Below are 72,089 nucleotides of genomic sequence, written 5' to 3'. Positions count from 1 at the left end.
GAGCAACATATATAGTTATGATGTTGTGCTTCTGGAAATATTGACTGCCAAATAACCTATAGAGCGAGGAAAATATTTGGTCAAAGAAGTGAGGAGTGCAGCTGAAATAGGAGGAATAAATGGTGAAGCGATGCTCCAACTATTGGATTCTGTTCTCAGATGCTCTCCCATCACACCCTCTATTCTAGAAAAATTTGTAAGCTAAGCACTGTGTTGCTGTGAAGATTTTGGTGTAAATCGACCAAAAATGAGTGAAGTGGTTAAAGAACTTAAGTCCATGGTGAAAAAGTGGGTAGGAAATTGTGCAGAGGGTGAGAAAGAGATGGAAAGTGGTCTCACCCTTAATCCTTAAGCTAGTTTTGAGTCCGGTTCATATTGAGTACAATGGTAGCAGTGGGAAAATTATGCCTCCAATTGTACAACCCAAGTAATCTTTGAGCTTCTATTCATACTAATGTATCTTAGCATAAAATTCTGAATATTGCTTTATCAATGTATTTTTCCATTTCCAAATAATATTTTCCTACCAAAATAGAATGACAATGCCCTTATGAAACTTTGTACAGTTTATGTGATTCGTTATAGAATGTTATTTTTCTTCAATGCAAAGAGGAATAATTGGTTAGTAAATGCAATGTCCAACTATAAAATTGACTTCTCTAATGAGGCATATGAATTATTTAAATTTCTTGATTATTGACTTTACAGATCTAATGAACATTAACGTCCTCTTAATTTAAGAAACCAAAAAAAATCTCACAAAACATCATGATGGAAAAATATATTGATATGGAACACAAAACAAGACATAACTATATTGCTCGTATTTGTAATTACTAGTAATACCAACTTCTTGTATAGGTCACTCAAATAGAATTTGTTAGAGATTTGGTGTCAGCTTATGCAATGAATGTGGATTTTATTTTAGAATCCATGCTTTATCAAAACAAACATTGAAAGGCATGCATTTGGTATGGGTTTATGAAATTTCTTGATTAATTGATTAAAAGACTACTACTAAACTATTTATATATTTGATGGATACAATTCTTATTGTACAAAAGATACAACCCTTTCCCAAATTTAGTTGTCTTATATATATATATATATATATATATATATATGCTTCACATTGTTTCAATCACTTTCATTTAGTATTAGTAGAGAAATTAGAATTTGTGTAAAAAAATATGAACCCTCAGTTTTGGAGTATACATATATCAATAAAAATGTAAAATATTTTTAGGTTTACTTTGTTTAACTCCAAAAAGGGGTGGTATGAGGAGTGAAATGATGTATCGTATCCAACCAAGTTTGCAAGGGAAAAATCCTGCAAGTTACACATATTTTGGTTGAAGAAAGATGTCAATTTTTTGAAGCTGGTTGTATGACTATCATAGAAAAATAGTCTCAGTGCAGGAGGCATATTTCACAAACCAACCATTGGATTTTGCTCTATTTTTGACATGTTATCGAGAGACCAATTTTGAAGAATCTCACTAAAGCAATTGAGGAAATTTAATTAGGTTTAAAAGTTGCAGTCGACTGTGTACAGGTCTATCAAAAGAACTAGTAACTTCTTGGTTTGATAGAGACAGAAGTTGATCAAGGCTTTGTTTATTCAGTGAGTGATTAAAAGATAGTTTCAAGGATATGGGAGGAGTGTGAAAAAGTTTTTGTTACTTGTACAAGGTCTCAAGAAGGCTAAGAACCCTAGAGATTGGGTCAAACTAAAAGAAATTGCTGAATTTGACGAAACTGTCACAGTAGGACAAGAAGGTATAAAAATCTTAATTCATTTCATTTGAATGATTGGTGCATAGTGTATCAAGTGTAAGAATGAGTTTGGGAAAATCCATTGAGTGTTCTCAATGTGTCTTTCATGGTAGGAAAATGGGACTCTCAAGCTGAAATGTTAATCATTGATTGATTTGTCATAATGTTAGGATAAGTACGAGATTGTCAAGTTTTTGGTTATGGGTGCTATGTAAATGCTCACATGATCAAGTCATGATTAGAATAGGATGAAGAGTTGGAGTAATATTTCTGCTATACTGGCATTTAGATTATAGTCCTATCTTCTCTTTGAATTCATGGTTATGATGATCTTTAAAGTTTCCTATTTATGGTGAAGAGCATAGTACTTTTGTGGTTGATTGAACATTTTTATGTTAGCATTACATTATTACCAAGAATACATTAGTTGCTGTTTGGAAAGTAAATTATGTATATTTTTAGAATATGCGGTGACAAAAAATGCATATTTCCACCAATCTTTTGGTCGTGACAGCAATCAAATAATATTATAAATGATTATGTAAAATGAGGATGTTCGAGCAGCTACTAAATGCTTTTATCTCATATTTGGTGGTCTTCACATGGAGAGAACCAACTGTATTGGTAATATGAACATTGAGTCTCAAAATCATGTAAGCTAAAAAATCTCATTGGTATAAGAGTTGTATCTTGATGATTTGTCTTTATTATAACATTCTTAATTCTACTTTATTGTTCTTGTTTACACTCATGTCTTTCTAATGCACTTTCATGAATCTTGTTTGCTTCTGAATGGTTGTAGGTTTTAACAGAAATGTTGTTAGATGTTCCCAGTCTTTTGTTTTTTTCTACATACACATTGCTTGTTTGTTCTGGGAAGAGATATATTATCAGGTATGCAATCAAATTATGTTTTCATTGTAGTACTTATGTATATTTAGTGTCCTGTCGAAACTTAAATACTAAATGCAATGGCACTAAAATTGGATCTTCTATTGCAGGCAAGAAGCTTTTCTACTGATATGCTTTGGCCTGCCTATGCAATAGTCAATGGTATTGTCTATTTTGTATAGGTATGTACTTAATTTCAATTTTTCCCTTATTAAATTTTGTTAGTAGTACTTTTCCAATGCTTGATATGTCTTATTCTATTACGGCTCATTTGTTCATCTTTATTACATGAAGTGATGCCTATACTTAGAATTGTTTCATTGTATGGTGATGGGTCTAGGATATGCAATAAACTAGTTCCACCGTTACAAGATATGTCACAGCTCCATTAGGCTATTTGAGTTCTCTTGATATAGTTCTATGCTATATAGTATGCAACAATTGTATTGTGAATGGACTATTTATTTTGTATATTCACACTCTTATGTATTCCATGTGGACAAATATTTGTGAATTCTAACCTTAGGTTTAGAATATGCTATATGCAAATATAGAAATGTTATTAATCCTTGTCACTAAAGGTGGACTGTATCAGTACTATGGGATGTTATTTGTGGCCTTTTGGCAACATTTATGATCTACATATATTAAGATGTTACATTTATCAGAAGGAGTTGGAACACATTTAGAAGGTAAGATAGATATTTGTGTTTCATCTCTCTCTCTCTCTCTCTCTCTCTCTCTCTCTCTCTCTCTAGTTTTACAACAATGAGTAACAAGTGTAGTTTGAGAGATTTTCTTGATATGGATTAAAATGTTTTAACTTTGAACATATGTAGTAATTTGTTGTTATAGGTTTTTGTTCCTCTAGTAGAGAAATGCAAGAAATATGGAAGGGCGATCTGCATTGGCACAAACCATGAAAGTCTTTCTAATTAGACCATGAGTTACTATGGTGATTCTCCTACGGGAATGGTAAGTTCATCTATTATTTATATTTCCTTTAAGTTGGGTGTATAGATTGTATGTTTAAGTAAATTTGATTTTACTTTGCTAGAAAATTATTTTATGTTCATAAGTAATGTTAGGTATATATTTTTCGAACATACTAATTTCCATTGGGCATTGTCTTCAAAAAAGCAAAATTCGTATTTGAATTTGCATGCATTTGTTGGAAGCTGGATTTCCAGATCTTTGTCTTCTCAACGAAAGAAAGCAACCCAGTAATTATGGTCCAAGCGTATCATTTTCTTATTTTAGAGATGAATGTCCTAGGATGAGATTATCCATTACATTTGGGAGTTACTGAAGCTAGTGAAGGTGAAAATGGGCAAATAAAATATGTGATTGGCATTGGAACACTTTTATAGGTTTCTTCTAATGATTCTCTTCCTCATTTTTGTGTTAAGATATCACAATCTTTCTTGTACCTTATCATGATATATGTTGACACTCGTCAATTTTCTATGCAGGATGGTTTGGTGATACAATTCCAGTTTCCCTGATGGAAGGTCCAGAAGAGTAGATAGATCCATGTAGAAGACTTGCAAATCTTGGAATGCAAGCTGCCAAGCTCGAGAAAGGAGTGGTAAGCTTGCAACTAGCTTCTTTGTACATGTATGTTGTTGATGTTTCTATGAATGATCATTTTAATTTTTAATTTAGTATTGATATTTTAGAAGCTATTCTTTTGATAGGCCCCTTTTGAGGAGAAGCACTGCCACTACTTTGATTTCCAAAGGAGAACCAATCAACTTCCCATTCAGAAGGAGGTACGTTACACTTTATTCTTGCAAGCTTTCTTTTTGTAGAATCTTTATACTTCCCTTTTCCCATTTTTTTGATGTTCTCCATTTCAAATTATATTAGTGTTTATTTTTCCACACTGGAAGTCTTGTTTAATTATTTGTTTATTTTTCCACAGTGAAAGTCTTGTTTAATTATTTCTTTTTGTACTTCTACTCAGTCAATGTCTCAACTGAAGGAATTCAATTTTGTGTTGTTTGAACTTCTTAATTAATTCATTAAAATTTATCATTCTTATTTGTAGTCATTTAAAATCTTGACACTTGATCTGGGAGGTTCAAATTGTAAAAGTGAGCTGGTCTTGATGTTAATACATTTTTAAGAAAATCACAATTTGTTTTTGTATCTCTTTCTACAGATGATTTTCATGCTTATCATTAATTGAATTCCTTTCACATGTACAGAGTGATTAGGTAGATTATAGGGGTGTTCTGCATCAAGATGGGTCAATTTTAATGTTTGTCACTCTTGATCAGTTGAAGGTGAATTTTGGATATAATTTTTTGTTCTATTCAATGATAGTCACTATAATGTCTCTGTGGCCCCAAATAGTTGCTAATGGTGTAGGATTTTATTTGATTATTCTTAAATTCCTTGTACATGAAATGTGAATTTCTTAGCTTTGACTCTTTGTTATATAACCCTTTTGGGTGCGATATTGAGAATGAAATGAAACAAATAATAATTTATTATGTATTCTTTAAAGGGTGCTAGCTCAATGGAAGAGCACCTGCTTTACAAGTAGGAGGATGGTGGTTCGATTCTATAGTGCCCTATTATGACCAAGTACACTACCAAATATGTGACTAAATATACTATTGAATATTCTACTAAATATGTGACCAAATATGCTATTAAATATGCTACTAAATACACTATCAAATATGTCCCAAATATGTGACTAAATATGCTATTGAATATGCTACTAAATATGTGACCAAATATACTATTAAATATGCTACTAAATACACTACCAAATATGTCAGTAAATATACTAAATATGTGATTAAATATGCTACTAAATATACCACTATATATGTGACTAAATCCACTATCAAATATAGGACTAAATATGTGATTAAATCGAAGATCAAAATCAGTGATCAAATAAGTGACTAAAATTGTTTAGTAGTATATTTAGCAGCGTTATAAATGACTGGATATTAACTACTATTAGTCACGTGACTGATTTTAGTCACATATATACAAATTTTAGTAGTTTTTTAAGTCACATATTGCTATTTTTGGACTAGTGCATGGATGGATTAACTGATAGTTAAAAAAGGAAAATAAAACTCCAAGAAGCTAGGTATGCATTAATTTAGGGCAAATTATATTAGAAGAATAAAAATATTATTCTATTATTTTATTTACATGTATATTAGGAAAAAATAATCTTTAGTAAGTTAAATGAGGGAGTTTCTGGATGTCATTTCTCAATGAAGAGTTATCACATAAGATCTTACATTCTAGTTAATATTGGGCTAACCTTTTTAAGGATTGTAATTCATATGTTAGAAAGTATGAACCGTGGCAATTTTTTTAGGAAAGATAAAAGCTAATGGACCCTTACCACTCATAAATCTACCTTATGAAGAACCTTTTCAAATGTGGGAAATTGATTTCATTAGAAATTTTGTTGATAAATAAAGTGGGGAACATAGTAGATCCAAGTGGCAACATATTATTTCACTAAATGGGTCAAAACAATACCCACCAAGAAGTCTACTAGCAAGGTGGTAACAAAATTATTGATGGATAACATATTGATCACATTTGGGGTTCCTTATAAAATTGTGGTAGAAAATGGTATGTATTTTTATATTAAATGATTTTTCCAATTTTTGTGAGTTATGTGGAATTCTTCTCATTATGGACACCCTAGTTCAAATCTCAAGAGGGACATCTTTGTGGAATTCTAAGTTGTGACTCTTGGTCTTCCAATTTTTGTTTCTAGTGTGATTTCTCGTAAGGAGCTTGAATTAGTTGTAATTGTTGCCCTTAAGGAGCACCCAATTTGTAAACAATATTAATATAATAACATCCATAAGGAAATTAGGAAGTGAAGTCTAGCAATAAGAATATAGTAAAGATAATCAAAAGGATGTTAGAAAATAACAAGAAGGATTGGGATTCAAAGCTAAACCTAGCATTGTGGGCTAATAGGATCACTAAGTAAATTTCCATTGGATTCCCTCCATATTAACTAGTTTATTGAAAGAAAGCCAAGTCGCCCTTGGACAACTTTCTTCTAGTATATAAATTCACAAAAGAAGAGCAACTTGAGGATATTAACTTCATAGAGAAAAGACTTGAACAATTGACTAAACTAGAGGAATTTAGAAGGGAAGCCCAAGTAAAGAACATCAAGAAGCAATAATAGGTCAAGTTCTTACATGACAAAAAGTCAAATGACAAAATTTTCAAAGAAGAGGACTGGGTATTCGAATGGAATGCTAAGGACCAAGACAAAGTTAAGTAAGGGAAATTTGAAGCATTGTGGTTTGTCCCTTATGTCATTATGGACAAGGGAAGATAAAATACTTACTTCTTGTAGATTAATGGGGGTGAAATTCATAAACTCCTAGTGCATGGCCAATACTTGAAGATTTTTTTTCCTAAAAGGACAAGGAGTATTTCTTACTTTTCGAATATGTTATTTTGATATTTTATTTTATGTTATTTCTTGTTGAGAAAATTTTAAGTGGTTTTCTATTCAGAGATAACTAGGATCTCACTATGTCCATAATAGAACATACGTCCCTAGAAAAAGCCAATATTAGTACATAAAATTTCATTTTGATTTCACCTGCATATAACATATTTTAAGCTTATTTTTTGGTAAATATTTGTTGGTCTAGTTTATTCTTCACATCCTTAGTCTAAAAATCATGAGAATAATTTAGATATATATATTTTGGTTAAGCCATGAGAATAGTTACTGCTGGATTATGTATGTGTAAGATTGAATAAAGGACACATATCAACTAGATAATCTATATGTGACCTAGCTTTAGAAAACCAACCATCGACTGGACTACTAAGGAATTGCATTGATACAAGGAAGTGAAACCATGATCTTTGGATTTTGAATCAAATTGATAGAGTAAAACTATAGATATACTAATAGATATTTGTATTCTTGGTGGAAGTCATCTTGACGAAGAATGAATGAGAAAAGACACAAATAAGATCAAAGTAATATATTTCAATGAGGAAATGGAATAATAAGACAAGTAAAGTATCAAAAAAAGGTATGCCATGACTTCAGAAAAGAAAAAAAGTACAACTATTTGGTATAAAACATGGATTAGTTCCATCAAAAAAAGAAAATAGTAGTGGCGAAAGGAATTTTATGTCTTGCAGATAGTCAATAAGGAAACTAGGGAGACTTATACTATTAGGTATTCAAAAGGAACCAAACTATTGGTAGAGGTTGCATTAATGAGGATCATCAGGATAACTAAAGTAGTCATAATAAAAATAATATAAGTCCCAACAATATCCAATAAATACATCAAAATGATATAAGGTGATACAGGATGAAAAAGGCTATTGTAGGGAGAATGAGATTGGGCCGACATATGATAATAGGATAAAGTGATGAAATCATAGTATGGTATACTGATAAACCTATCAAAGTAATAATAAACAAGAGTAATCAAAAGTGACTTATCTCAATGCCTGATAGGATCATCAAGGTGACTTATACTGTTCAGAGGATAAAACTATTAGCCTATGAAGAAGGTATGCTATCCTTATGGTTATAACGATGATAAACTATAAAAGGGGGTCAGATAGATATACAACAATAAAATCAAGAGACATTCTATTGAAATGTCATCAACAAATGTCATTGGTGTGAAAATTTTATGATTTTACTAACCCCCGATTGCCTAATCAGTGTTACTTATATTGATGAACACAAATAAAAATCCCTTAAAAAAATGAAAAGATAATTACCTAGATGGTGCCAAAGGCATACATATATTGGAAAAAGTTAACCCAATGAAGAACCATTGTATTATCAATTTGAATTAGAATCACAAGGGATCAAAATTAAATGCAAAGATTGGTCATATGTAAAAATTCACACAATGTACAATTAAAGGGTGCTTGTGGTAACATAACATTATGTTGGTATTTTAATCTCATAAATTAAAGTGGTTAACAAGAGAGATTGATAAGAAAGAGAAAGGAAGTTACATAATGGAGGGTTAATTTGTAGAGGGCTGCAAAGAGAATTTTAAAGTATAGATGTGGATGAATCAAGTACTTCCAATAGAAATAGACTATTAATAAGCACAAAATCAAGGGTAAAAAGACAAAAATGGAGGAAAGAATTCTTGTGAGAAGACTAAATCAAGATAAGAGAGATCAAATGTAAGCTTTGGGGCCTAGGTTGAGAGGGTAAAAACAAAATTTACTAGAAAAATATTAGTTAGAATACAAAATCAAGTTGGCGAGAGATTTATGGACCAAGGTTAGAGGAAATGAGCTTTTTATTTTATATTATTTAAGAAGAGACAAGCCAACCCTATTTTTCCATCCATGGGTCATGAATTTGGTCAAACTAGTTGTACCCAATGTTTTCATAAATATTTGGTTATTGGAGCTTTTGGTCAAACAAATACAATTGAGAGAAGAGGTGAATTTAAAATTCCCAGTGAAACGCTTACATTAGACTCGTTATTGACACAATTGATAAAGTCTTTAAGTTAGACCAATTTGCTAGCAATATGGTTAAGTAGGTTGGACAAAGGCTTTTCATTTATGGCAACATATACTTTTGGAATGGAAGGAAGAGTGTACAATTGAAGATTCCATGATCACAAATAGAAAATTATCTATGATAGACAGTTTTAATATTAGTACAGAGATAGTTTTTTTTATTGCAAAGTCTATAGTGACAATTGATACATGCATAGTTTAAGGATAGGTAGATAGATAGTCCTGATGATGTATCTAAGTGTATAGATCAATATGGGAAACACAAAACAAGTTATAGGTCAAACACCAGTAAAGGCAGTGAACAGAGTAGAACACATCACAACAAAAATAGAGGAATAAATGGTTAAGGAACTATTTTGTTTAGGAAACAATTACTTAATTATTTAGCGACAACATCCTAGATATTAATGCTAAGATAGCATGGGCTAATTTTGTATATAGCCAAATGTGTGGAAGCATCAAGGTCAACTCGACAATGTTTTTGTAGGAGTAAAGGTATAAGTAAAGAATCATAACTTGCAAAGTTGTGTGAATGTGGCAATAATGTGAAAGTGATATGAAAACTTATGAAAGGATTGTATGTATGATATTCAAACCTTATATGAAGTGAAGTCTGATGTATGATCAAAAGGAATTCAAAGTACAACAATGAGGTTTTTGTATCTATCTCTATTTTGTATAAAGGAACTACATTGTATAATTGCACATTTGGGTAGTGGGCTCATCTTGTATATATTTAGAACTGTATATACCAACTCCTAATAGGGTTGAAGAAACTCCTAATAGTGTTAAGGCTTTTAATAGGGCCTAGTCCTCTAACAAGGACTAAGCCACTATATGTACTTCACAGACTCCTAATAGGGTTGATATCCTTAACATGATTCTTTTTTTTAGTGGATCACCTTCTGAGTACCATCCCCACTAGGGTTTTCCCTTGGATAGGGTTTCCCTAGTTAACAAAATATGGTGTTATGAATTCTCTTTATGTATGGATTTATTTTCTATTCAACATTATTGGTTTACTTTCATATGCATGTTGTAAAGTAATTAATAATATCCAGTTTTGGAAAAAAGTTTGTAGAATAATGATACACCCCCCTCACAATATTATCTATTTCTAACATTTGGTATTAGAGTTCAATTACTTAGAAGAGGCTTAATAGCTTGAGTAAGATCCCTATGGATATGGAATAGTTAAAGAGGAATATTGAAGAATCCCTTGAGCAAATTGATCTTCTTACAGAAGAAAGAGACAACCTGAAAGAAAGGTATGAGGCTGCAAAAGATTACATTGGTAAACTAAAAGATATGTTTGATCATCTCAAATATAGAAAAGAACTCAGAGAATAGAGTAGTGATAGTGACGAGGTAGCAAACCTTAAGAAAGAAAATGTAATTTTGAAACATGAGTTAAATATTATTGAATTGAAGTTGAGTCTAAAGAAAGATGAGAGAAAGATTGAAATAGATCTGGAGTTTGAAAATGAAGATTTAAGATCTCATCTAACAAAGGTGACATTTGAACTAAATGCTATCAAAATAGAGCATGAAAAATTAGAGAAGTACAATATCATTTTGAAAGGAGACTTGACCTAGGCTAAGAAATAGTTATAAAATTGATGAACAACTATTATATCAGAGATCTTATGATAAGATAGGTTTTGGATATCTTATTGGAGAAAAAACAACAAAGAAAACTGAAGTTAGAAAGGAACTAGATCTAGTGGTTGAATCCTCTAAACCTAAGAAGAATGATCTAAATAGGATTGAACCAAGCAAGTCTATAGAAGTATCTAAAGAAGTTGAGAAATTAAATCAACCTAAGAAATGTGATGAACCAAAACAAATAGAGCAAGTTGAACCACCTAAATAAGTAAGACATGAATTTAGAGATAAATGTTTTATATGCAATGCAGTTGGTCCTATGAAGAGAGATTGCACAGGTAAGTCCTTCAAACCTATTATTAGTTTATTGTTATAATTGTCATGGTTTTGGACATAAAGTAGTTGATTGTTAGAAACCCAAGTTTGATAGTGATAATGGAAATAGTATAATGTTTAGGGATACTAACCCTATAGGTAATGAAAGAAGGAGATCCTTAAGAATATCCAATGATGGAGAAAGAACTAATGGAATAAGAAGGAATATTGTGTGTTATAAGTGTAACAACTTTGGACACATTTAAAAAAATTGCAGAGCACCAGTTAATTAGAATGAACCTAATCAGAAAAAGAGTACACCAATATGTCAAATATGAAATAACTTTGGATACACAACAAGATTTTGTAGAAGGGATAGAAGGAATTTCAATAGCAATCCAAACTACAAAAGGAACTGTAAGAATTTGCCTTAGGGAAAAATTCATCCAAGATCAAAGAACTCAAACACAAGCACAACAGTAGAACCAAAAGTATGATCAATATCTCAAACATATGTCATGATACATGTACATCCAAACTAGGAGTGCCTGCATATAAAGGCCTCTAAGATGCATCTAGAATGGTTCTAGAAAGAACTAGGAGATAAGCATGACAACTAAGCACATGTCCTCCATTGTGCATGAATATACGTGCATCAATGAGAGGATAAGCATGATGAGGTGTCTCACATGTGGAGATGTTGTAGACACCATGTGCTCAAATAAATTGCTAACTCCTATGTTGTAGACACCATGTGCATAATTAGAATTGTAACTCCTATGTTGTCAACATGACAACTCACAATAGTACACATACTCCTAGGTGACTAACTAATAAATAATAAAAAATGCATTAACCTAAGTAAACTTAAGTAAGTGTAAATAGTGAATACTTATTTACACCAACACACCCCTTAGGGGTATGCACTTAAGCTCACAAACTAGGATGAAATGCATAATGGGTCCCAACTACTAGGCCATGTTAGGTACTCATGTACATAACGAAATGCAATCTCTCATTAAGTGAAGAAAGAGGGAAAACCCCATGGGAAAAAACCTCCCCCAAAAAGAGAGATGAAAGGACAAGATGCATGGATGGATGGAGTAATCAAGACCCCCCCCATTATGACATACATCAAGTATATACAATAGTGAAGTATGAGAAGGACAGAACCTCATAAGAGGAAAAAATCCCCCCCATAAGAAAGAAGAGGAAGAGAGACAAGGTAGTCCCCCCCCCACCAAAATGAAAAATGTTGGTTAGTGAAAGCTGCTCCAAGTTAGAAGCTGGTCCATGAATGTTGAATGATGTTCCTCCCCTTTGGAAGAAACAATGGCAAAGGTACAAATGAGATGCTTCCCCTATGTGTGGAAATAATGCCAAAGATGTATGGTGGCCCTAAAACCTACTCATCTGTCCCTGAGTTGATGTTGATGGTTGCCCCTTTCAACACTGCTAAAAAGAATGAATGTAGATCTGGTAAGGATGTAGGTAGAATTTGTCCCAAGGAACCATCTGTCTCCTCAAATGATAAAGAGACCTCTTGCAACTGCTGTACATAAGGACCAAAATCACATCAACCTATAAAGATTGATCATGTAGAGAATGGACATGAGGGTTAGAGTGAGCCCTCACAACAATTGTAGAAGGATCATCTTCATCAAAGAGAAGATGTAAATTATCAAGCATATCTTCCAAGTTTGCTATGTGTGACTCCACAAACAAATGTGAAATGTCTGTCAATAAGTCATCAGATGATGCTGGAGCTGGAAGACAAGGTGTACCCTACTGTGTTGGACCTATCATTATGGAAATGTATGCATGTGGACTATGTTGATGTTGTGACCTCTCACTACAACTATTGATAGAACCCCACGTATCTGAATCTATTGAAGCACTATCACTGGCGTCACTATAAGTATCAACAGTGTATGAAGTGCAGAGAGGATTAGAGGATAAGCTGGGAGAACTTTCCTCAAAGTGTACATCCTTCTCCACAAAGATCTCATGAGTCTCAAGATCCATAAGTCTATATGCCTTAACATTGTCTTCATATCCAATGAAAGTACAAGGCCTAGGTGCTGGTGCCTTGCATCCCCTGGAAGATATGTTTGCCCATGCTAGACAACCAAAGACTCTGAAGTGACTTACAACTAGTTTTCTACTGCACCATGCCTCAAAAGGAGTCTTCCCATCTAAGGCATTATGAGGAGACCTATTAAGTATGTGAGTGGCACTTCTGATAGCTTCAACTTCTAGTGTAGGGTCCAAAGATTTGGCTTGTATCATGCAACTTTCCATGGACTTAAGAGTTCTAATCCTCAATGCTACAACATCTATCTTGTGTGGACTTAAGGCTGGTGGATTCTGAAGATCAATACCCTCAAGTTTTCAAAATTCTTTAAGTCTTTTGTCTACATATCTACTTTCATTGTCCATCGATAGAACCTTGATGGATTTCCTTGATTTTTGTTCAACATGAATCTTGAAGGCTTGAAACTTGTCCAACACTTAATTCTTGTTATGAAGAAAATAGATCCATGTGTAGCGTGAAAAGTCATCAACAAAAGTAAGGATGTAGCGGCCTTGGCTGACTGATGTCACAACAAAAGGTCCTGCTAGTACCATGTGAACCAACTAGAGAACAACTGCTGCTCTTGAAGACTTCCCTTTATCAAACTTCTCCTCTAGATGCATATCCATTGAACATGATGAACATTCACCCTTAGAAAAGTTGATTTGAGGTAGACATTTGACCATATTTTTGGAACAAAGTTTTTGAATATAGTAGAAGGCAAGATGACCAAACCGCTCATGCCATAATTTAGTTTGTGGATGAGATTGAGTCAAAAAGGCATGTGAAGGAGACTTAGGCACAAAGTGGGAGAAGGAATAAAGCTTCTTGTCATGATTGACTTTCCCCACTGCAACCAATGAATCATCTTTAAGACTATGCACCATTACTGAATCTGGAAGGAACTCAACTTTGTTGCCATCTCCAAGGTAAGTGATTTGGAAAATTGAGAGGAGATTAGCGCTAAGGTTTGGAACATAGAGAATGTCTTTGAATTCCACATTTTCCATCTCCACATATCCTTTCCCTTCAACTTCCATTTTTGTATCATCTCCCACAAAGATGTGTGGTACCTATGACTACTTCAATGAAGAAAAGTCTCCCTTTGAAGAACCTAGGTGATAGGAGGCACCTGAGTCAAGAATCCATTCCGATGAAGAACTTGTATTTTCCATAAGTGCTTGCCCTTTCCCCTTTGAAGTGGGTGGAGTTGAATCCACTTGAATTTTGTTCATCTTGAGTAGGTTTTCCAACTCATTTATTCTCTTCATCTTGCAATGATGCTCATCATGCTTTAGCTTCTTGTAATATGCACAAAAAAGTTTATCCTTCTTTTCATTGTTTCCCTTCTTGTTGGAAGAAGAATCGTTTTGTTGTGAGGAGGATTGTTGTGTCTTAGATTGTGATTCCTACTTCCACTACTTTTTCTTGTTGTTGTTAGAACTTTTTCCTCCTTGACTTGATTGGTTCTCATTACTATCCACCAATGCTTTGGTCTTTGATGATGTGAGAAATCCCATATCTATCAAGTGGGTTTGTTCAAAAATCAACATTTTTGCAAGTGCAACAAATGTAAGCTTTTGGAAAGTACTTCCCATGGTTAACCTGTGAGTGTTATAATTTGAAACAAAGAAAGCATATTACTCAGAAGGTAGCCTCTTTAGGATATGATGAATCAACCTGCCATCCTTCATGTTATTACCACAATCTTTAAGTGGTGCCCTAAACTCATTGGCTTTGTTGATATAATCCTGAATTGTGTCAAAGTTCTTTGGATCCAATAGAAGTAGATCGTCCTCAATCTAGAATCCCTTTTGCTCATCCACCTTACCATATAATGCTGTAAGTTTGTCTCAAGCAGGTTTGTCTTCTTTGAAACTGGAAATGTGGAAGAAGAGATCTCTATGTACACAACTCTGATAGTTCCTAAAGCTTGTTGGTATTTAGTTTTGCAATCAACAAGTGCAATAGAATCAGTGGGTTTGGGAATTGTACCATCAACATAAAGACTTAGACCTTTTTCCATTAATCTACTCCATGCAATATCTTTCCATGTAGAATAATTGTGTGAAGTTAGAAGTGGAGCTTTAGGTGAACCCATGATGCAAAAAATGAAAAGAGCACACAAGAGACACACAAAAACATAATACACACCCCCCTGTTCACTCAATCAAAAGAACTCCACCACCACCCCCCCCAAAAAAAAAGAAGAAGAAGATGCTTTTGGCACTTTATATGTAGTGCATGTACAATAGGCCACTTGTTAAAATGTAAAAAGTGAACTTCTAATATTTGCTATTTAAAAATACCTTTTGAGGCTCAAATCTATAACTAAGCACTGTAGCTCAGATGTACAACAATTCTAAAAAGTTATCAAAGCAATACAATGCAGAAAAAGCCCTAAGTCTAAAAGGGATATCTTTGGGATATTTTTGTCCACACAACCCTAGAATCTAAATGTAGATCTAGAAAGTAGACAAAAAACAATGCACTTTCAAAAAAAATAGAACCTATTTTTGAGTCCAGATGAGCTTGTATGAAGTGTTTCAAGTTGTAAAATGTAGAATTGGATAGGTACAGTCACCAAAAGACATAATTTTTGACAAATTTGTGAACCAAAACTGGAAAAGAATACCACCACTAAAAATTTCAAGAAATTCTACCAAAAATAAAATAAAAAATGCACCTAATTTGGAGTCTGGATTACTAAGATATGGCCTCCCAAAGTCAAATTGTCAAATCAAAACTACATTTGGAGAGGGGTCTCGATAGAAAATTGTGAGCTTAAATTTGATGATCAAACAACCATCATAGTAGTTAAAAAATGCCTAGGAATGATGGTCAGACAACCATCAAATTTAACACTGTAAAATGTTGACATTAGCAAAAATAACCACCCTGGGTGATGTGGCACAACCGTACGGTATAAAATGGTATAGTCTGAACACGTGGCATTGTACAAATGGGTGAGGTGGTAGCTAACTTGTCTGTCAAGCTAGCACTTACCTGGTAGATGATGTGGGTACGATAGGCTGAGTCATAGGTTCTAACTGTGGCCTTACTAGGACTCTACGTGGTCATGTCTGGTCTACTAGCATGGTCTCTATGGCACTCGTGGGTGACAGGGTGCCATGTCACAACATGCATGGCTCTATGTAGAGGGTAGCTACAAATGCTGCGTGGCACAAAGAGTGTTTTTTGCATGTTTAACTATGGAGGCTAGTAAATCTCATGTCGTCAGAGAATAAAATACATCAACAAAGTTCTGATTGCCATTGGGAGTCATGAGAGGTTGGAGACTAGGTCTTCACTAGTGGTAGGGACTTCACCAAAAGATTGTTTTTCATTATTGACAATGAAAGGCATCTTGAAAATGACTTTGTAGCAGCCAGAGTTTCAATTTTTGGTCCTACACCAGTGGGAAAGAAACATTATGAAGAGTTTAAAAGTCTTTGTCTTTAGTCATAGAATAAAGAACGGTGCTGTTGTGTGTTGAGAAGACTTTGCAGGTTTTTGGTTTAGTTGCCAAAAGTATATTGAGCATTGCCTAGATTCTAGTTCGTCGAATTTGGTGGAATCCATCTACCAATGTAATAAAGGTATATTCCTATGGAATATTCTATGTAGGGTTGGGGTGTGATTGTCTAGTACCTGTACAAAAAAATTTCTCTACTACCCGAAGAGCAATTTTTTTTTTGAAAAATGCAGAATTCAAAAATAATGCAGAGAAGAATAAATTAACAGATTTGAAAAAAAATTAAGTAGATCTGCAAATGATCATAATAGAGTTGCAAATTGGGTCTTCAGGTGTCGATTTGCAAATTTTTTTTGCCTCAAAATTGACTTTGGCCTAGGGTAGGCTAATTTATAGCCAATTTTCACTGAATCGACGTTTCAAATGCAATGGCGAGGTCTATTCTGGCTCTAGATGCTCCCAATGATTGTGATACTTTGGATCTGGGTCAAGGTGCTAAAGCAACAATGGTCTCAATTATATATGTGAAGAGAATCTCCCTGAGCTCTGATACCATCTAATAATTTTCCTTAGGGCAAAATTCACCCAAGATCAAAGAACTCGAACACAAGCACAATAGTAGACCAAAAAGTATGACCAATATCTCAAAAACATGTCCTGATACATGTACATACACACTAGGATTGCCTGTGTATAGAGGCCTCTAAGATGCATCTAGAATGGTTTTAGAGAGAACTAGGAGATAAGCATGACAACTAAGCACATTTTCTCCATTGTGCATGAATGTATGTGTATCAATGAGAGGATAAGCATGATGAGGCATCTCACATGTGGAGATGTTGTAGACACCATGTGCTCAAATAATGTGCTAACTCCTATGTCGTAGACACCATGTGCATAATTAGAGTGGTAACTCCTATGTTGTCAACATGACAACTCACAAGAGTACTCATACTCCTAGGTGACTAACTAATAAATAATAAAAAATGCATTAACCTAAGTAAACTTAAGTAAGTGTAAATAGTGAATACTTATTTACACCAACAAGAACAATAAAAAAAATGATAGAAGAAATGACAACAATAGCAATAACAGTTAGAAAGAGGCACTTAAAGAACATGTTGAAGAATTTAAGGATGTATTTGTGAAGGCAAATGATCCATCAAGTTCACATGTGGTTTTAGAAGAACAATTTTTCGATGCATCTTGAGAGAATGAAATCAGTCATAGTGTGTGATTCATCTTACTTGAATTAAACACTTTTCAATCAAAGATAGAGCATCATAAAGATGAAACTGAAGTTAGAGGTTGAGATAAATGTTGTGAAGTTAATAGAAGGTTAAGTAGATCATAGGTATGCTTAGGTTAAGAGCACAAGCCATTTGGAGATCGTACAAAGCCATACAAACCAAAAAAAATTTATTGGTTAACATAGAACAATTTTTACAAATTGAGTATTTACACAATTAATGCAAAAATTGTTACAAAAAGATATAAGGTGTGTGAGCATGATTGTGGATATCAATCAATTATGTGAAGAATTAAGAATATTTTAAGAGTGATTTGATAATTAATTCAAGTAGTTGAACCTAGGATTATATATGTTGAACCCCTAGGATATGAATTGATAGAAGTAGAGAAAGAAGGATATGCACAAGTTATCCTCAAGGAGACAAAGATGAAGAGTTTGATAGGTTTGGAGCCTATAAGGAGATGATGCAATCAATAAATAAAATCCAACTAGATAAATCTACAAAGAAGAAGGTAGAGGCAATGATGAAAAAGATACTTGAACAAGATGGGATGACAACTGAGGAGACAAGTGCAGTGAGAGAAACTCTCACTGGTATGTAGCCAATAAGTTAGCAAGGGATGATGCATGTTCCACCTTTGGCATCAACTAGACCAATAGACACTATGATAGTGGGCGCACCTCCTACCACAACCCCTATTGCCCCCTATGCACCGATTTCACATCCAAAAGTACCTATCACTCCTACTATTCCACTTACAAAGGTGTTAGAAGAAAAAGAGGTAGAAATTGTTGAGGTTAAGAGGAAATCAGTGAGACTTGCAGAGGTGAAACAAGAATCACCTGATTCACCAAGAAAGAAGAGAATGAAGGCTATGGCCACAAGACCAAGAAAAATAAAGAAGGAAGCCACTCCAACCATACCAAGCTAGAAGGTGCAAAGTCAAATAGAACTTTCGAAGACCTCAAAGAAAGAACCTAAAAGTACGTAATCAGGAAGGAAGGCTTGGAAGCATAAAATTAACAAGGTAAATTGCACAATAATAAATGATGGAAGTTTTGTCTAGTTAAACAAGTATTATCATTTGTACACTTGTATATATAGATTGTAGTTAGAAAATGCTGTGATTAGACATATTATTTTGTCTAATAAGAAGTTTGAATATGTAAACGATGATATTCCTAAGGATCTTTATGAGAGATTGGTAAAAAAAAGGAAGAGAGTTGCTAAAGAAGACATAAACATCAGACAAAATCTTCTTAGAAAACTGTGTCAGATTGATAATGATGTACACATGGCCATCCTTTTGAAAGGTTTGGAACCTTATCTCAAGAGTAATAAGTGATCCATACTAATTATGGAGGTAACTATCAGGAAGTGAATGAAGAAACATAAAAATAAATTGTGCAGATGATGAAGGATTTGAAATTTGAAATTAGCGACAACAACACAACATATCACAATTGGAGGTGACACTATGCAAGTTGGTTTAACACATGTAACAATAAATATCACATTAGATCCTTTCAAGGATCTTGGACTAAGCATTGTTGGCAGTATCTCTAGCTTTGATGATGAAGAGGATAGAAGAAAGAGTGAAGAAGAAGAAAATAAAAAGAAAGATGAGGAAGAAAAGAAGATAAAAGAAGAAGAGAAGAAGCGTAAGGAAGAGGGTGAGAAAAGAGAAGAAGAACAAAAGGAAGAAGAAGGAAGAGGAATCAAGTGCACAAAGAATTTCTCTTACCCTTGCAACACTCATAGGATTAGATGATGATGATCAATCAAAATTGATATCATCCCTAAGAAAGATCATCAGTAAGAACATGCAAGTTAAGAGTTTGCAAAAAAATCTCATGGAGATAATTGAAAAATTAAAAGAAAATTTGACTGTGAAATCCCTTGATCCAAATCTTGAAGACAGGGCCAAATATGTGATTCAAGAATTTGATGTTGAATTCACAAGTTTGTCAAGAGCAGTAGTGGCAAAAGCTTAAGCTCAACAAGACACACAATTTTTTGACACCATCTATTAGAACATCAGGTTTGATTTGACAAATTTTGATGCTTACATCAAATCATTGCAAAATTACACACTTGAAGGTAAAATCTTGTATGTAAACTGTGCAATGTCTTTTATTTTTACAAAAGACATTAATGAGGATCTTAAGAAGAAGTACAAAGAAGTTAAGGCACTTGCAGATTAGATAAGTCAACCTGGTGTAAAGATTAAAGGAATTGAAGCACATGTTAGTAAGACTTATGATGAAATAAGTATTTTGGAAGACATAAAGACAAGGATCAAAAAGAGGTTCACTTCTGAGAGCATACCTATCTGTGAAGTTGAGTACCATTCAGTGTCAGTTAGAAGAATGTCTTTTAGCTAAGACATCTTTTGAAAACTTCATTTACTCATATTTAAATACGGTGGATGTTACATCCTATGGATTATGCACTCTCCTCAGCATCTCAAAAGGAGTAAAAGATTCATGGGAAAAAAACATGAAGAGTTTGACAGTAAATTTTGGAGACTATATTTCTTGCCTATCAGCCTAGGAAGGAGGCAGAGAATTCATTTTTGACATGTAAATAAGTTTTGACACCTTTGTTATTGATGTCAAAGGGGAAGAAGTATACATGAAAATTGTAGATAATAAATGTATAAGAAATTAACAGTTGTATACTAAGGGGTAGTAGTATTAGGAGATATAAGGAAAATATGTTTATATGTGTAATGATCTACAAAATTTTGTAATTTTGAAATTTTTGTAAAGGCCAAATTTTGAGGAAGTCTTGTAGTAATATTTTGGAACTTATTCTATTTTCCCATATGTTTCCATCAATGGCAAAGGGACAGATTGTTGGCAATATGGATAAGTAGGTTGGACAAAGGGTTGTCATTTATGGAAACATATAATGTTGGAATGAAGGTAGAGTGTACAATTGAATATTTCATGATCAGAGATAGAAAGTTTTCCAAGTGTTACATAATTTTAATATCTGTACAAAGATAGTTTTTGTAATTACAAAGTCAATAGTGAAGATTGACATGTGCACAGTTAAGGAAAAGTAGAATAGATAGTCCTGATGATGTATCTAAGTGCGTAGATTAGTATGGGAAGTATGAGACAAGTTACATGTCAAACACCAGTAAAGACAGTGAATGGAGTAGAATATAGCACAACAAAAATAGAGGAATAAATGGTTAAGGAATTACTTTGTTTATGAAAAAATTACTTAATTATTTAGGGACAAAATCCTACATGTTAACCCTAAGATAGCATGGGCTAATTTTGTATACAAAAAAACACATGGAAGCATCAAGGCTGACTAGACAATGTCTTTTTTATAAAAGTAAAGATATATGTAAAGAATCATAACTTGCAAAGTTGTGTGGATGTGGAAATAATATGAAAGCAATATGTGAACTTATACAAGGACTAAATGTATTATATGTGAACCTTATATGATGCAAAGTCTGATGTATGATTAGAAGGAATGTGAAGTACATCAGTAAGAGGTTTTTATATCTATCTCTATTTTGTATAAAGGAACTACATTACATAATTGCATGTTTGGATAGTGGGCTCATCTTGCATATATTTAGTATTGTATATACAAACTTCTAATAGGATGAAGCAACTCCTAACAGGGTTAAGGATTTTAACAAGGCCTATTCCTCTAACAAGGATCGAGACACTATATGTACTTCACAGACTCCTAACAGGGTCAATATCCTTAGCACGATTCTTTTGTTTAGCGGATCATCTTGTGGGTACCATCCCCATCGAGGTTTTCCCTTGGCTAGAGTTTTCTTAGTTAAATAAAATATAGTTTTATGAGTTCTCTTTGTGTATGAATTTATTTACTGTTCAACATTATTGGTCTACTTCCATATGCATGTTGTAAAGTAATTAATAATATCCAGTTTTGGAAAAAAGTTTGTAGAATACCAATTCAAGCCCCTCTCTTAGTATTACCTATTTATAACATAATCATGTAATAACCCCTTGTGATTTCTAGAATTAGAGAAAGAATATCATGGAATGGATACTACATATAGAGGGTAAAATTTTCCCTTACACATAGCTATGAAAGATGATCACTGAAATCTACTTATAGAGGAAGATGGGCCTCCTTTTAACATGAAATTTTCCAGACCATAATTGCAATGCACTTACCTATCTCATGGGAAGGTAGGAGATAGAGTTCTTGATTTGATGAGAACAAGACTGATGGTTTTGGATACTGATGTTGAAATGTTTGAACCTAGGCTATTTGATTGTGCATTATACATTTTTGAAAAATTGTATGAATGTTTCATGTCTCTGAGAGATAATGAATACCTTAGGCTTATGAATTATTCAACATTAATGCAACTAGTGTTATTCCAAGGGTATACAAAAGGAATGCGACCATAAAAATTAAAACTAAATGTAAGAGATAGGGATGGAAATGAAAAACCAATAAAATTGTGGATATCTATCTATGATTTAAGGTATCCTAGGTCAAATTACATCAAATTTGAAAAATTATTCGTAAACCATATTGTACAATAATCCATATAATAAGTCTACCAATATGGAAATCAAAAGGTTCTAGAGATCCAAGAAATATATTTGCAAGAAGATTGTAAATTATAATTAGGGTGCTTGGTATACGTCGACATAGCTGATATAACTAATGATGTGATGTCTAGTGATCTTAATAATATCATGGTACATATTTGATTGTATTACAATAAGTTTTTGTAATGTCATTTATGTTAATAATTGGCCTACTATTCCTATTATTTTATTGAGCATAATTATGATGAATAGTGCTAAAGTTAGGTTTAGTGGGTATAATCATTAAGAGAGCATTAGGAATGTCTCTTAAAGTGCATATGGTGACCATTGTTGCTAAAGTAAAGAGTAAGATGATTGGTGAATTAACATAGCAACTACTTGAATAGTTTTTTATTAAGAAAATATGTTTTGAAGGGGTCTTGAAACCCTATTTAAATGACCTAGAGACTAAGCATTAAAGCCCAATAACTACTAGAATAGTTAGTGACAAGCCATATATGAGTTAATTGGTTTATCAAATCTTTGTCAAATAGAGTGGAGGAATAACAAAATGATATGAAGGATTTAGTAAAGCTGATGTGGATACAATAGAAACTCATTTTTATTATAGGTAAATTAGTTCCACAATGAAAAGGTGACTAGTGAAGTAGTGATAAGTTTGGCAAACATGTTAAAGAAGAACGAGTTCTTGAGTAACAATAAGACAATTGATGATTGCCAATTGATGTTAAGATTGCAATGAATCTAGATGAGTTATTCATGATCAAGTGGTGTAGATGAACATATAGAGGTGATGATTGAGCATCACATTGATCAAGGATAGTGTATAGAAAAGATTCTAGAGGAATCAAATGTTTGGTCAAAATGTGTTTGACCTCTTCGAACTAAATTCTATGAATCAATTGGCATGGTCTTGTAAACAAGTTTCCTAATTTTAGATTTGTCTTAAAGTGTAATGGATATAAGAATAATATTTAAATTTCATATCAGTAACACATTTAGGGTTTGATCAAGGTGGTGGAATTGAAACACTGATATATACTAGTGAAGGATGAACAATTTGTGTTGTTGATCATGGTCAAGAAAGTGTGGTGAAGAAGTGCAAGGTAGGATCTAATCAAGAAGAATTTAAATGTGTTGACAAGTGAGTGTGAGCTTTAGTGGGTATGATAAAGAAGAGGTAGTGTTGTTGCACAGATAATTCTTTTATTGTTCCCTAATAGTTGAATAATCAAAATCCCTTAAATAGGTTCACCCGAATAGGTCATTTTATGTAAATACTTTAACAAGGGATACTTTAGCTAGTGTTCAAATTCCTTTGACAAGGATACCCCTAATAGAAAAAAATTCCTAAAAGGTCTAGAGATAAATCCCCTAATAGGGTGGCACCTAAAAATGTCTTCAAAGCTCCTAATAGGTTTAAGCCCCTAACACAATGTACTTCAGAGGAGTACATAATTTTTGTGTACTAATCCCTAGTTTTGATCCAAGTTGATTTTTTGTCATACCAAAATATTTGTGTCAAATTTGTGGTTGTTGTCATATAATTAATGCTTTTATGTGCTGCTTGATATATTTATTAGTTAAAGGTTTAAGCGTTGATTATTTGGTTGATTACTATTTTATCCCCCAGTAATCTAATCCCTTTGGACTAAAAATTGGTATAAGATCTCTGGTCCTCTATTGTGATAAATCTTAATGACCAGAGAGAAAGATTCAAAATGATGAGGAAGGAAGTTAATAAGTTTAGAAGGGAGAACTACCTAGTGTGGTGTGGTTGAATGAAACTCTATCTCAGAGGAATGGTTGAGAAATATTGGAATCATGTAGTTACAAGATATGTTATCCCTACATAAACTCTTGATGCATATTAGTTGAAGGCACAATAGGATCATACAACTACTATAGAAGCCATAACTAGAACTCTTTCTAATGAAGATTACATAATTGTCTAAGACTTAGAGACCACTCATGACATGTGGTAGAAAATGGAGAGAGTCTATGGTGGATACTCATGAGTCAAGAAGGCCAAGGTAGAAATACTAAAAGACAAGTTTGAAATGAGGATAATGTAGAATGAGAATATTGAACAATATAACCAAAGGATCAAAGATGTAGTTGCTCCTATAAGAGGTGTTGGAGGTTCTCTAGTGGAAGAGGATGTGGTAAGTAAGATACTTATTAATTTATTGCTTCATTATGCTATTAGATTCTTAGCTATTTAGGAAGTCTGATATTTAAGCACTGGTGTAGTTACTTTGAATGCATTGGTAGGTAAATTGACTAATTTTGAATTGAGTAGCTTTGATAATAATCTACCCAAGATAAAAGATCCATTTAAGGTATCTATGACTCATGCACCTACAAAAATATGAAAGGGCATCACAAGTAGTCATTCTACTTATTTTTTTAATATCTACGAATCTATTTTGACTAAGTAAAAAGAACAGGAGGAATTGGAAGTGTTTCTTGCTAGGAGGTTACCTAGAGGAAGTGGTAAATACATAGGTACACTATCTTTGAAGTGTCTTTCATGCAAGAAAATCAAATATCTTTCTTTCAGATGCCTTGACAAGGAAATAAAGGTAGAGGAAAGAAAAGCCAAGGAGAAAAACAAGAAGACATGTTATATTGTAGAAGAAGGTATTATCAATGAGGACTATGATATAGAGACAAAGAATAAATTGTGTTTGTTGTAGTTAAAGAAGATTCATCTGGTGGTGATGAGAAAGAATTGGTTTCTGGTCTGAGTCACAATAGATTTTGGATAATTAATAATGGTTTCTCATGTCACATGACTAGTGATAAAAGTAAGTTCACCATAATGGAAACTATATCATGAAAGATAAAGGTTCTACTATTTTGAATAATAAGACAAATTATGATGATTTTTATTGGGTTGAAGGTTTTAAATACAAAATTTTAAGTGTTTCTTAGCTAAATAACAAAGGGTACAAATTAGAGTTCAATGAAGGAATGTGCATGATCATTGGAAAATCAAGGATATGATTTCTACAAGTGAACAAACTGAAGGTAACTTATTCCATCTGAATTCTACTGTTAAGATTTGTCTGATTGCTAGAGCTGAAGATTATTGGTTATGAAATAAGAGGTTCTTTCATGTTAACTTTGATAATCTAATCAATGTAAGTAATATGAAAGTATTAAGAGTTATTCCTAACCTAGTGAAACTAGAGAATATAATGTGTAAAGAATGTGAGCTTGGGAAATTAACTAGTTCTAGTTTCACCACTAAAATAAATTCATCTAAAATAATTGTAGATATAGTTCATAATGATCTATTTGGTCCAATAGGAACTCAAAGCTATTATGTAGATAAATAGTTCATGTTGTTTTTAGATGATTCCTTTGGAATGATGTCAGTTGTATTTCTAAAATGTAAATATGAAGCTTTGTACATGTTTAAGATCTTCAAAGATAGTGTAGAAAGGGAGATTAATAAGAGGTTGAAATATCTTAGATTAGATAGAGGAGGTCATTTCACTTCACTTCAATTCATTACATACTATAAAGAACAAGTAATCATAAGGAAGATGTCATCTCCCATGACACCCCAATAGAATGGTATTGCTGAAAGAAGAAACACGTCAATCATTGACCGTGCAAGATCATTAATAATGCAAAAAGGAATTTCACATAATTTTTGGGGAGAAGTAGTGAGTATTATAGTCTACACATTGAATGGGGTAAAATTAAATAAAGGTACAAACACAACTCTCTATGAATTGTGGTATGGTTATCAGCCTATGTGAGTTATTTCAAAGTGTTTGGAAGCAAATGCTATACAAAGAGAGATGATCACTCATACAATATTGATTTAATAAATGATGAAGGAATATTAATAAGAAGTGATGAAGGAATATTAATAGGGTATTCCACTAAAATAAAAGCCTACAAGTGTTTCAACAAGAGAAAAAACAAGATGATAGAAAGTGCAAATGTAATAATTGATGAAACTCAAAGCATAATGACGAATCTAGCAAAAGAGATCCAAAATATTATCATGTATTCATCTACATACAACCAATTAAACATAATAATATAGAAAATATGATGGAATAATAGGAGGATGCACATGAACTAGTCCAAGAAGTTGAAGAAGATCACATAGAATATCGATGTTACCAAGGTATGTGAAGCTAAATCAATCCCCAAATGAAATCACCAGTGATGAAAATGTTGGTGTACTAATAAGAAGAAATGAGAGAGAGGTCCTTGTTCACTATCTAAATTTTAACTAAAGCTAACAATTGATGCATTAAAGGATGAAGATAGGGTAAAATCCATGAAAGAGGAATTAGAACAAATTGAGAAGAACCATACCTATACTTTAATGCCTAGACTAGTAAAAAATAATGTGATTGGTACCAAATGGGTTTTTAGAAAAAAAGTGGATGAGAAAGGTGAGGTGGTGAGGAAAGGCAAGACTAGCTTGTAAAGGATACATGTACAAGAAGAGGACCTAGACCGTGGAGAAATATTTGCACTTTTCATAAGACTTAGAGGGGTAAGAATGCTTAGTGAATTTTCTACTTAAAAGGATTTAATTTTATCAAATGGATATCAAGTCAACATTTTTAAATGGTATCCTAGAATAAATATTCATAGAATAAACATAAGGATTTTCTAATTTAGAAGGAAAGAATATTGTATCTAGGCTATAAAAATCTTTGCATGGATTGAAGTAGGCACCTAGAACATGGTATGAAAGGGTGCACTCATACTTAATCAATAAAATAAAAATATGCACTTGAAGGTTGAAAGTGATGACAATTTTCTAATTACAAAAAAATTTGTTGACGATATCATTCTTGGAGGAAATGATGGGATGAGCATTAAATTTTGGGAAGAAATGACTTGAAAGAGTTTGAAATGTCTATGATTAGTAAGATCAAATTATTCATAGGTTTGCAGATAAATCAACTCAAAGATGACATCTACATAAGTCAGACCAAGTATGTGAAAGAGATATTGAAGAAATTTGGGTTAGAAGACTTGAAAATTGTTGGTACTCCAACGATAATAGGTTGTAAATTACATAAGGAAGATGATTCTAAAGTAGTGGACGTGACACTATACAAAACTATGGTCAATAAGTTATAGTATGTGGTACACAATAGACTAGATATAATACATGAAGTCGGGCTAGTGACTATAACGCCCCTTCCCTAGTACTGTATTATAAATCCTAATAACACAAATATGATGAGATATAGGAATAGTTGGAAGAAAAAATGTCATATTTCTGCCTCTTGTGTATAGAATGTGAATTTTATACTATTATCATACACCTTATGATAGAACGATGGTAAGTAGGTTCCAGGATTTGAGTATTCCATGACTAGTATTTTCCTTACCAATATGAACTTGAGATCTTATTGGGACTGATATACATTTTAGTCTTTGTTGTGTTAAGTATCGTATTCAGAATTACATTAGGTTGACAAGCTAAGACCTATGGAATGAAGGGTTGAGATGTCATAACCTAGAAACTATTTTGATGGTTTCATGATATAGTATGGGCTATTAGGATAATTAAATTTTGGAAAGATACATCAACATGCACTCTTGTGAATATTTCTAATAATCACAGATGAAACTTTTATCAAAATTAGATAAGGGTCTACACGGTAGAACTCAGTATGATGTAATACAAAAATTCAAATATTGTGCAAACAATATTAGGTGGATACGTTGATATTCACGAGGACAGATTTTATGGCTTAATAAAATGTAATAGATTTATTCTATGATTGATTTGAAAACTATGTGACTATGCAACCTCCTACCTGACATAATTGATACACCTTATTATGTGTTTTATCTCATAATGACAATGAGATACTATTAGTAATCAAAATATACTAAATCAGAGGATACTAGTCGTGATGTTTACATTTTGGTGATTTTGACCTACGATATGTATTCAGAACTAATTTTCATGTTGGTTGACTTAACAGTATAGATTTTACATTTCATCACCATGATAGAAAATGAAATATAATGTGATTCAAAATATTAATTGATTGTGATAGGGAAAGATTAATGTTGATATGAAAATTTTGATATCTTCTTGTTTTGAATGCTTTTTGTATGAAAATGATTAGAATAATAAAGGTTAACTATGAAAATTTGAATATGTTCATTTTGAAATGTTAAAATTGTCATGCATCTATACACATGTATTTTTATATAATTTTCATTGGACTATTGATGCTCGAGTTTAGTGTGTAGGCAATTGAACCATGGAATTAATTGGGGAAACAAGGTCCAAACTTATGTGGGCACAATTTAGCCAAGACATATCTTTGGAAGATTCAAAAAGCCTCATTGTGATGTATTTATTTCGTAAATGTAAGCTTGCATGTGTGTGATAAATTTAGTCTCATAAATACATTAGGGACATGTCATGGTGATGTGTAATGTGTTTTAATTGTGTCACTTGACACTTGTAATTTTTTATGTGTTGATGACATGTCACCTAGGGTTTTGATCATGGCAACACAATTCTTAAACTAATGCCCTTCAAAAGATTTAAGCAAATTCACTTGGAGAAAGGATAGGATGGGTCACCATCAAGGAAAACTCGAATTCAAACTTGATAGGGATTTTAGAGGGTCAATACGTGGTCCCAAAGTGCCATTTTTGTGAAAATAAGCTACCCATATGTTAGCATAACATGTTAGAGGCCTAAATTTGACCATTTTATTGCTTAGCTAGCCTAGGGGACCCCTTAACCAATGTGTTCTTCCACTGATTTGAAAATTGAGTTTTTTCCTTAGTTCATCCCCATTTTTCCTCTTAGTCAAAAGTAACAAATTTGGTAGGGACAAAGTTGTAAGAGAAAGTGGCTTGATGTTTTTGGCAAAAAGAGATAGTGGGAGAGTCTTTTGAGGGGACTTGGACAGAATAGTGGAGTGTTCATCCACTCTCTAAGTTTAGAGACAATTAGGGTTTGGAAGGAGGAGAGTCTAAGGAGAAGAAAACTCTCAAAAACCCTCATTCTTGTCTTTAGCTTGGACCAAGGTTGGTGCCCATGCCTTAACTGCCATTGCACTTGATCAATGAAATTGTTCTTGTTCATTTTGTGTTAAAATCCATGTAGTATGCTTGTGTTTTGGATTGTGGGTATGTGCCATTCTTTGTGATGGATTCTCTTGGAAATTTTCTTTGTTTTTGTGTGTATGAATGTTAATGGGTGTAAAGGCTTCACTCACCCTTGGGAGGGAAGAGATTCCTTGGGTGAAGGGGTTACTTGGGATCAACATTGAAGTTGAGAGATTCTACTCTTAGAGAGAGTTTTTTTGTTCATGGAGTATGGGCTCCATTGAAGCCATATGTCTTGTTTGATATCCTTGAAGGGGCATTTTTATTATAAGAGGTACAAGTGTATTGATGTGATGAGGAGGATTTATTTTGATAGCCTTGAAGAGGCATTGTGTAATTGCAAATGTATATGTGTACTTGGATATGGAATTCTCCTCTTTGGAGAGCCCACCTTCACCCACTGTATTCATGATTCCAATAGTGAATTGTTGTGTTCAACCATGGAGGGATTGTATATGTATTGTGATGTTGTGAATGCATTGTTAGTTGCATGAGTGTAACCCATTTGAGTCTTGTTTCCCTTGCTCGGTGGGTGGCTTCATAGAAATCTAGGATGGGAGGTGAGCCTCCATCATTCTTGTTATTTTCTTTGTGATGTATTTGCAGATTTTTTGCTCAAGGGAGCAATGGGAAAGAAAAGCTTGGAATGATCATCTTGTATATGTTGCTTGAAGGAGAAAACTTGTCATTGTAGTGTACATGTATTGGAGAATCACTCTCCATATTATCCATGTTGTTGCAATGAATGGTTGCATAGTAGCAATAAATGGATACTTTGTGTATTGTATTGTAGACTTGAAGTTTCCATCCATGTTGTTGTGTATTACCCTTGCAAAGATGAAATCTTGTTCTTATGTACATAGTTGTGAAGTCTGACTTCATGAAGAAGATTAAGAACATGGAACATGATCATATAGATTTATATTATAGTTTCATTAACATACATTTAGATGTTTTGTGAAAGAAAGAATGAAGTGTCAAATAGTCATAGATGGAATGTAAAAGAAAACTCATTTCAAAGATGGCCATTGACGTGGGTACTCCCATAACAAATATGCATTGTTAGTGTCAAGCTCAATTAAATCATGAAGTAATACAAGAGATTGTATTTCAATTAGATTGTTCACGTAAATAAGTTCCACTAGGAATTAATTCAGCAATGTAAGGCATTTAGGTTGCAATATTCATAGAAAGAGTAATCTATTGGTTCCATGTTTGAACATATTTCAATCCATTTTGTGTGCTAGGTAATAGTTCAAGTTTTAAAATAGATACATTGAACTAAGATAGAAGGAAATAAGGAGGCTCATGTAAAGGAACAGTAATTTCTTTGATGTCCATGTAAATAAAAAATTGATTCCTATGTTGATTTATGAATTGAAACAATAGATATGTTTTCATAAATGGCTTATGTGGATGAGGTTCATTGTAGTAGCTATTTCTATTGAAACTTTAAGAGGTGTATATATATTCAGTGCATGTATATAGTATATGTATTCAATATGAGTAAATTATTTATTCAAAATATTGATTATGAAATAGGTTTACTATGCATTCAATCAATAGTAACATTATGTCGATTTTATTAATGATGATAAAGTAAGATCCAAAAGGTGCATAGACTATATTAATGGTGTTATTAGAAAAAAAAATGAAATAGATAACAAGTAGGAAAAATTTAAGAGAAAACATGTTGTAGATGCATATTTGACTCTCTAGATTTTGTATGGGGATGGAGAAAATAGTCCTAGGTCTATCATAGACCAATAAAATATTCAGAAGAATATCCTTTAGAATCTTATGAATAGAAAAAATAATATGATATAAGTTTTGACATTACAGTCATATTTATTATTAGTGACATACACTTATTTAGATTATAAGTATCTATCGAGCATATTGTACAATTAACAGAGTTAACCAAGCATTTTAGTCTCTACCGAGTTCTATAGTTGTTATCGAATCCAAGGGATAGTATTAAGTTTGCACCGAGTAGTTTCTACCATAATGGTGATCAGCAGTGTAAACCAAGCTTCATAAGGTTTACCAAGTTCCTCAGTGCAAATCGAGTTGTGTAGTGCTTACCGAGTTTGCAGTTACAGTGATGTGAATCCAGTGTTAACCAAGCCACTTAGCATTAACTAAGTCATTCAGTTTATACCGAGCTCATAGTGATAGCATTTACTGAGCTATGTAGTATGAATAAGGTGATTTAGTTTATATGCTGAGTTTCATAGTATTCACTGAGTCACCAATGCAAACCAAGTTTAAGACTACTTAGAAGTGATTAGTATGGACCGAGTTTCTACATTGACTAAATGCATGATGATGTTGAGCATTGGCTGTGGATGTTGAGTATCAAAACCTCACCGAGCTAGTCTTTAAAACCCCACTTCCTACAGTTTGGCCCAACTTTGTGTATTTTTTGTAAACTTGTAATATAGCTGACTTTGTTGATTTGTAAATTGGATTAGTTTATGTATAATGTATTATATCGCATCCAATATATAGATATGAAGTAAGATATTTAGAAGAGAAGAGCTAAAGTGCAAAATACAAGGATACAACAATATAAGGAGTAGCAAAGGTTTATCTATCACAATAAGGTGATCATTACACTCAAAGGAATCTCATTCAGAAAACCAAGTTGTAGATTAAAGATCAACCACTATTTCATCCTAAAAGATGGATCAGTTAAATCCTTTCACAAGGTAAACTTAATAGTCTTTTGCAAATCTCTTTATCGAGTGCATACTTTATTGTATATTTGTAAATCCTTTTGCAAGGTGGACCTAGCAGTCCTTATTGCTCCTAACGGGGTAGATCATCAGAAGTGATCATTGTAAGTCTTAACAAGCCAACTTTATACTATAGTACTAAAGTTTGTGGGTATCATCCCCACCTCAGTTTTGCTTTCTATTTGGAAGGTTTCTGGGTCACCAAATTGTGTGTCACAGTGTTATGAATGCTTTGATGTTTTCAGTTATTCATGTATACAATTAGATCAGAACACACATGAATGATTGACTGGTAAATAAGAATTAAGTTTTCTTAGTTAGTGATTCACCCCTCCCCCTCATTAACTTAGCCTATCATAAATATATTTCCAACAATAAGGTGTTACCCATAGACCTAATTAAATAATATTAAACTCAAAGGAATACATGGGTGTGAGAGGACTCATAAGAGTCACGTGACTTGTGTCGTAATCTCGTAGTATTAAAAACAATATAGATATGCATATATCCTTAGGTGCATACTTATAATATTACTTTCATCTTCCTAAGCATGGACCCCACTAACTTAATTTACTTAGGCCCCGTTTGGTGAGCGGAATAGGAATACAGGAATAGGAATAGCTATTCCGGGTTTGCTATTCCAGGAATACAAAAATGGAATACGTATTCCTATTCTTTGTTTGGTTCACCCAGAATTTGATAGGGAATATGTATAACCTATGTTTGGTTGTGCAAAAGCGGATTAGGAATAAGGTTATTTTTTATTGTTATTTAATATTTTTTCCATTATACATTTGAATGAGTTAGAGTACTTTTACTTGATTTTATTTTATTTTTTATGTTTTTCAATTTTTACAATGTAAGTCACAAAGATCACATATACTCTCCAACATGAGAACCTTATGGCGAAATGGCTATCCAGCGTACGAAACATTTGGTTAATGTCATTTTTAAATTATTTTAAAATTATCATAACACTTCTATTGTAATTTTAAATAATAACAAATGGTAGATTTGGTCGGCTACATAATAAACACTGCCTATCATTTGTGCATAACCTATAATATAATAAATATTAATAAGCTAATAAATAAATTGTTGAAATGATTTTTTGAAAGATCATTAGTCGTCATAATATTTGTAAGTAAGATTCAAACTTCATTAACGCATTATAGTTATTCTTCTATTAATAAAATTATTTTAAAAACACTATTTTTCCATCTTATGAAAAATAAAATCCTCCATTAAATAATTTTAAATAAAAAATCATTCTTTCCAATGGAACAAATTCTTAATCAAAACTCAACTCTCCAAAATCAATTGAAATAGTAATGAAACTAATATAATTTATTCATCATTTTAATAAAATTAGTCACCAAAATACATTAGAAACAAGTTCCAAACAATAAAATAGTCAAATTGTTATTAAATATGTCCACCATTTTTATTCAAAATCATAAAATAAATTACAATAGTTGATTGGGCTTTTAATGTCATTTACGCATATGGTCCCAAAAGACTACTACCATTGAAACAATTATAATTCCCAATGCGCCTCCCAACATGCCTCGAAGAAACATGTTTTCACTCTCTCGAATCTTGCACAACTTGCACTCAGTACTTTCATGTGCTACGGATTTGGATACGACAGATGTTGGGGGGCCTTGATTGACCCATTGGAAGAAATTACAACCACCATCCCCCTGCAATACAAATTCTAAATTAGTAGCATCTAGAACAATTAGTTGGTTCAAAAATGTAAGTTCATACAACAAAAATTAGTAATAGCCTTTCTTGAGTTTGGACAAGAATAAAATTTACGTTCTGGGTTATCCTTAGTATGCGAAGTCTTCACTACTACTCCAGCGCCACACTCGCACACTGGTAAATTTAAATCCATCAAACCTGTATAAAATATGAACAAATACAAATAAAATTAAACATTCAATTAGCAAGTATTATAATAAGGATAGTGAGGATAAATGGTTGAAACATTCAATTAGTCATGACCCAACATATAAGACCTCAAATCAATAGAGTCAAACAAAAAAACCATTTATTTTTTAGCTGAACATCAATGATAGCAATAGACCTCAAAGGAGCCCCACTTTGTTGGCAAATGAGAAATGACAGATTGTTCAACTAATTTCTCTCTTTCTCCTGTATCTACACGAGGAATGAAACTATCCCATAAAGCTAACATGAATTGATACCTGACAAAGGAGATGACTACAATTTTGGAACTTTGTTTGTATTCAAAAGAAATATTGTACATAAGAAAACATAAAAATGGCACTGATAAAGAATGTTGATATTATAGTGAGTTGATAGCATCATGAAACCTGAAACCAACATCATGCATTCAAGCTATGACCTCCAACAACTCTAACCAAAATTCAAATTAAAGAAAATAAGAGAAAATTATCATGTAAAGAAAAAGCCTCAAGATATAATTTCTCAACTAGGGAGACTAAATAACCAGGAATAAATATGTAGTAACAACATATGATGCTGTTCAAACCTTGTCTTAGAACTAATGACAATGATTACATACCAAATATTGTTGCGATCATGCATGTCATAATTCATAAACTGTAGAGACAATATTTTAAACAGAAAATTTATTTCAAAACCAGAAGCAAAACACACAAACAGGATGCAAAAAGTTGTCATGTTGTATTTTAAATGATATGCCAGTCATAATTAATAAACTGTAGAGGCAATTTTTTAAACAGAAATTTTATTTCAACACCAGAAGCACGGTGCAAAAATAGGATGTAAAATGGTGTCATGATGCAATTTTAACTGAACAAATAAGCTATCATTTATTTATGCTATGGTGTGTTTAGTTTTCTCATAGTGCTGGATGTATTGTGAGCAATCAAAAGACAAGTTACTTGGCTGCCTGCTAAGGCCTTTTCCCTCACTGCTGTAACAGTGCATATAATAGTTTGGTGCACCAGTGTAAGTAAGAAAGAAGTCTGTGTGAATGAGTTAGTTGTCCTTCATCAGTTTGTCCTTAGTGGGAAAGTTAGTGTGTGTTTTTATTGGTTATTTCCTCCCTGGAATGGCTTCTCCAAGTGTGACAACGTTTCTAGCATTAGGATTGAGTATATGCATCCAAATCACTTCTGAACTACTTATTTTTCATTAGCATCATAATGTTATCCCCAAAGAATTGGACATCAGTTTGCAACAACAAGCCAACGTATGAGGACTAAACAATGAATTATAAATCAGAAACTAATCTACAATGAAGACATAAATTATGATGGTGAGATATGATTATTTCCATAGCTATAAAAGTCATAAATTTTTGATTGAGAATGAGGGATTTCTGCCTCCTGATATGAATGACAATAGATTCAATCCTGACCTGCATTACTGCACATGACTTGAATGGGCTAATGAGATCAAATCAAAAAGATAATCCAACACTTCCGCAAGTGAAAGAATTTGCAGTGAGGTGACTATCTCAGGTGGTAGATAAACAATCTATATATCTAATATTTACAGCTATAGTTTTTACTGTTTGATTGTAACAATTGGTTATCTGTTCACATAAAAAATGTAACTATATAATTATCTATTCTAGATTGTTACAATTGTAACTATCTCAGGTGATAGGTAAACAATCTAGATATTTAATATTTACAGCTACACTATTTTATGTTATAATTAAAAAAATTCATAAGTAAATTTAAATAGTTAAATACAAACAACAATAATACTGAGAATCTTTTTCTATTATAATTATAGTTTTGGATCTAACTGCATCGGTCATTTTTAAAATCTATAAATCATAGTCATTTTAATTCAGCACCAAGGAAATTTCAAATTTGGTTTGCATGAAAATTCTAAAGTTCTAGTGTCATCAAGGATATTCACAATCAATAGCTTGTCAATATTTTGCAAAGTATGAACTACCATAATGTGGAAATATGGTGAGATATGATTATTTCCATAGATATGATTATAAATTATAAGTAAAATGTGTACCAAAATTATAGATAAAAGTCATTGTTCATAGCTATAAAAGTCTCACATCATGCATATTCTAAGCAGCGACAATTTAATGGCATGAGGTTTGATAAAATTAAGAGGCAAATAAGAATTGTTAAAGTGGATTAATCAATGAAGTTTTAACAGCTATTAATTAAATGGAGAGACACTTTTTTATGTTTGAAAAGTCACACCTATAATATAATGGGCTAAAAATGAAAATAAGTTCTAGGAATCTGACATGTATGGCTGATAAATATTACCACAGTGCTCAAAAAAATGTGAACACTCAATATAGAGTGCTAAATAGTTCTAAAGAAAATTGAAGATAATATAAAATACTAATTTCCTCATCCTTGAGAATATTACAATCCTCCAAATTTATATCTAATATAAGCTTCCCTCGCTACATCATCCATCTGTAAGAACCAAATAGCTCTTGTTGGTTCTTGCATAAAATGATTAGATGCGATAGTCATAGTCTCTTGACTGATTTCTGGGATGGCTTTCAAGGCAGCAAACAAATCTGCAGCTTCTTTTTTAGTATCCTCTTTATCAAATTTGATGGTGTGCGACTGTTTGATTCCCTCTCGTATCTCATGGATACTTTCAGATATAACATCCAAAGAAGCGGCCATGCTGGCCTTCCTCCTCTTTGGTCTCCTTGTCGTTGGTGTTGAAGGAATGCTTCTAGCGGATGCACTGGACTGATTTGACTGAATGAAATCTTCATCCAAATCAACAACATCGTTCACAGGCGTATTCAAATCATCATCATCATCTAGATCAACAGCATCATCATAAAGGTTACCATCTTCAACATCTTGTGGTGTTCCAGCTACACTTCCTTCCGCTATGTCATTTCCCACTATGATAGCTAGATCATTAAAATAGTTGAATGGCTGCCTCCTATACACTCTTGCAGTTCTGAATTCTTTTCTCTATACATGTTGCAAAAATTAAATAATTAGAAACTTTTTATGCCATTAGTATTGAATTTTTTTTTGAAGAGGACATTACCTTCAGAAGTTCATCCCACACACTATCTTCAGCATCCACACATTGAGTTACCTCATTCCAAGAAAAGCCACTAGTATTTCGTAACTCCTTCATTATCCTATACCCCGTCTTCCATGTTTTCAACTTATTTCTGAAATTATCCTTTCCAAGGTTCAATTTCAGCTCTTGATTGAATCTCCTCTCGATAGCACTCCATGCTTCTCTGCGAAAACCTCCTTCACCTTTCCTTCCTAGATTGACTTGCTCAAGGAGCAAATCCAACAATTTTCTCTCCATTTCTTTAGTCCATACAATTTTTGGATTTCTAGATGAAGTTGGAGTAGAAACAGGTGTAGTAGCAACAGGGGTGGTAGTGGGGGGCATATTAACCTCCTCGTGTATGCTCATCAAATGATTTGTGAACGACATATTGCTGCAATAGGCAACTATTATATTGCTGGAAAACATCCATAAAATAAAAGTGCACATTATATATTGTCAACAACAACTAAAAATATATATCACCAAATATCAACCATACTCTGAAATAACCCCTCAACAAACCTATTTATTCATTCACATGGACTAATTATTCGGTGCAAGTAAAATGTTTTTCTGATAACAACTATGTGGAGATTTATCAAAGTTTGAGAATGAGCCAAAGACTGATGTTGCAGAGACTAAATAACAGGAGGCTTTCAGATGTATTGGGTATACCTTTTAACCAGACTAAATATTCTTAACTGGGTATACCTTTAAGAAGGTGTTGTATATGCTCATAACAGTGGAACTTTCATCAATGCACGAGTGGAAGATTGTGGGGATCATTCCACACGACTTTCACACTCTAACTAGGGTCTCCATGGGAAACATCTGTGTGTCAAGTGTTCTTTATGTGTTTGTCATATGTGTGGTATTTTCTGTTGCATGTTATTTATTATTAAAGTTGCTCAATAGTTGTTTTTGATTCTTATCTGCACTGATTCACACCCCCCATCATAGTAGTCTTAGACACTAGGACCAATTCTATATCATTCAAGTCCAATTACAATTAACTATCTCACACTTAAATAACAGCTAAAGCTTCTGCAGGTTTTACATGGACGCCTTTACATCAGTTAAAGGTTCCATTTTCCCATCGAAACTTCTACATTGGAATTATCACCATATGAAGGTAGGGTCTGTAATAGTGTCAACTCATTCAGATAAGGATATATTTCCAATTTATCTCAAATTCAACCTTTACTAGTAGCAAGCAACTTGTTAAAAAGTTCTCCTCTAAGCATACAAAGACCCTAAATCTATGCCAACTTTTACAGATGATGAAATATTCCATGTCTTTTTTGTTATAACTTAGGATAGGATAGATTCTAAAACTCTAGTTATTAACTTATTTTGGGTATAGAGTGTCCACCATAAATCTTTATTTACTTGCATCAAAATTGGCTTTGCTGAAGACAATTCCATGATCCAGTTATTTAATGATTTCAGAGTGCAAAGCAACCTACTGTATTGGTGCTGTGAAATTTGTGAGCAAGAACATTGGATCCTCCTATTTTCCAAATATGGACTGCATCACACAAGTCTAATATATGATCAATCTGTGCCTTTTATGAAGCTCATTAGTATTATCCTTAGAGATTGATACTATTTCAGTTTCTGCCACAGGCCAACCATCTCTGTCCAACTCAATGTGCTTATTACAGCCAGGGCTGAGCATCATTATAGGTTTTCTTGGATAACTTTACTATCTACTTTTTACATACTACACACAGAAATAGTATGACAGGTATGTTCCCTCAGATTGATGATGCCCAATGATTTCCAAAATTTGCTGGGGTACATCAGATCCAACCCATTTGACTTCTTGTGCACCCAGTGCCAAAATCCATCTTTCTCGTTTCTTATCAAAGTACTTGACATAATTTCAAATTCCAAACTTCCAATTTAATAATCATTCACAGTATTGAATAGCTATACAATAAATATTTCCAGATCACAGTGAAGGAATTCTTACTATCAACCACACAACCTCAGTATAGCTTGGGAGTTTTCTAACTAATAAGGATAAATGTGTCATATCAGCCCATTGGAACAAGATTTTCCTTTTGGTACAGGGAACACAATCTGATGCAGCAAGCTTAAACACACAAGTTCCTTAAAAAACTCACAATTCACTGTTTTACACCAGAGATAAATAAAATCATACAGATTCAGTTTTGAATGAAATTTTGTACTCTTGCGCTTAATTTTATTTTGACAGTTGTTGCCCAAAACAATAATGAATGTGTGATACATCTACAAAGACTAAAAGCTTCTCCGTTTTGCAAAATGAAAGAAAGAGCAATGTTCACATTTTCTATATCCATGAAAGGGGTTCACATTTTTCAGTCTCAATCTCTCTAGGTTGAGGTAACATAATACCAAAAAGTGTATTGTAAAATCCACCATAGAAATGGACCAGCTAAAAACATAAGTTCTTCGGCATTTGCAGTTTTACATACATGTAAATCCCCTATGGCTCAATGATCAAATTATATCATAGTATAAGTAGGCAGAGAATCAGTTTGATAGTTTGAAGCTCTATGTAGTAGGATAGTTTTTCTTCTCCAACCAATCAAATAAACAGTTTGCAGATCGAATTTGAAATTGTAGACAAGAGAATACAGGTATACAAATTTGGAAAGCGGAATTAGACAAGAGAATAGATGTATGCAAATTTGGAGGTCCTATGAATGTGGAGAGCAAAACATGGCAGTCAAGCAATGTGCATAAATCCTATGAATGGACCAAGTTAAAAGCATATAATAATGCAATCAAATCAGGCGTTGCCATTAAACCCAAATCAGTATATATAAATAAAACAAAGAATTTATACAGTACACAGGATGGAAATATAGTAGCAAACTTTATCACCTACGTATATCTTATTTGATTACAGTGTCAAAATTCCAAGCCTTGAGATAAACTATTAGTTTAGTCGAGAACAACCAATTGTTCAAACATCTCCCCTTCAATGGTCTCATGTAAAACTAGCATCGAACATATTCTAAACTAGCATCTCTACTTAAGATCTCAGTTATAGTGAGAAATCAGTTTCAATGGAGTTTGTGTTGGCGAGCTCTACATCTGATATGGGGTAAGCTATCAAAAATCTGCAGTATCTAGCTATTCAAAATTGAAATAGAATGTATCAATGCAAGTAAAATGATCAACTAATGCCGAGATCTATAGTCCTCCCACATCTTTTCTTCTAGTTCATTTCAAAAATTTCCCCAATCATCTCTATCTTGTTGAGTCATCCCAAAAGTCTCAAGAATTGGGACATTTATCCCTCTACGATCAACTTCCTCTTCAATTTCTACTTCGTGTGGAACACCGTCCTCGATCGTAATGAAATTGTGTAGTATGCAACATGCTAACACAATCTTAGTTTGAGTCGTGATACTATAAGATGTCGCATGCCTCAAGATAGGAAAACGTTGCTTCAAACTACCAAATGTGCGCTCAATCACATTCCTAAGAGAGGAGTGTCGGTGGTTAAATAGCTCGTGGGCATTGTTGATCGAGTTTGCTCTAGAAAACTCTTTTAGGTGGTATCGTGTACATCGATAAGGGGCGAGAAATACAGGAACATTTGGATAGCCAGCATCAACTAAATAGAATTTTCCTATACATAAAAACAATAAATATTATGATTGAAATAACATAAACACTATGGTTTACAATAATGACTAAATAATCATTAGAAATATGATCAAATATACCAGGGGGGACTATTAGTGAATATGCTCTTGATAGAGCTGAAGCAAGAACACGACTATCTGCAGCTGAACCTTCCCAACCAGCAAGAACATATTGAAACTTGTAGTCAAAGGAACAAACACCCATTACATTTTGTGACAGGTTGCCTTTTCTATCGTGGTATTTTGCTTGGTTGTCCACATCAATGGTAACTGGTATATGGGTCCCATCAATTGCTCCAACACAATCCTAGAACATTAAAAATATTATAGTCAAATATGTGACAATATTCTCAAGCAAGAAATTACATGAATCCAAGAGATTTACCTTGAAGTATGAATCAAAACGGTCCTTCCCAAGAATTTCTAGAGGGGTAGTTATGGAAGGGGGAAACAAGTAATTGCCATGGAGCAATATGATTGCCTTCAAGACCTTGTGGAAGTGGCGACTCACAGTCTCTCCTGAGTGACCAAAGTTATGGCCAACCTTACGATTCCTTAAATTGTGGCCAAGGGTATGTAGGAACATGACTAGCTGTTCTTCCAATTTCATGTTTATCGTATCTTTAATGGTCCCTCTCTCCCTTAAAACATTGGCGAGTTTGAAAAAAGCTCCTCTACTCATGCGTATTTGGTCATGGCAATCTGTGTCATTAGAATATATAATACGTTGAAAAAAAGGACAAGCAGGTCTTCTTCGCTTGCATCGTTGTCTTCTAGCATCATCATAAGATGCTACTATGAGTACTGCTTGGGCTGCAAGCAAAACAACAAGTACACGCAAGAGAGTGATCTTCCCAACAATGCTTCTGTAAACTCTTTTATCAACAATAGGATCCATTGAACGCCCTATAAACACATATATAGATTTAATTTAGATTTCCATATTAATAAAGATGAGGAGAAGGGGCAAAAAAGACATTATCTCCATATCCTCAAAATTATCAGAGGTTAAGGGATGTCCCCAATTTTAGAAAATGCTCAAAGCAACCATGATGAACAAACTAGTGCTAAAGTTGGTAGTGCTAATTCCAACAATATATTCACATCATCTACTGATTCCAACAACCAAAGAAATTATAGAGCACTGAAATAGACAATCCATTATATTCCACAAAATGATTGTTTGCATTCTCAAGCTATTTTTGCAGCCTCCTACAAATTCAACTAATTAAGGCATCACAGTCCAAGAATAAGATACAATATAATTTAGTTCTAATTCTTTCGGTTTTACTTGAAAATGACAATTGAAAACATATATAAAACCAAAGTTTTCCGCTTAATATGCACATGCACATTCAAACCATAGCCTTTCCTTGCCATACAGCTAATGGACTACAAATTGTTTTGCTCTTTCAGAATTGGGAGCTTAGGATGGTTTTTTGATTGTTTTCTAGAATTGAAAAGCTAATGAGGGAATCTGTGCTCTTCTGATACACTAGTTACTATTTTAGATTCTATGTCAATCTCAATTTCATTAAATAAAACTTTTGGAGGTTGCAGGCTTTATACCCACTTTTTTTTTTACTCTGCATCGTTCCCTGCTAATCCCTACTCGAACTTATTCTAGGAGTTTGACTCATAATCCCTACCCGAACTTATTCCAGGAGTTTTAACAAACAGGGTGGAGATGTTGAGACCGAGGTGACATGGGAGGACCAACAGAATATCAATAAGTTTGGCAGGCTTAATAATAGGTTTCATGAACTGGAGGATGAGATCAAGGCTAAAAGGGTTAGTGTGACTTATTTGTAGAAAATCCCCTTAGGCTTCTTGGAATTTTTAGAATGAAATAATAGTGCTTTTATTCGTAGGGCATTGTTAATGCGGTGTTAACTTCAGGCAGGGGGATTGGCAACACAACATTAGAACTAGGCATATGATGGTCACTCTTTTTGGTTTTTCGTTTTGTTTCTTGTGGCTGAATCATCTTAGTTTATCATTATTACTTTCAATACTAGGAATCAAGCCTTTGCCACATCATCAGCATCTCAGTCGTTAACTTTATTTCTGTTAAGAGATGGAGAAAATGGGAGCAGGATCATTGGGTTGGAACTTGGACGGTACAAAATTGAAAAATATATGAGGTAAATGGAAAAGGGGGGTTTCATACGTAGTAATATCTGGTTCTATGGAGCCTATTTGATTATGGCATAAATATTACATGCATACATGTGTGTATGTTTATCTTATTTTAGAAGACACATATGTCTATGTCTATATTGTAGAATACAGATGTGTCTCTATGTATGCCAATGCTTTTGTGTATAGCCTAAAGAAACAAGATAAATATCATGAATATGTTATTAAATATTTATATGTCTGTCTATTTATTCTGTCTGGAAATTGGACCGCAGACCAGGTTTTGAGTGAATGCACGAAGAACCTGCCTGTGACAAGATAGCTATTTTTAAAATAGTCTCAATTGAGGATAAGGGGCCCGTGGCTGGTACATAGGACTTGCATAGTGAAGTTGCTTCTTGTGTCTCTATTGGAGTAGATGGTGATTTTGATGATTCAAGTGAAAAATAATACGCTGATTTTCATTGATCATCCATGTGCAATTAAAGTAATGTCAACTGTTTTATATGTTTTATTGGTTCGTAGTTGACATTAAATAATGAATTTAATTTTGTACACTTGTGCAACTTATGGTTCTATATTAATACATTTCTAGAAGTTCCTACATTCTTACCATCCAGAGCCAAAGACCAGGTCTATCCAGACAAGCCATGTAATCCACTCTTGCCTCCACCAAGACACACCATTTCATTTAAAAAAAAAAAACCCTGTCAACAGCAGCTCCCTAGAACTGTCACACATATTATACGCCATTGCAGTAAACCAGATTCCTGAGATACACCAAACAAAATGAAAATGCAAGCACATGTACCAGCCTGGAGGTAAGTACCCAACATCCATAATGCAGCATGATTACTGTGCATACATTGCATTCACTATTACAATGACATTTAATGATTCTAAAAAACTCATATTGGGTGTTTGATATAGTTTTTATTTTTATATCACATATATCTTGTATGGCTGAACTCGACTGAACCTGTACAAAATATCAGTGAACTGCCAAACCCAAATCTTGGCTCATATAGGCAACTGAGCTAGAATTGAAAAGCTTGTTTGGATTAAAGACTTTGTTGTCAAAAAAATGGCATTACTGGTGCTTGAAATTATAAATAGGATCTTTGCCATTTACAAAGACAAGAGTGATATTTGAATGAACTGGAACATCAAAATCTGAAGTGGAAACTAGATTTGAAGAAGGTAACACAAAATATATGAACAAAGATATTTATAAGATAGGTGAAGCTGTATAAAATGCTTTCATTATTATTGAAAAATGTAGTTAAAAATGTGATATTTATTATAGACCATAGGGTAAGTAGAGGCTTTCCCAAGAAGAGACAGATGCTGATTAAAGCCTATCCAAGGGCATACAGTCCTTAAGAATGCCAGAGCTATCTAGTTTTTTAGTTTGAGGAATAAAGACCCTCTATAATTTCTTCTCCTTGCTGATCTCTTTTCCCATATGCGGGTGATTTTCTTTAGTCAAAATGTCTTTAGGTTTCTTTTGGTGGTAGTAAGATCAGGTCATAAGCATCAGTCCATGATGGATTGCATGACTGCATAAGCAGGGAGTGACTAACTTCTGCATACTGTCAACAGAAATGATGGGTATTGACTCGTTTGTGATAATGATGGAATTGTTGATTATATAACTAATGGGTTGTTTAATTATTTGTGATTAGTGTAACATAACTAGCTACATGACTTTGTAGTGGCTGGATCACACGTTGCTGGTGATAATTGTATAACTGGCACAAGATTGTGATTGTGATTGTATAACTTCATCTATCATTTCATACATTGTAAGTTCTGAAGGAAATAATCATATGAAATAGCAAAGAACTAATACGAAAAAACTAACCCTGAATCAGCATGGCCGTCTAATAAAAAAACATAGCTTGCGTAGTTAAAACAATTCAACACATCTGCACGTTTTATGCTTAAAAAAAAACTGTGATGCAACATTGCTTACCGTGAACGCAGTTGTGTGGCCCTAAGCTTCCTCTGCACTGGCTGCGAAAATGGCTGCTGGCTGCGAAAATGGCTGCGGACGAAAAAAAACCAAAAACCCTCTTTCGCGACGAAGCAACATCTGAGCGCCAAAAAAGAATAGGGCTTCACGGACATGGGACACAGACCCGATATTTCATATTTTTCAGCTCATAAAAATGTGGGATTGGAATACGTATTCCAATTCCACCTCTTTGGGTGGAATTACAATACCTTCTTTTTTGGTACAAAATGGCATACGTATTCCACTCATATGCCTATTCCGTATTCCTACATGACACACCCAAACGAGGAATTCGACATTTTTTGGAATAGACAAATGCCTATTCCACTCCAATTCCGCTCACCAAACGGGGCCTTAACTCAACTAAGAAAATCATGCACATTAATTCATAGGGAGTCTAACCACCCACTTGAAAAGACACTCTCCTCTTTAAGTGAACTACATGAAAGGAAGGGGGCAAGTTGTGATTCACCATGTCATGGGGTGATCAGATCTCTCTTTATGTCCTCAAGCTCATGATTTCCCTCCTTACAATACTTTCTCTCTATTGGTTGTAAATCTGACCCACATGTCAGACCCCATTCACCAAAACATGGTCATGGTATTCTAGGCGATCAACCAAGGTGGAAAGTAACAATCAACCCCCAAATCTGATGGGATAAACGGGTGCTTAGAGAGATGTGACTAGTGCTAGGAGCTTGGAAGAAGGGCCTACCAGTCAAAGAGGAAGAGATGGATCGACGAGGTAGCCCCCACGCGATGCAAGGAAAATACATTGCAAGAAATCACCTTGGGAGAGGGGAGACATGTGACTCCCACCTCCCCACAAGTTTTGCCTCCCAAAGTACCTCCAAAGGCCACTATAGCATATTAGTTGGTAAGCAGCTTTGGGTCAGACCATGCCTTGAAAAAGCCTCCGCATCACGTCACATGCCACCCACCTTGGGAAGGGAGGAGAGGTCTACTAGGAAAAAGGTTGTTTCTTTCGGGGATGGGGAGCTTCGCACGTGGGCCAAGGAATGAGGACGTAGGTGCTCGGAAAGCTAAGGGTTGGTTGATAAGGTTAGGATAGTGGGGTGAATAAGTTAGTAAAGTTAGTGGTGGGGAAATAATAATGTGGTAGAATGGGGGTTGCTAATTAGATATAGATTTTAAAAAAAGAAGAGCCGTACAATATAGATTAGTTAGGCTTACTTAAAAGCTCAAGTATTTACATTGTAGTAAGCATTTTGTTTCTGTGGTTAATGTTAGTAATGTTTATTAAGGGGTTGTCATGAGTTAATTGATGTTAATAGCTAGTTCATAATTGATTTAATAATATATTTTGTAGATAATGAAAATAATTTAGTTAGGAAATTGTAGTAGCTTGGTTAGTAAATAAATGGTAAATTTTAAGTTAGTAGTTTTGTTAGCATAGTTTTAATTTAGTTTAATTTTGTACATTGGATGATTACATATTTAATATAGCTACTATATATTGGATGATTATATGTAGTTTCTATGTGTAAGAAAATATATAGATATTATATTTGTAGCTATTAGTTAGTTATAGATAAATGGTTTAGTTTATGTAGTGGCTCAATATGGGCGATTGACATAGGAAAGTAGATCGTATAACTCACATGATATGAATATTTTATCATCTCGATTGGCCATGGTCATAATATCGGAAAGGAAGAAAATGTACTAAGTCAAGATTACTTATAGATCAAGTAATTAAATTCGAAAGCATGTAACAGATTGGTAGTGGATACAACAAAAAAATAGATAAAAAATTTGTTGTGTTTTGCCATGTCAATTTTGGGCATGACAATGACTAGATTTTCCTCTAATCCCAAAGAATGTCATTTGATTTTAGTAAAGAGAATCTTCAAATATCTCAAAGAGACTAAAGATACTGGTCTATGGTATGGATACAAAGGTGATTTTACATTTTGAATGCATTTACTGATGTTGATTGGGTAGGTAATTTAGATAACTAAACTAGTACAAGTGGAGGAGCATTATTTCATAGTGATAGGATTGTTTCTTAGAAAAGCAAGAAATAGACTAGTGTCTATCAATCAACATGCAAATCTAAGTATGGGGACACTACAATAAATTTTACACAAGTGATATAGATATGGAAGGAATTTAGGAGAAGATAACTGAATCAATTGTATCTATTGTGGTAACAAAAGTGCTAGTGACATCTCAAAGAATGAAATAATGTAGTTTAAGACCAAGCACATAACCATAGATTATCAATATCTTAGAGAATAGGTCAAATGAAATAATATTGGAGTACGTGCCAACTAAGGATCAGGTAGAAGACATATTTACCTAGACATTGTAGGTTAGGGGGTGTTCCCATACCCAAGGTTAATTAAAGGGGATATTATTGCATCAATTCAAGTATACTAATTTAATATTTTCATGCTTTGAATTGATGTTTGAGAGTATACTCCTTAGGGGGATAGGTTGTAGTCATAGTAAGTATTGGTATGTCAAATATTTGTAGAACAAACAATAGGTGTGTATTTGAACCTTATGTATTATTGTCAAAGGGGGAGAAAATGTACTAAACCAAAGGGATATAAGATAATTTATGTAAGAACAGATAATTTCAGTGTGAGGGGAAGAATTAAATGAAGTAATGAGAGATAAAATTTGAAACATCAAATAGGTTTGTTCACATTAAGAAGAGAAGTGTAATAGGTGTTGGCATCAATGCCAAAGGCGAACATTGTTAGCAAAACTGATATAATTAATGGTGTGATGAATGATGATATTAGTAATGTCATGGTACATATTTGATTGCATGATGATCAATTATTATGTTTTTCATTGATGTCAACTATTGACCTAGTGTTCCTAGTATATATTCAAGCATAATTACAATGAGAAGAGTGTTGCAATTAGGTTTAGTGGATGTTCTCATTAAGAGAGAATTAGGAACATCTCTTGAAGTGAATATGGTGACTATTGTTGCTGAAGTAAAAGGTAAGATGATCAATTAATTAATAGAGAAACTACTCGAATTGTTAGTGATAAGTGATATATGATTTGATTGGTTTGTTAAGTCTATGTCAAATACAGTAAGGTGATCATATGATGATGTGAAGGAGTGAAACATGGGGCTAAATGGATTTAAGAAGAACATGTGGGATAAACTCAACTTAATGCATCCAAAACTTCTCACTCAGAGATGCATAAGAAAGATACACATAAATTAGTGAATATCACAGAGAAGACAAGGCCAAATGTAATAATTTTTAGGTATAATTATTTCACTTCACATATAATGAAACCATAATATGCCCAACTATGAGGCCTTTTGGGTTGCGACCTTATACAAAACAAGAATTTTACAATCTCAGAGCCTTAGCTTGCATCGTCTATATTCTTTCCTCTAAGAATGCTTCCTAATTATTGATTACTACTCTCCTACATCTAACCAAGCTTCTTTTATAGCCAACTAAGCCACAAGTTAGCTAGTCAAGAATTTAATTACAATATAGGTCCATCCTTAGAAGAGTATACTTAAAATTTGTACAAATGATAATATGAAATGATGCACACTTAAAGGTAGGTCCATGCATGTATTAGGAGTCAGCTCCTAACTACACAACACACCACATAATCAACAAAAACTTTTCCAATTAGAACAACATGCTTCATAGGATAAAAAAAAAATGAAAATATGATCGCAAAGAATGACACATAACTCAAGAAATAGAGAACATAAGGATTTGCACACTTAGGACAAGGATCTAGGATATGTTCTCAACATGAGAAAAATTGCACATAACATGAAAATAAAAGCAACAATGACGACTTTGCAAACAACATATAGGTACAAAAAACAAGAATTTTTTTTGGTTGATGGAAGATTGCTCAAAGACCTAAGATGCTCTTGCATTAGAGAACCTAAGGTTAACAAAAAATTGATGTCCACATTAGGAATGACTGATAATATGACTTAAATCATAAATATTCAACTCAACTTTCATAATCAATGAACCATCTTCAAGTGGTTTCTCTTTCCACTAAATTAGGTATTCCATGTAGTCCATTCCTTTGGTGCTTTTACTTATTTGGATATTTAAGATCTTCTCAATGCTATCTGTTTTCTTCTTAGGATAATCCATGTTACCTTTTAGTTTATCATCTGATTCAAAAATGTTCAAAGTTATCTGCAACATTGAATATAGATAAAATATGCACATCTTCTAGTAATTCACCTTCAAAAGAATTTTCACTGTCAAACATTCTTAGAATCTTACAAGAACCAAACTTCTTCATCTTCAACTTACTGTAGGTACCAACTGGAAATATATTTTCTTCAAATAGATCATCACCTTATCACCAAGTTCAAAATATTTATGTCTCCTCCTCTTATCAACTCTCTATTTGTATTCTTGATTATTGCATTCCAGATTCATTTTAATTTCCTCATGTAAAGCCTTCACAAAATTTGAAAATGTTCAGCTTCAACACTTCTCTTTGTCTTAAGCTTCAAATCTCTTAGTTCAGTAGTTCCCTTAGGATTCATTTTAGTAACAATGTCAAAAGTTTTCTTCTTAGTGCTCCTATTCACAAAATTATTGTATGTGAACTCTGCTTGTGCCAAAATCAAATCCCAATTAGTAGGTGTTGAGCGGTCATTTTGCACGATGCCAACAACATAAATTCTCACAAATTTCTCTCTTGAAAATTTGGTCAATGAACAACTCCAAGGTTTTGAATGACTATTTTCCAACCTTCTAGTTCACTTACTTGAAGATAAATGTGAATGTTCACAAGGAGGCCTTTGCTGTTATCTACCAATTCTACATAACTATGCTAAAATGTAATGAAAAACCAATATATTTTTGCATTTTCTATTTTATGATGAATGTAATTTATAATCAATTCAATTATATGAATTCCTATTTTAACCATGTGTTTGAAAAGAAAATAACAAAGATAGAGTGACGAGAGATTTTACAGAAAATTACTGAAAGGGAAATTCCTAACAAACATAAGTCAAAGTAACAACACACTTGAGAATTAAACTATCAAAATGACCTAGTAAGAAACCAATAATCTACTTAAGGTATCCATTTTGAATTGAGTTGTGACTGGTTGCAATATCTACTCAAAATTTACACAGATCATACACTTATGTGCTATGCCCTGTTCTTTGATTATATATATATATATATATATATATCTTTTGTTAAAATCTATCTATTTATATCTCTATATCTATCCTAGGGTCCTGTTACCTCTTCTTATAGAAAATGAAGAGGTGCAACAATTAGTTTCATACCCTTCAAATAACTAACTATAACTAATTACAACTATAAAAAAAAAATTTATAATAAACAAAAAAAAAAATTCTTAGTCATTAAGGAAGAAGGCCACAAAACATGTCCAAAATTTCATTTAGGTAGGCAAGATCGCCTAAATATTCTCCTCACTCTGCTAGCACCTTCTCAATCTCAACCTTGTCTTCCTCTAACTCAAGCTCATGGAAATCACTCATATAATTGGCATAGGGTTTCCTTAGGTCCCATGCAGCCATATACATGTTTTTGATGATGTTGTACTGGTCTTCTTCCACTAGAGAAATTTTTGAGTGTGCAACTAGTTTTGGTTATTTTCCTGTTGGATGCTCTTGTACTAGTAAACCCATCTCTGCACCCACAATTTGGAAAGAAACTCTGCAACTGGAGAATTTACTGGAGAATATAATTAGCAATCTTGCTTGCAAAACTGACTTGCAATGATGCCTTAATAAAATAGTGGTATTTAATGAGATATTAATTTGAAAATCTTATCAACAACATTCCACTCATGTTTGGCTTGCATATGTACAATGTTAATATCTTTTCCAATTAAATTAAACTTACAAAATTCACTTAGTACTTTCCAAGATATCCTAACAATGGTCATGTCACCTTTTTGCATGCTTATTTGGCTACCCTCTTTGAAATTGTGATGAAAATGAATGCTATTCAAGCCTTTTTTCCATTTCAAGGCACATCCCAGACACTACCTGTGATTTGACAAAGAATCACCATTTCATAGGATACTTTGATCATGCTCCCCAAAACCTCAAAAATTGCCATATTGCATAGACTTGACAACTTCCCATGCAAAACCTTGAAACACTGCCATTTCATAAGCCATCTAATGCTTCTCTTTTAAAATCATGACTTCACACCACTTCTATGAATCTCCTTTTGAAATAGCAAAGAATCTCCATATCAGACCATATCTTGAGTGCCCCTTGGGATTTTCCCAAATTTTGACATTTCGTACCATCCTTCAAACTATCCTTGTGAAGTTCCAATTTTTTTTGTTTCATTGACCTCTCACATCTACCCCTCTAAAATAGTGATAATCCACTTAATGCCAAATTTGGGATAAAATTTGAGGGTTCCATCACGTCTACTATTGTTAATGTTGGCCATGGTAACAAAACCCATTCAGGCATAAGGAAGAAGACCAAGGTATAAAATAAGGAAAAACCTAAGGAGAACTATAAAATTGTTGAATCACTACAAAGGCTTGAGAATTTGGAGAAGGTTGAGACAATGACTCTCCTTATGTAGATGGTCTAGCTGGCTCTTCCTAGTCCTATTTTGCTAGTCCTTTTTGGTTCTTTGTTTGTTCAATGTTTGTGTGTCTTATATTCTTAGTGTGTTTAGTGTCTAGCTTTTTGGTGTGCTTTTTCTATGTTACCTGCTCTTGGGGTAATTGTACTATCTTAAGAACTTATTGAAAATCTTGAACTGTAAAGAGAATGTAAAAAGTTTTGAGTCACTCCAATTTTTTTTATAGGATCAATAAAAAACAATACAAAATAAATGAGTTTTAATCATATATAATTTATAAAAATAGGTTTATAAGATGTCTACATGCAATACTAAAAAGATGATACAATTATATATTTATGAAATTCTTTGGTCTACAAGTAAACTATCATGCATCTAGAAACTCGAACTAGCAATTTAGTAGAGAATTCGAGCTCTTCTTTGATTAGTAGCATTATCTTAGAGTGCATTTTTTAGAGATTTTATGTATGAAGATTTCTCCCTAATTTTAATGTTAGATGATAAAATACCAATTCTATATCTAATCTAGAGATGTCAAGGTATGACTAATCAAATTTTATTTTCCTATTTGAGAATAATTGTATGAACTTCTCTCTTTCCTCTTTTATTAAAGACTCTACTAATGAATTATACTATTTTCTCTCTTTAGTGCCTATGTTGATGGTTTATGTCTTCTCTTCTAGGAGAGGTGTTTTTTCTCCAATAATCAAGAGTATTTAGATATCTTCATCCTTAGGAGCTATTGATACAAATGTTTGTACCCATGCTTGAGTCATGACCCTCAAGCAACCTTGTGTAACATGAAAATAACCTCCAAGTGTGGGACTTGCACTTTGAGGTTAAATATTTGAAGAAGGCCAAATTCTCTATAATTAGGATGCACCTAACTACAACTTTGAGGGAAAAGGGAGAAGGATTTCATGACAAAAAAATATTGAAAGGAAAAGGTGAATCGTGATGCACTAGATTGGAATTTGGTTACTCTTTCTACCCAAGACTGCACTATGCATCCATAAAACCTCAAAAAATATACAGCTCTCAACCATGTTCTTATTTTCTAAAAACTCATATGTAGATTAGAATTAATGAAATGCTAAAAGGAAAATGTATTCACTTATACAACAATCATAATAAAAATAGATACAACATGCAAAAATACAGAATGGTGAGACTAGGTAAAAATTAGAGAATTATATTACTACACAAGCCATAAGTAAATTACATATACAAATCATAAATGCTACTAGCAAAGAATTGGAGAAGAACTCCTAGAGAAGAACCCAAGAAATATGTACAAGGATGTCTTTTTTAAGAGATTGGGCATAACTCAGTTGCAACCGTGAAGTTCAAACTCCAACTATATAGAGTTAAGTTAAAGGATTGTAGTCAAAAAAATATCATAAGAAATCTAATTTGTAAATACACTTGATTTATGAAGTGACAACAAACAAACATAAATGAAGAACTCTACAAAAAGAATAAAAGCCCAATAAAACAAATAAAATAAAATATGATTTCATGGATATATGATCCATGAAATGACATGAAATGAGCCATTAAATGCTCCTATAGTCAATAAAATCATGTCCATACCCTTTGCAAGTGGAAACATAGGAAGGAAAAGCATTTGTGTTTCTTGTAGAAGCCAAAAAATGCAGTTTGACAACAAATATTCAGCTCTTGGGTCTTATCACAGTCACCAGTAAGAAATTAACGTGGGCACAAAAACACAACATTTTGGCCTATGCACCATAACACTAGGAATTATCTTCCTTCAAATTCACCTGAAGTCATGCAAAAAGGTAAAAAAATACAGAAGCATTCTGACTTTTGCACCATCACACCAAATATTTTCATTTCCTTATATTCACTTGCGATCTTGTGGAAAATTTGAAAACACATCACATTTTTGGCCTACAAATGTCAAATGAGCAATAATGTCTTCCTATGATAAGCCAAACTCCTTTGACGCCAACTCCTTTGACACAAAACACACAATGTTTTTGAGCTCCCAAGAATATGCCAAAAATACACAACATCTTCTTTGCCAAAAATAAGAGAACTTGGCCCATTAAAGATTTATCTGATTGGTTATTTGTAATGGGCTAAAGGATGACAAAAAATGTCAATAGGAACCTCATGAAGGTTCTCAATGGTTAAATTTTTTTTTCCTATTCTTAATTGATTTATGTCAGCCACATCATAAATTGGTGAATGTAATCATTACAAGAGCTGGTTAAATCACCTCATTTTCATGTATGTTTCTTCGATGACTAATTTACTTGCCACCTTTTGATCAAACAATATTTCCTAAAAATGGTTTATTTTCCACTAGATCATACATGGTATGAATATTACTTGGTCATAATTCTGCCCCAAATTTTTAAATGAATACAAGAAACCATTGATGGACTTGCATGCATTTGCCAATATCGACACATGCTTTTTTGAATTTCAAGGTGTCATATTGTTGAACATATTTATTATTATTTTATTTAAACTTACCTCAATTCTCCTTAGTGGGGGATATTGAATGGTAATGCCAACTCCATATTTGCCTTCAAATTTAGAGCAATATCACCACAATCTCTCCCAAATTTGCCAAATTTTATTTCCAAAATGGTAGAATAACACATAATTTGCCAAATTTTGTTTCATATAAGTAAATGAGAAGGTATAATTTAATAGTTTATACCTTTTTTTTGGATTGGTCTACACTTCCATAGGCTCTCAAAATAATTTTCTAAATAATTATTTAGATGTTGAGGCACTAAATGGCCTTGTAACCATGAAAAATTTAAGGGTAAGTGAAGAAGGATAAAATATTGAAATGATTATTTTCCAACTTGAGTTGTTAGACATTTTACACTTTACACCTTATTTGGATCATCTTGCAATTCTTGTCAAAATTTTCTAAGAGATTCTTTAGAAGCTGAGTTGTCGATGAACTTGATCACTATGCAAAATTAAGAGTAAGTGACCAATATAAGATTGACGGTAGTGTTTTCCATTTTGGTTGTTATTGATTTGATTTTGGTTTTTTCTTGCACCTTATCTATTATGTCTTAAATTTTTTTGCATGCATTGTTACAAGAAAAAATTTCTATTTTACTTTCCCTCTTTTTATTTATTACTATATTTTAGAGGAATCTAATTCCTTCTTGCAATGTTTGTTAGTAAGTGACGTTGAGAAGTAGGACACATTGACATGTTAGATGAAGGCCATTGAAACACAAAAATAATAATATGATGTCATATATTTGTGGTCTATTAGATTAAGCTACGACATTAGCACTTTCAATTGATACCTTTGTCCTCAAAAAATATTCTAATGGGTATCTAGTTGAGATAAAATAGAACAATCAACTTGGTTTTCAATGTCGATGATGCTATTGGTGATAATGCCACTACTAATGTAAATTTCATTGATGTTGTTGGTGAGAAAGTCACACATACTTGTGCAAATGTTAGAGATCAAGACCCTCATTGGTGTAGTGATTCTCTTATTTGTAGTCTACCATCTTGCTATATGTGACTTTGATGTGAAATCTTAGTGTGTGATCATGTTGGACCCATCACTGTTCTACACCTAGGGGTGTACTACTACTCATATGTGATCAATTGAGCTAATCTTGTGAATAAGTGATTATCTCCGTGCTATGATTTTATGTGACCTTGTAAGCTACAACCTATATAGTTAATTCATGTATCCATTTTGAGATGACTATTGTGGTTTTGATTGAAATTTTCCATATGAGATTTATGATGTGTTTTGATGGTTTAGCTAAGCTATGTGCCAGTAGTTACCTAGTTTGGATGGTATTACGATGTTTCTGCGAGTACCCTTATGATGTGATCATTGGTTTCTCTATGTGATGCATTTGATTACTACACCTTATTCTCATTCTAATAGTAGTACCAATTTATATGTTAGATTTTATTATTAAAAGTATTTTGATCATATCTCTATAATGATGCTTTATGATGTTATATATTGTATTTTTAATTCAAAATAATGGATCTTATAACAGTATAATTTTATGGGATTTCATGACATAATATGTCATATATGTTGTTTGATGTTTTAGTTGTTTACTTCTATTGATATATTCTTAGAATGTTTATAAAATGATTAATTAAATTATTTAATTTAAATTCTTATCATATGATTACATGTTGTTACAATTTACTACATCATTTATATGCGTAGATTTCCTATGGGTGCTAGTCCAAAGTGGGAATGAAGTTGTAGTCACTTTCTTGTAAGATCTACATGGTGTGTCATTCTCCTTCATTTGACTTTTGTCTGTTTGTGCTCTTTATACTAATACTGAACATGTACTAGGTACATTCATGTTGAGTTGCAAGAATTGAGTTTGTACATATTATTAGGAATTGAGGACATTATTGGTACTTGGATGAGTTGAAGAGATTTTGTATTAATAGAAGGTTTGTTATTGGTGACAATATATGTTCTTATGTCCATGACAGACTCAGATTATGTATATTATACGTTATTCATTAGATCAACGAGGATAATGGTTGACAGATGTAGATATGAAATCTTACATATATGTAGTAGAATGAGGACATATATCATGTCTATGTTATCTATACTCTATGTGATGATTTTATTAAATTACAAATTATTAAGTGATGATTGGTAGCAGAATAGTGCATATGAAATAATGAATAAAGACACAATTGCAAATATTTTTTTGTATATTTTGTTGATGAACTCAAAATAACTCCAGTGAGCATGGAAGGTGATAGAAGACTTTTTCTTGTGCATAAAAGCATTTGGATTATTCTAGAAAGGTCTCTAGTGTAGAACATATGGTATATTCTACTGCCAGTTCACTATGATGTTCCAACATTTGGTTTATCATTGGAAAATATAATATTCTTATTGTATCATGAGGGAAACTTAATATAATGGTTGTCTGGATGATTATGAAGGTGTGTATGCCTTAGCATTGTCCAATGTAATTAATTGTACATTGGGGAAGTTTTACCAAGCCAACCTAATTAATTATTTGTAAGAGCATAAAAGAAGCTTATTTTCCTTCTTTAGGTACTTTGTGCAAGGTATGTGTTGTATGTCTTGATGCATAATAATTTGAGAATTGAAACATCCAATCCCTAGTTTGAAACCCTCTCACAATTTGAAATCCATGGTTTCAAACTAGCATGGTTTGAAACTTTTGGAAACTATTATTATGAATTGTGATAATAAAAGTAAAATTAACATGTCTAAGAATCCAATTTTACATTCAAAGACTAAGAACATATCAATTAAGTATAATTTTCTGAGAGAGAAATTCAATGAGAAGGAAATCCAATTGGAATATGTGAGCACAAAAGAGAAAGTAGAAAATATATTCACTAAACCTTTGGCTAAAGAAACCTTTGAGAACCTTAGAGGTATGCTTGGGGTAATGGCCCCACCTTGTGAAGACTAATTGATGAAGAAACACATTAGTTTAGTGTACTCAGAGTGTACTTATTCATCTAGACACGATGTTTGGTATTGCTCCTTAAGGGGAGTGGTTCCATGGTGTAGAGCTCGTCTTAGATATCACATGTAGTTATTTTTTCAAAGTAGCATTTTTTGGCACTTGACATTATTTTTGGTTACATAATGGCTTGATCCAGTGTGGGTATTTTGATGAGATTATCATCAAAGGGGGAGAGAACTCTAGATATTAGTAGAGAGTTTTGTATTTGGCATATTGGTACCTTTTCCGTTCACGTCAAAGGGGGAGACACTTAGTGAAATTCATTTTTCAAGGAAGGTATACGAAGGAAATTATGAAAGATAATTAGGTAAGGAATAAGCACATTAAATTTCAATTTTGAAGATTTTATATATTAAGGATATATAGAAAATTGTATTGTGTTGTTTACTTTTGGATTGTTGTTTTTTCACATATGTTTTCACCAAAGGGGAAGATTATTAGGAATTGAGGATATTATCAGCATTTGGGTGAGTTTCATGGATGTTGAATTGATGGTAGTTTTTCCATTGGTGATAACATATGTCCTTATGATCATGATAGATTGAGATTCTATAAATCAAAGGTTATTTGTTAGATCTGATAAGGATAGTGGTTGAAATATTTAGATATAAAAGGTTACATATGTGTGGTAGAACATATAAATGATTTCTACACTCATTCTATTGCACACATGTAAGCTCACATATCTAAATATTCCAAACCACTATCCTCATTGATTTGATAAATAACCTGCAATATATAGAATCTGAGTCTTTCGTTAACATAAGAACATATGTTTTCATCAATGACAAAAATTCCATCGATACAACATATCTACAACTCATCCAAGTGCCAACAATATCCTTAATTCCTAACAAACTCCCCTTTTGTCATTAATAACAACATATAGTGAAAAAATATCAATCCAAAAGTAAATAATATAATACAACTTTCTTAATATCCTCAACATATATACTCTTCAATATTTTAATATTCCTATGCATATACCTTCGTTGATTACCTGAGATGCTTTATTTTATATACCTTCCTTGATGAAAGGGTTTTCATTGGTCTTTTCCCTCTTTGACATAATTGGAAAATTTTCAATATGTCAAATCTCAAGATTCACTCATAATTAATGAAGTTCTCCCCGCCTATGATGAAAAATTTCCAACATGTCAAATCTCAATATTCGCTCATAATTTATGAAGTTCTCCCCGCCTACGATGATAATCTCATCAAAGTATCTATATTGGATCAAGTCAATCTATAATAGAAAAATTTAATTTCCAAATTTTTTATTATGCAAAAATAATTACATAAGAGCTCTAAGACTAGTGCTACACCATGTAACCAATCTCCTTAAGGAGTATTACCAAGTTTCATATCTAGATGAATAAGTGTGCTATGAATACACTAGAATTATGTATGTTTGCATAAATTACTCTTCAAAAGGTGGAGACATTGCCCCAAGCATACCTCTGAGGTACTCAAAGGTATCTTTAGCCAAAGTTTTAGTGAATATATCTACTACCTTCTCTTTTGTGCTCACATTTTCCAATTGATTTCCTTCTTAAAGTGTCTTTCTCTCATAGAAAATGACATTTAATTGCAACATTATTTGTCTTTGAATGTAAAATTAGATTCTTAAATGTGTTAATCGCTTGTATTATCACAATGCATGATAATGGGTTCAAATACGTTCAACCATTGTCCTTAGCATCTATTTCATACACATCAACCCATTATAATTATTTTTGTTGCTACATATTCTTCCTCTACTATAGATTGTGCTATGTAATATTGTTTCTTACTTAACCATGAGACTGGCCTTCCTCCAAGGAAAAATGCTCCATATTCTTCCTCTACTATAGATTGTGATATGTAATATTGCTTCTTACTCAACCATAAGACTAGCCTTCTTCCAAGGAAAAATGCTCCCATGCTATTACTTTTCTTGTCATCAACATTTCCTTGCCAATCAACATCAACATAGGTGTATAATGTAAAGTCACTTGATTTATCATACCATACAAAAAATGCCAAAGTTCCCTTCAAATATGTAAATATTATTTATACTATTGCTAGATGTAATTCATTAGCATCTTCTTGATATCTCTCCATAATACCAACCATAGTAGCTATATCAGACCTAATATGAGTCAAATACTATAGCTCCATAATTAACTAAAAATGAAAAAAAAAAGCACTAGCTACAACAAAAAAAGAATAAAGCCATTAAACTTAATACAAAGGATGGCTACAAGCTTCTTTAACCTAAAATATAATTTTAGTATTTTTCTAAAAACCCAATTTAAATAAAGACACAAAAGCTATTATAACTCAATCATCCAACATATTAAGCATAAAAAAGGAACTAGATTAGAATAGAATAGATATTTCAATCCATCCATAGCTTGACATGGAGTAGAGAGTTTTGGAAAGGACCTAAAATCTTAGCACTAGATTTTAAGGTGGAATCCAAAACTGACCTGCAACAAATAACAAAGAGACTCTTAACAATTTATGTTCAATGATCACATGTAAAAACCCTCTATACCTAAATAGAAGAGGTACCTACCTTATTAAAATCAAAGGAAAGAGGAAAAAAAAAATTACATAATCCACTACCACTTCCTTTTAGGAAAAGATAATAAAAAAAATCCAACCAGAACAACTTCCACCCTCGCTCATATTATGATCAAGGAATGGAAAAATTGTCTCCTGCTTAATCCCAACAATGAATCGTATTGTTACCATTTGAATGTGCTACCACAAACATTAAATGATTTTCATTTAATTCAAAGAGTGTTTGCACATAACTATTGGCTCTATAACCTAGTTGTAACCTCTGTCCATGGTGGGCTCTTCCCTCAAACGTTCATCCTCCCTTGACCCAAATTTCTATACATACCTCTGTCTTGTCATATCCTCTAATCAGGTCCCTCCTACTTCTAGGGCCACCTTAGATATTGACAAGAAGTTTACTTCTAGGGTTAATACAAGGCTATCAGATGACTTGGCATTTCTTCAATGTACTAGCTCCAAGGTTATCTTGAAGAAGGTGGAGAATGAAATGATCCCAAAACTGAACTAGAAAGGATTGTTGGTGGGACTATCTATCTCTAGTGTCTCACCTAGGGATCTGGTATCTCATGGGGAAACTAATCTAGAGACGCTTCTTCCAAATTTTATAGTGGAAACTATTTCTTAGGGTTTTTCTTAGAGTTTAGTGGGTAGGTTTCTGTCTTACAAGCCCCTACCATTGAAATGGTTACGAGATGGGTTTCAAAAAAATTAAAACTAAAAGTATTAGCAGAGGTAGCTACTATAGAGGGTGCTCTATTTTAATTTCAATTTTCTGTTGAGGAGGATTGGAACTATGTTTTGGTGGGCACATAGAGTTATGTTAAACATCGCCTAACATTGGCCAAATGGAAATCATGTTTCAACCCCAATATTGATCTCCATAGAATGACTCATGTTTGGATTAAGATTCCTAGTCTACCCTTAGAATATTGGGATAAAAATATTTTTAGATGGATAGGTGATTCTTTTGATCATTTCATCAAGGTGGATGCTATCACCCTCCACAAATCTTGTCTTGGGTTTGCTAGTTTTTTTGTCAATGTAGTTGTTAATAAAATCCTCCCAAGTATTATTTCTTTAAATAAATATGGTGAAATTGGAAGCAAGTGATTAGATATGATTAATTGAAATTGTACTACTAGAAATATAGGAAGTATGGGCATGTGGTCACCGGTTGCAAAACCACTATATAGGAAGAGGAGAAAATGAAAGTGAAGGAGGTTATCATTGAGAGAAGTGGTCCTAGTAAAGAACTAGGATGCTCCTCGGGGATGGCCCCAAGCCCCACCATACCATCTATGGGGGATATGGAGAATTAGGTTAATGAGCTGGATGGTTACCCATTAATAGAAAGCATTAAGAAACTTATTTCTTCTCCTAAGAAATCTAAGAATGGGGAAGACCCTAGTGGCCCTTTGGAAGAAGGAGAGATACCATCTGATACTAGTGGAGGAGATGTGGTCCAGGATTTTCCCAAGGTGGAGTCCAAAGTCTAAATGGGTGAAGCTTTATCCTTGCAAAGGAATGGAATGATTCTAGAGGAAACCCTTCCCTTTTCAACCCCATAAATTATTGTAGAGAACACATATAGATGGTCACTAATGTCCACTAGATGGGCTTGTTATACCTCTTTGAAGGGTACTCTAATAGTCCCTATATCGTGCGAGAAGGACTATTTTCTTGATTCTACCCTCTCTTCACCATTTGTGGATAATGGAGGTTGGAAAGAACCCAAGAAGAGAACTCATGGACACCCAAGTTGGATGTGGGCTTGGAGACGAGAATTGGAAGGCCACTAACAAGAATGGTAAGAACAAAGGGAATTTCTTGAGAGATTGCTCATGGTAAGAAAAGTACCTTGGAGGATATTCAAAAAGGTAGGACATGTAATTTATCACATGGAAAATAAGGGGCCTTATTAGCTTGAGGAAACAATTTTCTCTAAAAGTATGATCTATGATAATAAGTAGATATTATCCTCATTCAAGAGATGAAACTAAATAAGCATAAATTAGATAACGTAGCAGGATACATTTGGAAAGGTGTTAAGTATGCCTATAGTGAAGTAGTTGGTGCCTTTGAAGGAATTGTGACCATATGAAATCTTGATAGACTTGATGGGGTTGAGCTTCATAGCCACCCCCTTTTTTTTTTTGTAGCCCTTTTTTTCAAGGTTAGTAATTGGGTTCTCATTAATTTTTATGCACCTATTACAAGGGGGAGAGACTGTAGCTTTGGGAGGATGCGCCTTTATGCATTAACAACTATAAGGGGTCGAAAGTCATATTTGTGGGGGATTTCAATACTCCTATACAACTTATCCCTCAGAAATGACTGATGGTCTTGAGGAATTCTTAGAGAGTATGCATGATTTGGATGGATTATTTAGGAGGAATGATATTTTTGATATGGATTTAAACAAAGTCTCATTCACATGGTCCAACAATAATCTAGGATACAATCTTATCTAGGATAGACTTGATAGAGTGCTCCTATCGACTAATTGGGATATTCTGCCTTACACCTCTCTTCATGGGTTTCCCAAGACTATCTCATACCACTATATGTTCCTATTTAATTGGTTGAGTATGTGTTCCAATAGGAAGAAAAATATCAAGTATGAAATAATGTGGCATTCACATCCTCAATTTATGGACTGTATTTCTCAATGGTGGAATATAGGGGTCCAGGGTACGACTATGTTTCACATAGACAAGAAACTTAAGAATATTAGAAGGGAGGTTGTGTCTTGAAAAAGTTCTTCCTTTGGAGATATTTTCAAGTAGAAGAAGGAGATGGAAGATAAATTAGAAGAGATTTAGGAGGATATAGAGAAGGAAGATTTGTCCCTTGCAACTCATGAGGAGGAATAGATTTGGTGAAGGAAATAGAAGCAAGTTACTAAAAGAGAAGAAGTATTTTAGAAATAAAGATGTAGTGTTTAGTGGCTCACTAAAGGGGATAAGAATATGAATTTCTTTCATAGATCAGCCTCTAAACATAAGAAGAGGAATGCCATTTTTAATTTCTTTGATAGTAACAATGTTAAGCTTACCAATGAGGAAGAGATTGGGGTTTGGACCACCAGATATTTCTAGGAAATATATAATCCCCCTGTAATGAAAGTGAATCAAAATATAGAGAATGCCTCGTTGGAAGTCATCGACCCAGTAGTCAATATAGAATAGACCAATATTTGATCAAAAAAGTGTCTGAAGAAGACGTTAGAGAGGACAATTTTTGTTGTGTGAATGTTTAAATCTCTAGGTCAGGATGGCTTCTCCCGACCCTTCTTCCAAGAGTTTTAGGAAATCATTAAATAAGACCTAGTGCATGTGACACATGATTTTATTAGGACAAGTAGAATCCTTAAAGAACTAAACTGGACATATATTGTTCTAGTCCCCAAGACTAGAGATCCTACTTGGTTGGAGGGCCTTAGACTAATAAACTTGTATAATTCCATAAATAAGATTTAATTGAAGGTTGTGGTGAATCACATTAAGCCTATTTTGGAAAAATCTATTAGCCCCACTCATAATAGTTTTGTTCCTAGGTGTCAAATTCTAGATGTGGTGATAACCTCTGATGAGGCTCTTCATTCCACATCAAGAAAAATGAAAACCCATGTATGGAGATGAAACTTGATATTCCAAAAGCATATGATAATGTTAGGAGAGAATTTTTACTCAAGATTTTGGGTTTTGGGGAGAGTTTCATTTCTTTGATTTGGGAAATGATTACTACAAATCAATTCTTAGTTCTGGCCAATAGATCTCTGGGGGAATCCTTTAAATCTAAAAGGGGATTTCAATAGGGGGACCCTTTGTCACCTTATTTATTTATTATGGTGGTAAAAATTTTGGCGAGAAACCTTTTGTTGGTGTTTCAAACTACTGAACAAAAAAATGTTCAATACAGAATGATAACACTCATATAACCTAAGAATCAACTAATTCCTATTATCAGCTACATGAGTAAACCATTTGGATCCAACTTCAACAAAACCATTGGTGGTTTCCTACTCTTTAGGCTCTATAGAACCAAGGTGGGTATACCTAGGGATGATTCTAATGCAAACTATTGTGTAAAGATTCTTTTAGTTTCATTCTGATTCTCATCTATTACCCACTAACACATGAGTAGTTTACTTCACTTCTTTTAATGTTCTCAAACTTGTATGCATCCCTTATTAGCAAATCTGGTTGTCTTTCTCCTTGAATTTACAAATATTCTTGGAAATAGCAACTACCTAAGACTCAGAGAATAGATATAAACGAGTATTGACCAGCATTTATAACTTTAAACACAATTGAATGAAAAATGATTTTGATTTTATAATTGGTTTGATATGCAATAGCATAATTTATCCTTGTTCACTTCTGACTTATATGACCAGTGCCTTATCCATTGGGCAAAAAATTGACTATTGGTGGGAGATCTAATTCAAATAACTTGTAAATGAATTAATCAATTGTAATCACCCATTTCCATTCTTATGAAATATCCTTTCTATAAACTCATAAACCCTACTGACTCATTGAAGCATTTATATAATTCCTTGAATTAAAAGCAACTGTGATATCAACATACAACCCATCCAGATTGCATTCAGCCAAATTAAACCTTATTTAAAATCACTTCAAAGTAGACAAACCCATAAAAAGGAGACAAAATTTGATGACACAAATATACTGTAAATACCCCTTTTTATTATCCTTTCAGATGACTAATACAATGACTAATAGAAACCAATTGAAAACCCAGAATAGATTGCCTTTTCTGTCATTTCAGTTTGTTATCAGAGAGTACAATTGGAGGCAAACTCAAAACACCTGCATACTATTGGACCGACTGAATGTACTTTTCTTGAGAAACACAAAAATTCTACAAGTTTCAGACCCTCACAATGCCTTGAAAACTCATTTATATAGCATGAGTTGTAACAAGAAAAGGGAAATTGTGATTTGACAAGTTTCCAAGAAAAAAGCCATCATACAAAAGACAAAAATGGTCACAACAGAATGCTAGGTGCATCAAATATTCTTTAGGTAGGCCCATTCCTGTTACTGCTGTAAATCATCAACTTTTGATTTGTCTCTCACTATTCCAGATCTTCAGAATACGTGGTTACCAAGCTAGCCAATGAAGGGTTATCTTCTGATGCCTCCAAATCAGTTTTTTCCTGCGGGTTTTCACTGCTTTCACCTTGTTGCCTGGTTATAAAATTGTTTCAATTTTATAATCCTCGATTAATTTATGAAACTTGCTTGGTTTTAAGCTTTAAATTGGCCATTTTATCTTTGAGTTTTTGTGAGTTTCTAAACGTTCATGTCTCTGGCTCGTTCTCAGCTCCACACAGCACTTGAAAATTTTAAAATCCAGCTTCTGAGCTCCAACTTATCATAGGTTAATGGAGAGACTCAAAATACATGTTTTCAAGTCTATCATTAACCATTAACCTCTCAAAAGGTTAATGATAACCCCCAAAAACATGTTTTTCTTAACCATTAACCTCTCAAAAGGTTAATGATAACCCCCAAAAACACATTTTTCTTAACCATTAACCTCTCAAAAGGTTAATGATAGCTCCCAAAAATATGTTTTTCTTAACCTCTTAGAAGTAGTTATTAACTTGTTTAAAAATCTTCCACAAGAAACCAAATATGTACATGAGAGCAATTGGCAATAACAATGGAGATGAATCAGACAGAGTCCCTGATAATTCACCATTTGCAATGAAAGGTGATTTAAATTGTAAACAATGGGAAGTTTCTTAATTGCATATTTGGGTTCTGAATGAATTATAAAGGTGATTAATTGGGCACCAACCAAATAAAAACCAAGACATCAAATCAGTAAATTGGTCCTAAAGGAAGTACGAGTCCTCTAAATTATAGGGCAAACTGTGCAAATAGCATAGACCATTGCAAACTGAAATACTCCCGCAATGTGCAATATAAAGCCTTCTTGGGTTGGAGAAGGGCTATTTTTCACATTATTTAAATGTCAAGCTATTGTTCAATTACATAGCCTCATGCCTTGGATGTGAACAATCCACATGAGTAACAAATTTTCTGATTGCTTCATTGCCAACCTGCGATAATACCTGCTGTTTGAAAATTTGGATGTCTCTACTTTCAACCCGTGGTATTTGGAATAATGAAACTACAACCACAAGTCATAGATTGTTTGATGTAATGCCTCAATAGGAAGGTGGTGAGTATGAACTAGGCATGTAAATTGTTTAACGAAATGCTTGACAGATAAAATGGTCATGTCTTCCTCCTGGCTCTGGCTTTTCCTATTCTGAGGCTTGCCTATTACCAGGTTTAAGAGAAGAGTAAGCTGACTGCCCGCATAACATCAGAGGTGTTGAGGATTTTGGTCGAGGCTTTCAATATAAATGATTATGAAGAGGTGAACTCATTACACTTCCAAGCTAAATCATTGTCCTTTGTAGGAGTTTCTATGCTGGAGAAAGTCCAAGATAGCTTTGAAGTTTGTTTATCTTGCTTGTGGTGCTAGAGTTGCCGCTTTCCTTGGGGTGTGTTGCTGGATGTCCATAGAGGAAGTGACATATTATCTTTAGGCAAAGTTGGATGAAGGAAGCTCTATCCTTTTGATAGCTCGAAGTGTAGATTTTCTATGAGAGGAATTTAATATTAACGCTAAGTCATTCATGGGTGTCCCAAGCCTTACAGAGGAAGAGGCCATGGTCATCTTGTTAGAAAGAGTGTCTCTAGAGAAGTCTACTCTGTATTTTTTTTGCCAGTATGCTTTAAACATAACTACCATTTCAGGTTATTCTCATCCCAATAAAGAAATAGTGCAAGTAGAGTGTAGAAATTTACCGCCAGCTGTTCATGAAATTGTTAATTTTGTGTATGGTAGCTCTTCTTGTGAAAGAGTCAAAAAACTTTCAGAAGGAGAATGTTCCAGTGATTATCACAATGACAGCCTTCTTAATCGCTTGAAAGAAAGCATGGGTGGGTTGTATGATGTTGAAAAATAGTATTTCTTAGAGCTGGCTACATTTTCACAAAGAGAATCCATTCCCGCAAATGCATTGTTAGACGTATGGGTTTACGTGCAAGGAATGACTTGGGGCAATACAGCTGTGCTTTTATTGAAGATTGTAGCTCGCCATCTATTGCATTTGAGGATGGCCGATATCTAGTTACCATCCATCAGAGATTATGTGACATAAGAGAGAGGAGTCAAACAGAGCATCCAGATCTTCAAATGATAAAGCAAGAGAAAGGGAGAAAGAGAGCAATAGGCATGGGGTGTCAAGATTGTAGTATCACTATTTTAGATTGCAATCAGTGCATGAGCAATGGATGTTGTGAAAGATTATTTCTATGTCCATATTCAATATGTCCAACTTGGCGATAATCATGAAGAAGAGTCTTATCAAGTAATACAACAAATCAATGATTCGACCATCTAAAGAAATGTTCCAAGCTATACATTTCAATTAGTGGTCATTGCTATTTGAGGTTAATTTTCTTGAGGTTAATTAACCTCCCCAAAATCACGTATTTTGGAGGTGGTTATTAACCATGAAGAGGTAGTTATTAACCTCCGTGTCTATATAAGGACATCTTTTGGGCTTTGTAAAGAGATGTTTTGGTTTTAAAAAGAAGGGAACACTATGTTGCATTTTGATTGAGAGATAAATTTTGGAAAGTATGTACACTTTTTATCTTTGAAATTGAAAATCTCTTTTGTCTTCTTGGTGCAAGGAAATGAAATGAGATGTGCTTTGGGTTCCGTATACTGAAATCAAAATTGTTGTGCATTGTAGTAGACATTCTCATGGTACTATGTGAGTGTTTATGATGATAATGAATGTTCTTGATAATAATGGTTGCTTTCAAGCGTAGTCCTTGATCACCCTTGTCATCAATCTTGTTTACCGAAGAAGGTCATGAGGGCATGTGGTGCATTCATCTTGTATGACTTTCTCTTGAACTTTGAAGTTTTAAATTCTTTATTTGAAAATCCTTTTCAAAAATCATATCATACGAGGGAGTTGCCCCTCTAAATGCAGAGGAAGGCCAAATACCAAGGGCCTATCCAACTGTTGTGAACGGTTTGCCACACACTCTGTTGGGCAAATTCTACTGTGACAAATCTGTTTACCAACACACCTTGAGCAGGCACTATTACTTTTTCACCTTCTTCTTTCTTTAGTTCTAGTGTTGATGTGTCAATGACCTACACCTCACCTTCTTGTTCCTTATCATCATCTAAATTGCCTTCTTCTAATTGCTTGTCCAAAGGAATATCTACCATCTAGGTGTTAAACTATATATCATCCAGCCAGCTGAATTGCAGGATATCATCTTGTTTCTTTAATATATAATTAGCCTCCTTTTCAAAAAAAAATTGGACTTTAACCAATTCCTCTGTCGTCGTGGCCCACCAGGCATACCCCTTTTCATTGACAACTTTATTTATCCTTATGTAGAAAAGGTTATCCAGTTCTTTACTCCATTCATCCTTATTTTTTAATTTATTCTTTCTATCCAAGGCACAAGGAAACAGATCAAATTTTTTATTCTTGTACTTGTTCAAATAAGAAATAATTTTCAGTTGCAGAATATAATTTTTTGATTGAAAAATCCCTCAGAATCACAAAAATGCGGATGAGAGACAGCCATCATATACTGCTCCAAAATTTTATGCAAAAAGAGACAACCTCCTTTGGTAATCACAAACTGATGGGCCACTATAGAGGTAGGGAAAATTGACCCTAATTTCCTTTTCAACAAAAACATTTCTTCTACTCCCCCAAATTGCCACAAAACTTCAGCCATTCCTACCTTCAAAGGTACTTGGTAAGGCAAGACATGAGGACTCCCTTTAAAACCATAGATTCTGAAAATAGTAGAAATAGAGTAAGGGATGATATCTCCCCAATTATGTAAAACTTTCAAATTATGGGGGTTATCCATAGGCTTGATGAGACTCATTAGTACCTTAGGGATTTTGGGATTGTCACTCAATATGAGGCATCTCAATTTAGAAGCAAAATACCTATCAAATATGACAAAACTAGTATTACTTGCATCCCAAGTCATATCTGCGCTCCACAATTGGATTGGCAGTGTTTCCCCATTCTCTTCTCTGTTCAATTCCATCTCATTACCAAAATATGTCACTCCTTTGAACAAAAACATGTGCATCAATAGAGAATATTGTCCAAAAGTTTTCTTGACCTTCCCTTTTGCAATTCCAACTAATCCAATGTGAAATTCTTCAGCCAAAAATGAAGTAAAATCAAAGATAAAATCTACACCAAAAGAAGCAATTTGAACCATCATATACATAAGGCCAATGGGCACGAAATCCTGCTCATCTTCACCAAAAACACGACACAAGGTCATGTATATCTCTATAGCTCGAGAAGTGAAAAGACTCTTCTTGAAAGGTTCTCTAGAGGCTGTAGTAATTACTAGCAGAGTTCCTATAGTACCAATGTGTGCCCTTAGTGCCCCTCCCCTAATTACATCCATCTTTTCTTTGTATTCATTCTCTACTTCTAGTAGATTGATTTGCACATGGTAACCTGACAATGGTTCTAGGTGAAAAACCTCTCTAATTTCTTCAAGACTAATTGAGATTAGAGGCACACCATCCTTTCTTCTTACAACCCTAATGGCTTGGTCATAATTCTTGGCAATGGCTTCAAGGAAATCATAATCCATGAAAACACTCGAAACTACTAACTTTGCAAAATCTAAATTCTAGAAATTAGCATGTGGGGCAAACAACTTCCTTTCTAAAAACCACTTTTTAAACAAGATAAGACTAGTTTGAGTAGTTGTTGCATCCCTAACCCAGTTCCCCTTGTCATATAGGCCATCAACAATTTTAAGCCTAGGGTTTAAGGAAATCAACCTTTTAACTTGTGCAGGCTCTGTAGTGGATTCTTGGAGTAATTCTAATAAATCATCATGGACATTCCTATCCATATAATTAATTTGCCCAAAAAATGCTTTCTTAGGAGCCATCTTAATAGTATTGAAAGAACAAGAATGCCACAGAGTTTTTATATGGGTACTTACTTGACTTGCTGAACTTGTTCTTCTCTGAACTTCTATAATTGATCTCGAACAACGGAGGAATAGCTTCACGTCTTTACCAAGCTTAACACAATACAATCAATAGGCTCTTGTGCTAAAAAAACTTGCAATCTTTGTTTGCATGGGACAAGAATTAATGAAAATCTCCTATGTTATACTCTATTTCTCCCACACGTAAAGCTTTCATTCATCATAAATGCGCAGAATAGAAAAATAGAGTAACATCGCACTTTTTTTTAAATTTGCGCTATTGATCCTTGAAAAATCCTACGATCTAGGAATGAAAACTAGGCTGACTCAATGTTCTTCTTACCATGCTGGTAGTCAAACCAATAAACTGCCTCCATCTGTACATTTCCTTCAAGGATGGCATTTTAAACTGGGCCCACGGATGACCAAGGACACGTGTCATCAACTCGTTAACTCGCTATACATAACTCTTGAGCACCTTTCCAGAGTGAGCTAGCGATAACCACTGATTTTGCTTTGATCGTGTGGCAGATATTTGAAATGACTTTTAAGAAAATAATGATGGGTCCCTCACTTGCTAACTCACTATACATAATCTTCGCACATCTTTCCATAGCGAGTTAACAAGCATCGTTGATCCATACTTGATCTTGTGGATAACACATTACTGCAAAAGTGGTGGGCCCCAACTCTCTAACTCACTATTCATAACTTTCGAGCAATTTTCCATAGCGAGCTAGCGATGTCCGTTGATCCTAGTTTGATCTAACGATCAGAATTCTTCGCAAGTTTTATACATGGGCGTGAGTCCAGGATACTGTTGTCATTGAGCTGGCTCAACATGTTAGCACACATATATATTTTCTAATCTCTTAATGACATCACATGTTTTTGGCCTTGCTGTGTTTGTGACTTTCAGGCAGGTCGCTACATCGCTACCGACAAAAATACCTACAATCCAGCTAGCGATATGGCGAGTTTAGACGAATCAATTTTTTTTGGCTTAAACATGCTCAGTAGGATGCCACCATGTGATTTGATTTGCACAACTCAGCTTTATCATGTCACTCATTCGAGGCCCACCTTTGAGAACTTTCTACTACATCACCACTTTTTGACCAGTCGCTACATCGCTATTGGCACAAATACCAACAATTTGGCTAGCGATATGGTGAGTTCTAGTAACCATTAAAAATGATGCCTCAAAAAAAGAACTACAAATGACATAACCTATAGAGAAATAAAAGCAAAGCCTGCACCATATCTTCCTTGGGATCCTCAAAATCACTTCTTACTTCAAAAGAACATCATATTTTGCAAAATCTGAGCATTCGCTATATCGCCATCTGCAAGTCGCATGGATTTTTAGGTAGTGACTTGGCGAATTGCAACACGTACATTTCTTCTTGAAGCTGTCAGGCCTGAGACATAGCATGTGGTCATAATGTCTTCACATCAACACATTTCGTGGCATCGGATTTCACTTTTTAGTATCACACATAATTCTCTGATGATCGCTACCTCGCTATGCGTAACATGTGAGCATCTTGCCATAGCGAATATGCAACAATCGTAGATTCAAATTATATCTGACGAGAAGATTAAAACCCCTTTTCAAAAAGACTCAACAACAACATCCAAGCAGGTGAAAAAAGAATATTCGCTCCTCGTTTTAAAAAAAAAAAAATCACGCCAAGATAAAACTTAAAAAGCCAAACCTAGGGTTTTTCATAGATTTTTAAAGGTATCAAAATATACTAAACCAAAACCTAAAACCCTATGACTTAACAAAAAAACTCTCATTTGATTTTTTTTAACCATGATTCTAAGAAAATTTGATACGTAAAAAATCAAACCAACACCTTCTTTCAATGGTTGTTCAGGGAAATATTTTGGTAGTTAAACTGACCACAAATCTACTACTATAGGTGCTATAATAATTTGTTGATGATACTTTTCTATATGGGTTGTTCTCTATAAGGGAAGCCAAAGCCTGGAAGAAAATATTGAGTCAATAAGTGGAGGTCTTTGGGCAATACATCAACTATCAGAAAAGAAAACTATATTTTTCAACCCAAAGAGGTATCTCCAATGAAGGATAACAAGGGAATTAAAATGTCAAGTGGCAACCGTCCTTGACACCTATCTAGGTGT

General features: G+C 33.5%; 1 protein-coding gene across 1 annotated transcript; it reads right to left on the bottom strand.

The window, feature by feature from the left end:
• Positions 1-36,724: 36,724 nt before the first annotated feature.
• Positions 36,725-41,942, bottom strand: LOC149551978 (uncharacterized). The gene is made up of 5 exons (XM_089790157.1): positions 41,430-41,942; positions 41,126-41,351; positions 40,824-41,028; positions 37,380-37,815; positions 36,725-37,300 (listed from the first exon to the last, which is right to left on the bottom strand). The coding sequence occupies exons 1-5, from the start codon at positions 41,940-41,942 to the stop codon at positions 36,725-36,727; spliced, it is 1,956 nt and encodes a 651-aa protein (XP_089646283.1).
• Positions 41,943-72,089: the final 30,147 nt, after the last annotated feature.

The sequence above is a fragment of the Cupressus sempervirens genome, chromosome 6, assembly GCF_028749045.1.
Source record: "Cupressus sempervirens isolate cs-2001-9-10 chromosome 6, ASM2874904v1, whole genome shotgun sequence".
Classification (NCBI taxonomy): domain Eukaryota; kingdom Viridiplantae; phylum Streptophyta; class Pinopsida; order Cupressales; family Cupressaceae; genus Cupressus; species Cupressus sempervirens.
The sequence above is the reverse complement of the archived record's forward strand: the minus strand, read 5'-3'. Positions and strand labels throughout refer to the sequence as shown.

Coding starts and splice junctions, on each gene's coding strand:
- LOC149551978 (XM_089790157.1), bottom strand. CDS start 41,942: ATGGATCCTATTGTTGATAAAAGAGTTTACAGAAGCATTGTTGGGAAG. Junction 41,352..41,429: donor GTTTTGATTCATACTTCAAG/GTAAATCTCTTG, acceptor TTAATGTTCTAG/GATTGTGTTGGAGCAATTGA. Junction 41,029..41,125: donor TTCACTAATAGTCCCCCCTG/GTATATTTGATC, acceptor TTTTATGTATAG/GAAAATTCTATTTAGTTGAT.